We start from the raw sequence: 72,089 nt of genomic DNA, 5'->3' as shown, positions 1-72,089 counted from the left end.
TAGATCATCAGAAGAACGAACGACTATCACTAAATCTCAGTGATAGACAAATCAGTCAATAAAAAGAGGGAGATGGCTAGGAACAACTGTCAATATAAATCAGAAAGCAAAGACATATTTAGCTAATAGTTTAACAATATTTTTCTCTGAAACTGTGACAGGGGTATAATACATAGTGTACAATATCGTATAGTCGTCCTCTTCACAAATTGTTCATGGTGTAAACATACCAACGTTCCATGAGTTCATATGCTGTATCTAGACTTATATTGTAAATAACTGAGAAACGTATTATTTGATCCCATCGGATGGTAGTGCTTTATGACGTTTGTTGAAATCATTCCGCAAAGTGTGAAAATCATCAGAGTTCCGCTGACTAAGGTAGAGTGATATTGTAAAGTATTATGAAAATCCTAGCTGAAATCGCAAGAAATATGTTTAATATTGTGTGATGCATTGCATAATGTTTATCTTTTCAACATATTTGAATTATGGCCCTTAAGTTAAACTGGACACGCCTCTGCAGTCATCTGATTTCTACTGTTTTGTGTAGCAAATACCTTTTAAAATCCCATTGTGGTCCTCTATCAAGTTTTGTTCATCAGCCCGTTACGGTCAACACTAGCCACACTACAGAAGTCTCCATATTAATATTGACGTGTATAGTAAATAAATAAAAAAAAATGTAAATCTTTCATCCAACAAGGGTCAGAATTTAAATTTGTTTGTAAACACATATAGTGGTCCATTGTTTGTGTTTTCAAATCATGCCCCTGGGGTCACACCTTGCCACCTTCCAAATGTGATATTATTTAAAAAAAATACTAAAGTGACTTAGAGTGATGTCTTTGCACATTTGTGTTTAAATCATAACCTTGAGGTTTGAATTTGGCAAGCCGTAGTAGTCACATGCTATATATAAACTTATATAGTAAATACAATTTCTAGTTATGTACGATATGCACTGCTAGAATAAGAATACAACACAGAAAATCACTTAAATGAACTATTTTTGACATATGCTACTGGTTGTTTTCTAATTTTCATTTTCTTCATGTTTTCCTCATTGAGGACATTTGGTAATGAAGTGAACAGAAATCGCCCTAATTCTCTCTGCATCTGCTTTTACTCTTTTTTTTCTGTTGAATATGCAACTGACATTTATTGAGGTGATTTTGAGGTAATAACTCCGTGTGTCGGTGCAATTTAAATTCTTTCCCTTACCATGACCTTTTAATTTTGCAACAAAACTTATAAACACTTAACAGTTTTTGCTCATGACCATGCCTGATCCAGTCATATTTTACAATCACATGTTGGATTCGTTACATGTTGCTTTGAAGTAGGTTTCAAGGGAAACAAATTTATGACTAAAACGCATACGTAAGTAAACAATGTCATCATGTGACTATATACTTGAAGAAGTATTGTTTTTGTCATATGCATAAGCCTTTCTGATTAAAGAGCTTTTGTTCTATTAATATACCACTTTTCGATACTCGTTAACAATGTCCACTTGATGTTTCTAAGTATAAGTTATCTACTGATATAGTAAACGTTTGTACAGTAGTAATAATTTATAATAAAACATCAATGTGTTAGGTTCCCCTTTCCCATTTCTCTCTCTATAACAATAGGTACCTGAATATTACTGTATACACAATTGTTATCATTGTGGTTAAATGCACCGTATACCTCGGTATAAGCAATCAATTTTACACTGCCTTATCATTGGCTAGCAGATGCATTCTTACATATTCTGTGTGATGTTTGTCTCGAGATTTATGATTTCATGTGTGTGCAATGTTAACTTGATGTTACTTGTTCGTGTGTAAAGTTCGTTATGTACTACGACTTCAGTATACTTGAACAATTGTTAATATTGACCATTTCTAATACATTCACGTTTCCGAATTACACGTATGCATTAACAATGCGGAAATCTTTTATTTGTTTGCAGCTTCAGACACATTATAGAAGTAAATGCAATTGAAATAATATTTGCTTTGACAGCATTCAAAGTGGCTGACTGACAGCCATATTGGATTGAAGTATTGTCCTCAAACTTTGTACATTCATTTTCAGCAATATTACTATATTTATAAGTTTGTTTTTCGCTGATTTCAGTAAGAACAACACTTTGGTATAATGGGATTTGAAAACTAGCTATTTTTATGCCCCCGGTAGGGTGGCATATAGCAGTTGAACTGTCCGTCAGTATGTCAGTCAGTCTGTCCGTCCGTCCGAAAAAAACTTTAACATTGGCCATAACTTTTTCACAATTGAAGATAGCAACTTGATATTTTGCATGCATGTGTATCTCATGAAGCTGAACATTTTGAGTGGTAAAAGGTGAAGGTCAAGGTCATCCTTCAATGTCAAATGTCAAATATATGGCGTCTGTCCGTCCGAAAACTTTAACATTGGCCATATTTTCAATATTGAAGATAGCAACTTGATATTTGGAATGCATGTGCATCTCACGGAGCTGCACATTTTGAGTGGTGAAAGGTTAAGGTCAAGGTCATCCTTCAAGGTCAAATGTCTAATATATGGCGTCTGTCCGTCCGTCCAAAAACTTTAACATTGGCCATAACTTTTTCACTATTGAAGATAGCAACTTGATATTTGGTATGCATGTGTATCTCATGAAGCTTAACATTTTGAGTGGTGAAAGGTGAAGGTCAAGGTCATCCTTTAAGGTCAAAGTAAAAAATAATAATTTCAAAGCGGCATTCTCATGAATCTGCACATTTTGAGTGGTAGAAGTTCAAGGTCAAGGTCATCCTTCAAGGTTAAAAAAAATCAAAAAAATCAAAGCGGTGTTCTCATGAAGCTGCACATTTTGAGTGGTGGAAGTTCAAGGTCAAGGTCATCCTTCAAGGTCAAAGGTCAAAGGTCAAGAAAAAAATAATTTCAAAGCGGCGCAATAGGGGTTTTGTGTTTCTGACGAACACATCTCTTGTTAATATATAAAAAATAACTGAACATTGTAGTATCGTTTTGTTTAAGTTACCACTTTTTAAAATGTAACCTTCATACTTGAGAAGGATGTTTTGTAGATGTTTTTCTAGTGGTTCAATACAAATGTATGCACACTTCAATCGCTTGTTAATAACCGACAGTGTTTTCCTTAATAAGAACAATTTTCCGCGAGGTAGTCTATTCACAATGAAAAGTTATCAATTGACGCTAAGTGAGTTATTAAGGACACTCTCATATTAACAATTCCATTGAATTTTGACTTTGTACTTGAGTTAATGATTTGTATATTTTGTGTATGAAAACCAATCGATCGTTTAATTGTTATTCTAGAACATACAACATGTACAGTTGATATAGAATGTAAAACAATCTCAACAAGATGATACGAACATTATTTGCTATTGACTGATATGTATATTCAGTGTATGATCTAACTTTTCTGAGTAAGCAGTTCTTTGGGCTCCCTTTTTCAGAAATTTTGGAGTCCGAACAAACTTCAGGTAGTCCAAAATTATGACAATAGTTATACCGTATGTTTCGGTTTATGACAATGCTTAACCATAAATTGTTAACTCCTTGTTCATGTTTGGTTTCAGGTCGAAGTTCAAAATGACTGCAGTTAATTATCGTAAGTTTAAAACACATATTGTTTTCTATAATGCATTAATATATGCTGGCTTGTTGAGCTCCGTGATTTTGTAATCAGCCGGGATCAGCCAATTGCTTTATATATTTCACCCATAATATCTAACATAATATAACAAAGCCAACAAACTGCCACAAAGCCTCTGTAATTATTGTTTGAGAGTGACATGGAGTAGTTTACGCATAAATGATTCACAGTAGTTCCCATCGTCCATGCATCGTGTAAACAATTACGGGTATTGTGATGATTTTTATAGTGATATAAGACTGTTAAGCAAAATCTAGTTTAAAAAAAGAAAATATCGTAGTAGAAAACGACCATGATCGGGTTTATTCAGAGTTCGAGAGTTTCCCTTATAGCTACCCGCAAGCACTGCGACAAGGAACCAAAATATATAATTTCGGATTGTTTTGTTTTGTCGATGTGTGTAAGCAGAATGATGAGTGGCTTTTTTCGAATTTTAAAAAAGTGCGGACATTCTGATCTCGCGAAACGGGATTTTTTCATAATTCAAATATGATTCCGCTGTTGTTAGGTTTGACAGCAGACACATTATTTGAGCAAACTTAAAAGAAGAAAAGAGGAAAATTATGTTAAGTTAGACACCAAAGATCAAACAGTGACCATTGCGGTTTTAAAGAAGAACATTTTTGATATCTTGATATTTACTATTCAAGTCTTTATAAATAATTTGAGTCCCTGGCAAGTTTTTACACCAACGTGTGGGGGGGGGGTATGGGGGCATGATTTAAACAAGTGCAGCAGTGCACTACTTGAAAACGTTACATGCAAAATGACACGCCTCTGGGCCCTTCTGCTTCAGAAAAAAAGATTTTCAAAGATTTTCACTAACACATATAATTAAACAAGTAACCCATAGGGCTGGGTCAAGAGGAATTTCTAACAAAGTTGCTACATGACCAGTATATGTGAAAAGTAATCCCTGCCCTAACGTTTTGAGAGAAAACTTTTTTTTTAATCTGTAAGTCTTAAAATATCTTTTCATCATTTGGCGTGTCCAGTTTTTACCCGAGGGACGATCTTAAAACAAATTGGCAAAGGACCGCAATACAATGATACATGCTAAAAACCAAACCTCTTGACCTTGCGGTTTCAGGGAAGACATTGTTTAAGTGTTTTGCTCCATACATATAGAGCAAGTAACCCTCATGGAGGGGCAAATTTTCACCACAGGGTATTATTAAAAAACAACATTTTAAAACTTCGGACGAACCGAACGATCAACAACAGTGCTCCCTTAACTACTTTCACCTTAAGTCGTCTTTTTGAACGGATATAATCAATTTCGTATTCAGTTGAAATATCATGAGTACAATTGTTCGGATTGTTTTATGATGATTCGACAGAACATATGACTTATGAAAGTTCATGAGGATTGGGTAAACATATCAATTCTTGAATGTTAAGAAAATTTGCCATTTCAACCTAGTTTTTGAAATCTGTTTCGCAATTTACCCAATTGCCATTTAGACCAATCTTCTTACAAAGTTTCACGAATATTGCAGATAAATATTATCTCTAGTGTAAACAATGTACATTTTGATAACTGACTATGTAGGAGCGATGATTAACAATGTTAAAAATGTTATCAAAAAAGAGCATTGTAAGCAAGTTGTGCTCATTAGTACTAATAAGGACTCTTGCTAGGTACATGTGTGTAAGATATGACAGAGCACTATAAACAGGGTTTTTATTCAACGATTTTGTTAACATACTGGGGTCCTTTGCGTTCCACGTAGTTTCACTAAAACTAGTGAATTAAATTACTTTTTTTGTTGTTTACATATACTATACTTTGGACAATAAAAGTATTTTCATCATTATAATACAATTATAACTATACACAATGCATTTTCTGAAAACAAACTTGTAGACCGGACATGGGTTTTCATGGGATAAAAGAAACATACTTATTGAAGTGCATAGTCCAAATTATGGTATCGTTCTGGTTTTGTATATACTTCAGAAATCACTTTTTTTTATTGAACACGTTTCACTATGAATAGACCAGCTGTCTATAATCTTCCTTGTTAAGAAGAACCATTACAGTTCTCAAGCAGTGGTTCAAGTGTGCGGTTATTACTTGGTTTTAAAAACTTCCTTCTGCAGTATGTAGAGGGTTAATATTAAATTATTACAATTTTAATATGACTATAAACGAATGCAGCTGAAACATTTTATAAGAGTCCGACGGACTTTTTTGGTATAAAAACAATGAGTCCGAGTCCGTGTCTCATTTCCAGGAGTCTCGAACCACCGGACTCCCGTTAGTGTCGGACACTGATTAGTATTGTCATCATATACTGTATTAATTCATTAATGTGTTACGTTATACCCTGTTTTCCATTATTTCTGATCTCGCAAATTTTGTTTCCAATTCAAGTAACTGGATTGGCTTGTTTTAATGGGTTATAATCCTTAAGAGTTTATACGTATTAAACTTGTGGTGGTGTCTGGCAAGCTAATAAACCAGACCTTAAGCTGTATTATAACTTTCTTTACTTTTTTAAATTCATATGAAGAAGTGGAACTCCAGCAGCTAGAGCAGTATTGCATTCTTATTATTCACAAATCAACGTTGGTGATGTAAGGTATTTTTGCTTTTAACGATTAAAGGTGCGATTGTCGATTTTTGTTTAAAGCGCGTTGCTTATAAAATAGACGAAACGTGATTAACAGATATGCGGATAAAATTAGAGTTATAGTCAGAAGTAGTTTTTAAAAACGAATAAGCAATATTTATTAAATGTACAAATGAACATCGAATAGATAGCAATTGCAATATCCAATTAGTTAATCATAAAAAAACATTTGTATCTCATACCGCTCCCTCGATTAGAAAATGTGCTTTTATTCAAGTAAAATGTTCTTATGCATTAATTTAAATTAAACCTGTGTCTGCTTAAATGCTATAAAAAGTGCCCTCATATAATTGAGTTTTGTATGTTCATGATCTTTTAATAGTGTTTTATATATGGCTTCAACTTTTTTAAATATCAGAGCAAATATTTCGCTGATAATTCAGTAAAGGCTATTTTTCAACATGTTTCGGCCATAAGTTAATGTCAGTCAGACCTAACATTTGGATATATGATCAGTATAAAAAGTCAAAATATCATCATTTATACGGAGGTGAATGTGTAAATTATATCCTTATTTAGATAAAATACTGAAATCTTAAATGGATCATATGTTTAAGTTTTCATTTATTGACCACGTTTTAAAGATTAATCAAGTATATTTTGGTAACGTATTCCTTAATTTCATTAATCAGCACAATATGTCTTCTAAAGCCCTGATATATCCCAAGGTCCATCATTTTAACAAACTCATTTTGAAATATCAAGTTTTAAATTTAATCTTTCTTGTATTGCTGGGCAAAGTATGAGGTTTAGCGCTCTAATACTGGTTTAAGCCCTCAGTGCTTTACATTGACCGTTCCATGGCGGTGAACCCAGCTTTATTCTACTATGTTGGTTCGTGTATGTTGCTTCGTATCGTGCCGTAATAATTTGGCAATGAGTTGATTATGGTGCCAGATATGTGATTGTATTTGAATGATGTTTTTTTTTCTACAGCCAAAACGCTGTGGACACCGTATTCAATGGAGCCGTACAACGTTTTACGAAAAATGCCGTTGTTTGACCTGGAATGAGAGCGATACGTATCATTAATTAATACATGATATCGATACGCAAAGAATACCGTGGACTTGTAGCCAGTTCAATATGTCAATTAGTCATGCACAATCTGACGCGCGTATACTATCCACTTGCAAACCAATGGATACAATTGTATCGCCGTTGATGATAAAGCGTAGCTAACTATGGTAAAAGCGGCAGTCATTCTGAAAACCGCAGTGCCTCACAATTCGATAGAGATCAGAAATACTTTCAATAACTGTATGCATGGTGATTATCTTATTATAGATTAGTTTTAGGAGGAAAAATATGTTCGATTTCTAGGAAAACGGGGCTTAATGCATGTGCGTTCGTTTTCGCGTGTTTGGTATTTTTCGTTAACAATGAAGACGATACTTTACCCAGAAGCATTTATCTCAGTCATAACCAGAATGGATTCAATTTTAATGCTAGAAAAAAACTGCTGATAAGTTTTATTAATGTAACAAACAAACCAAGAGGTGTTTTTTTCAAAAAGCATAATATTGTGAGGAATCAATATGCGCTTCTGAAACAAAATATATTATGGCTTACAAGCAGCAGCGCTAGATATACGAGTGCATGTTACAGAATCATTAAAGTTTACAAAAAACTTGTTCTTCAATGCGTTCAATGAAAATCTACAAGTACATGTAAGTAGTTATACAAACTGTAAAGGCGTCAGTTTATTTGTTCACACTCGGATGTTTTATATGGTTTTAAAGTGTTGTTTTCCTTGATTTAATTGCGATTGTTCCTTTCAATTTACAACAGTGAAAATGATGTTTGCAGTTTATAAACATGAGGAAAATGCGCTCGGTTATGAATCAATATGATAAATACGACACAGTTGCATGTATGTAAATATGTCGTTTGTATGCATACGAGCCTCACTCTGGAAAACGGGGGTTTATGCGTCTACGTAATGGGTCATCCAAGATTAGCCAGTTCAGTCCGTAGAGAAAACGGGGGTTTATGCGTCTACGTAATGGGTCATCCAAGATTAGCCAGTTCAGTCCGTAGATAAAACGGGGGTTAATGCGTCTACGTAATGGGTCATCCAAGATTAGCCAGTTCAGTCCGTAGAGAAAACGGGGGTTTATGCGTCTACGTAATGGGTCATCCAAGACTAGCCAGTTCAGTCCGTAGAGAAAACGGGGGTTAATGCGTCTACGTAATGGGTCATCCAAGATAAGCCAGTTCAGTCCGTAGAGAAAACGGGGGTTAATGCGTCTACGTAATGGGTCATCCCAGATAAGCCAGTTCAGTCCGTAGAGAAAACGGGGGTTTATGCGTCTACGTAATGGGTCATCCAAGATTAGCCAGTTCAGTCCGTAGAGAAAAAGGGGGTTTATGCGTCTACGTAATGGGTCATCCAAGATTAGCCAGTTCAGTCCGTAGAGAAAACGGGGGTTTATGCGTCTATGTAATGGGTCATCCAAGATTAGCCAGTGCAGTCCGTAGAGAAAACGGGGGTTTATGCGTCTACGTAATGGGTCATCCAAGATTAGCCAGTTCAGTCCGTAGAGAAAACGGGGGTTTATGCGTCTACGTAATGGGTCATCCAAGATTAGCCAGTTCAGTCCGTAGAGAAAACGGGGGTTTATGCGTCTACGTAATGGGTCATCCAAGATTAGCCAGTTCAGTCCGTAGATAAAACGGGGGTTAATGCGTCTACGTAATGGGTCATCCAAGATTAGCCAGTTCAGTCCGTAGAGAAAACGGGGGTTTATGCGTCTACGTAATGGGTCATCCAAGATTAGCCAGCTCAGTCCGTAGAGAAAAAGGGGGTTTATGCGTCTACGTAATGGGTCATCCAAGATTAGCCAGTTCAGTCCGTAGAGAAAACGGGGGTTTATGCGTCTACGTAATGGGTCATCCAAGATTAGTCAGTTCAGTCCGTAGATAAAACGGGGGTTAATGCGTCTACGTAATGGGTCATCCAAGATTAGCCAGTTCAGTCCGTAGAGAAAACGGGGGTTTATGCGTCTACGTAATGGGTCATCCAAGATTAGCCAGTTCAGTCCGTAGAGAAAACGGGGGTTAATGCGTCTACGTAATGGGTCATCCAAGATAAGCCAGTTCAGTCCGTAGAGAAAACGGGGGTTAATGCGTCTACGTAATGGGTCATCCCAGATAAGCCAGTTCAGTCCGTAGAGAAAACGGGGGTTTATGCGTCTACGTAATGGGTCATCCAAGATTAGCCAGTTCAGTCCGTAGAGAAAAAGGGGGTTTATGCGTCTACGTAATGGGTCATCCAAGATTAGCCAGTTCAGTCCGTAGAGAAAACGGGGGTTTATGCGTCTATGTAATGGGTCATCCAAGATTAGCCAGTGCAGTCCGTAGAGAAAACGGAGGTTTATGCGTCAGACTAATGTGTCATCCAAGATTAGCCAGTTCAGTCCGTAGAGAAAACGGGGGTTTATGCGTCTACGTAATGGGTCATCCAAGAATAGCCAGTTCAGTCCGTAGAGAAAACGGGGGTTTATGCGTCTACGTAATGGGTCATCCAAGATTAGCCAGTTTAGTCCGTAGAGAAAAAGGGGGTTTATGCGTCTACGTAATGGGTCATCCAAGATTAGCCAGTTCAGTCCGTAGAGAAAACGGGGGTTTATGCGTCTACGTAATGGGTCATCCAAGATTAGCCAGTTCAGTCCGTAGATAAAACGGGGGTTAATGCGTCTACGTAATGGGTCATCCAAAATTAGCCAGTTCAGTCCGTAGAGAAAACGGGGGTTTATGCGTCTACGTAATGGGTCATCCAAGATTAGCCAGTTCAGTCCGTAGAGAAAACGGGGGTTAATGTGTCTACGTAATGGGTCATCCAAGATAAGCCAGTTCAGTCCGTAGAGAAAACGGGGGTTAATGCGTCTACGTAATGGGTCATCCCAGATAAGCCAGTTCAGTCCGTAGAGAAAACGGGGGTTTATGCGTCTACGTAATGGGTCATCCAAGATTAGCCAGTTCAATCCGTAGAGAAAAGGGGGTTTATGCGTCTACGTAATGGGTCATCCAAGATTAGCCAGTTCAGTCCGTAGAGAAAACGGGGGTTTATGCGTCTATGTAATGGGTCATCCTAGATTAGCCAGTGCAGTCCGTAGAGAAAACGGGGGTTTATGCGTCTACGTAATGTGTCATCCAAGATTAGCCAGTTCAGTCCGTAGAGAAAACGGGGGTTTATGCGTCTACGTAATGGGTCATCCAAGATTAGCCAGTTCAGTCCGTAGATAAAACGGGAGTTAATGCGTCTACGTAATGGGTCATCCAAGATTAGCCAGTTCAGTCCGGAGAGAAAACGGGGGTTTATGCGTCTACGTAATGGGTCATCCAAGATTAGCCAGTTCAGTCCGTAGAGAAAAAGGGGGTTTATGCGTCTACGTAATGGGTCATCCAAGATTAGCCAGTTCAGTCCGTAGAGAAAACGGGGGTTTATGCGTCTATGTAATGGGTCATCCAAGATTAGCCAGTTCAGTCCGTAGAGAAAACGGGGGTTTATGCGTCTACATAATGGGTCATCAAAGATTAGCCAGTTCAGTCCGTAGATAAAACGGGAGTTAATGCGTCTACGTAATGGGTCATCCAAGATTAGCCAGTTCAGTCCGTAGAGAAAACGGGGGTTTATGCGTCTACGTAATGGGTCATCCAAGATTAGCCAGTTCAGTCCGTAGATAAAAAGGGGGTTTATGCGTCTACGTAATGGGTCATCCAAGATTAGCCAGTTCAGTCCGTAGAGAAAACGGGGGTTTATGCGTCTACGTAATGGGTCATCCAAGATTAGCCAGTTCAGTCCGTAGAGAAAACGGGGGTTTATGCGTCTACGTAATGGGTTATCCAAGATTAGCCAGTTCAGTCCGTAGAGAAAACGGGGGTTTATGCGTCTACGTAATGGGTCATCCAAGATTAGCCAGTTCAGTCCGTAGAGAAAACGGGGGTTTATGTGTCTACGTAATGGGTCATCCAAAATTAGCCAGTTCAGTCCATAGAGAAAACGTGGGTTTATGCGTCTACGTAATGGGTCATCCAAGATTAGCCAGTTCAGTCCGTAGATAAAACGGGAGTTTATGCGTCTACGTTATGGGTCATCCAAGATAAGCCAGTTCAGTCCGTAGAGAAAACGGGGGTTTATGCGTCTAAGTAATGGGTCACCAAGATAAGCCAGTTCAGTCCGTAGAGAAAACGGGGGTTTATGCGTCTACGTAATGGGTCATTCAAGATTAGCCAGGGCAGTCCGTAGAGAAAACGGGGGTTTATGCGTCTACGTAATGGGTCATCCAAGATTAGCCAGGGCAGTCCGTAGAGAAAACGGGGGTTTATGCGTCTACGTAATGGGTCATCCAAGATTAGCCAGGGCAGTCCGTAGAGAAAACGGGGGTTTATGCGTCTACGTAATTGGTTATCCAAGATTAGCCAGGGCAGTCCGTACAGAGTGATCATAGACGACACTTATCGCTTGTATCGTATTCTTCGTTTAATTGAAGACTTTGCAGTTTTGACCAACGCCTTGATTGAAATATGTCAGTTGAATACAATGTATCACACTGAGCTCCATTACTCTTGTAAAGATTATTATTGTATTCATACAATAATTATAATGTATGATTATGCGGAAAGTTTCGTCCCTGATAGGTATCGTAAGACGTAACAGCCTATTATGTTTATGTCAAGTGATTCGGGGGGATTTATGAATCTCGTGTAAGCTTCTGTTATGGGTAAACTGGCGTTTATGCTTGTTCGTTAAGTGTCCGCATAGAATTAACCTGTGCAGTCCGCACAAGCTAATCAGGGACGACACATTTTGCTTTTATTGAATCGTTGAGAGTATGTTCTTATCTTAAATCAATTTTACAAGGAAAGTGTCGTCCCTGATTAGTCTGTAGAGGTTAAATTGGGACGACACTTGACGCACATGCATTTTGCCTGCTTTCAAATAACGAGGCTCACTTTGAGAACGATGGAGAATCCACTATTATGTTCTTAAGTTAAAATGTAACAATTAAATTGTCTTATTTTAGTATTTTGAATTAATTTAAATGATTAAATACACAGCAGACTGGAATCAGACAAAGATTCTTAAGATTAATATCAAACCGACATACATATCCAATGCTCGATGAGACCAGAAACATTAGAGCCTAGCTCTGCAGAAACAAAGGCTTATTGCGTATGCTTAAAGTGTCATACCAAAATAGCCTGCTCTGTCCGAACAGGCTGATAAGGGATGACACTTTTCGTATAAACTGTATTTTCGCTAATTGTATTCTTCATAAACAGGACAAGTACCATTAAACCGAAACGTGGCGTTCTTGTTGAGCCTGTGCGGAGTGCACAGGCTTATCTGAGACGAAATTTTAAACATACAAATTTAGCCCCGTTTTGCCAGAGTGCAACTTATATATTGTGTTGCCTTACAGGGCTATTGAATTTTAATCAACCAAATTGTAAAGTAAAATTAACCTAGAAGTGTTGCGTTACAAGTAAACGTATAATTACTCAAAATATGTACCAAATACAAATGACAAATTATGAATACGAAAAACATAAAATCTACAACAAAATAACGTTAAACTCATAAGTGGAAATAATATTTTTACGGATGTAATAATACTAGAAATGTGTGCTTTTATCCGCGTCTAAACGAGGAAATTAAAACATTCCAAAAATGAAAAAGAAACATACACTTCGGGACTTCTCTTACGAATCACTTTTCAAACTTAAATATCTCAGTTCAACACAAGCCGTTCAAAACTAAGGGAGCTATATTGATATGATTAAGTGATGCGCTAGAAAAGTCTCCAAGTGTATATGTTAATTTACTTTAACAAACTATTTCTAAAGGCTTTGGCAGTATTGCACGCAATACACGAGTCGTTAGATCAGTCGGATGCAAAACCACTATCATCTAAACAAAATTGGCAACACTTTAAATTGCCTTGTATCTGTAGAGTTGTAATGAAATCATATATTAATAAAGCACATCAAATTTTGTTTACATGGACATAACGATTACGATTTAACGTTTTAACGATTTAACAACACCTGCAGAACGGGTAATATATAATCCTCCTATAAAACGCTCGAACAGATTCCTAAACTGATTACTATTAAGCAAAGTGTAGATAAATGTTTTTATTATTGAAATAAATTTTGTTTCGCTTCAAATTGGCGATGTTTTCAAATTTTTTAGCTTGGTTCTTAAACCAACAATACAAATAGTAATACGATTCTATTTATTATTTCAACAATATACATGTTTATGTATTGTGTTTTTTTTCTCAAATGCAATTTATGCATGACGTATTACACTATTTATAATATTACTTTTTGTTGCATGTTCAAAATAATATTGCCGGCATGGCTAGGGTTGCATGAAACCAGTCAAGATATAATGGCATGGGCTGTTACCTGACACCAGTCCGGAAATCATGGCAAATGTCTTCATCTAAGCTTTGTAATATTAATTATTGTAACCCAACTCTTAAGCTTAACACAAACACAACTCAACAACCTCATTAAATATGCTCAGATCGTGCTGTGATCTCCATGTCATTAATTGAATACATCCGAGAACACCAGATGGTGATTTCCACTTTCGATCATAAGAGCAGGCCGGAGATAGTCGTACCACAATTTAGTCATTATATTATACCGGACGTAAAGTGTTATACAGTGTGGCGAAAACGCTATTAAATGAATGTGAGTTCAGCATTGCTTCTGCTTAAAGTGTATCGCGCGATTACACTGACGGTATGTTCATTTGTAATTATTTAAATTTCGCAGTCTTGTTAATGATTGCTTACATAATTGTTTTATGACGTTACTTTTCTATGACACAATAATGTCAATGTTTATTTCGAAACCATTTGCTCTTATACCAACCTATTTTTAACAATTTGTAATTAATTATGAAAGAGAAAGTGCAGAAACACTTTAAAAATTACATGTATTATATTTTGGCTGAAACTTCCTGTTTTTTGCTCAATTGATCGTGTAATTTGACGTTTATTTTTCAGTTAGTAAATTTATATTTTTAAGTCACAATCAGGAACCTTATCAAGGTAAGAAACGACTTAAATTAAACAATACAAAAAAATTTCTGGGAAATTGCATGTATTCCATACCACATCGTTTTGTACAATAGAGGAATTAAAAGAACTATTTAGACCATATCGTCAGATTCACGAAACGTTTGATCCCATTACGGATAACCAGATGTTTATCGTACGGGATATGTTTCAGTGTTATCTTATTAATTTGAGTCGTCGGGCTAACATGCACGATATCTTCATAATCATTATATTTTAAATGTTCAAATACATTTATGTTAACTTAGCCGACTGCAAATGGCAGAAGGAGGCATCAATCCAGCCATGTCAAAGACTGAAAGCGTTCCAGGACACAGCAGCCTGTACAGTCGGCACTCTCAGGTAAGACTGGTGTTTGAAGCGCTCACAAAGCGTTCCTAGAAACAGGGGGATGTACAGCCGTCATGTACGGGTAACTCAGAGACCGTAGGTTACCGTATACTAAATAAAGGTGCTGTACAAGTATATAAACACAACTTGATAAAGTATAAGACAAGTTTTCACACCACTCGTATGCAAGTGTGTAAACCTGTGTAAAGTGCAAGTATTGATGTTCACTACGAAAACACTGTTATGGTTTAAGACTGGAGATTATAGCTGGAAACAGGGACTGAGAGCACTCCTAGCAGCCTGTGCAACCTTCACGTACGCATAAGTCAGGTACTGAACGCACTCCTATACACAGTAGCCTGTGCAACCTTCACGTACGGATAAGTCGAGGACTAAAAGCACTCATTGCAGCCTGTGCAACCTTCACGTACGGGTAAGTCAGGGACTGAAAGCGCTCCTAAACACAGTAGTCAGTGCAACCTTCACATACGAGTAAGTCAGGGACTAAAAGCGCTCCTAGACACAGTAGTCTGTGCAGCCTTCACGGACGGGTAAGTCAGGGACTCAAAGCGCTCCTAGACACAGTAGTCTGTGCAGCCTTCACGTACGGGTAAGTCAGGGACTGAAAGCGCTCCTAGACACAGTAGTCTGTGCAGCCTTCACATACGAATAATTCAGGGACTAAAACCGCTTCTAGACACAGTAGTCTGTGCAGCCTTCACATACGAGTAAGTCAGGGACTGAAAGCGCTCCTAGACACAGCAGTCTGTGCAGCCTTCACGTACGGGTAAGTCAGGGACTGAAAGCGCTCCTATACACAGTAGTCTGTGCAACCTTCACGTACGGGTAAGTCAGGGACTGAAAGCGCTCCTAGACACAGTAGTCTGTGCAGCCTTCACATACGAGAAAGTTCACTCTCATCGTCGCTATTTATTATATGTATAGAATTCCTATCTCATTATATACAATCTAACCCAAACATAAACGGTGTAGTCGTTAAACCAGAAGAAGAAATCAAACAGTCATTTTTCGCCGATGACGCAACTTATTTTTGCACTAACAATCCTTGCTCTTTTAACAACTTGATAGGATCACTGACCCTGTTTGGAAACGTATCAGGACTAAAATTAAACAAATGTAAATGCACTGTCCTAAAAGTAGGTAATTATAGGCATTCAAACATTCATCTTAAAACGGAAAAGAACTTCAATAGGACAACAAACGAGGCATCAACGTTAGGCATAATATTCACAAACAATGAGAATGAAACAATATTAAAAAACATATTACCCAAACTACAACAATTCAAAAACTGTCTTAAATCATGGCAACATAGAAAACTAACCTTAATTGGAAAAATAAATGTATTAAAACTTTTGCACTACCGAAATTAATATATGTACTTACCGTTCTTCCAAACCCAGATAATAAAATCATTGAAGATATAAAAACATCTATATTTGATTTGTTATGGGATGGCAAACCCGACAAAATAAAACGAATACAATTAATACAACCTGTAGAGCTTGGAGGTCTACAACTGACTGACATTTATTCGTTCATACATTCAATCAAATCCATATGGGTCAAACGTATATTAGATACCACAAACAAGAGTAAATGGACGTTGTTTTGTCAACAATCACTAGCCAAATATGGTGGCTCTTTAATTTTTGAATGTAACATTAGTGAGTCTCTAATACTTGATATAGAAAAACGAATATGTTTGTATCTAATATACTATCAGCTTGGAGTAAAGTCACAGATATGTTAGAAGTAAAAAGTAACAGCAAAATAATTTTATGGAATAATAAAAACATAAACGCAAATGATAGCACATTCTTTTATAAAAACTGGTTTGAAAAGAGAATAAAGTATGTCGATCAACTATTTGATTACCGAATAAACGGTTTTTATTCCTTTGATAATATATGCTACTTGTATGAAATCCCAGCAACAGACTTCCTTATGTATTACACGCTGATAAAAAGTATTCCATCACATATAAAATCTATTATAAACGCAGACATCACGCAAAACGTTAGAACTCAATTTCTAGAAAAACTCACAACAAAACAAGAACCGAACAAACTATTATACAGAATACAAATAAACAACAAGATTAACAAATTACCCAAATTCCAAATAAAATGGCAACGTATATTCCAAGAGCATGAATTAAACTGGAAAGAAATATTTATTATGTCATACAAAACAACAATCGACATCACACTAAAAAACTTTCAGTTCAAATACCTACATCGAATTATCGCCACCAATAAATATCTTTTTAAATGCAAATTAGCTAACTCTAATTTATGTGACTTCTGTGGTTAAAATATTGAAACTATAGAACATATATTTTGGGAGTGCAAATACATCCAACCTATCTGGAATCAGTTGACATGCTTCCTTTGCCAACAGCAACTAAACATTAAACTATCCCTCTTAAATGTTAGTTTTGGAATTAACTCATTAAAATCTATAGACGGTAATAATATTGTGAATTTTATTATCATATTGATAAAACTTTTTATCTTTAACATGAAATACAAGAAACAATTACAAAATTTTAATTGCTTTATACATAGCCTGAAATTAAAAATCCAAATTCAGAAAGAAATAGCCCTCAGTATTGATACATTGCATATTTTTGAACAAAAATGGAATCGAATTAAATTTTCAGAATGCTTGTCCATTTAAATATACTACTATCTTAATGCTTGTTTATCATTTTATATATTCAATTTAGTTTTTTTCTGTTTTTTATTTAAATCTTATAACATCATTGATTATTATATATATTCGAATATCGTTCCCACTGATTGTAATATTACAAACCAAGGTCTAAAAAAACATTATAAGGCATATTTCTGTATAATTTGTTTAACAAAACATTGATTGCAAATGAAAGACATGTATGTATACAATATATGCTTTAAAATGAATAATAATAAAACAAATACGAGAAAGTCAGGGACTGAAAGCGCACCTAGACACAGTAGTATGTGCAGCCTTCACGTACGGGTAAGTCAGGGACTGAAAGCGCTCCTAGACATAGTAGTCTGTGCAGCCTTCACATACGAGTGAGTCAGGGACTGAAAGCGCTCCTAGACACAGTCGTCTATGCAGCCTTCACGAACGGGTAAGTCAGGGACTGAAAGCGCTCCTAGACACAGCAGTCTGTGCAGCTTTCACGTACGGGTAAGTCAGGGACTGAAAGCGCTCCTAGACACAGTAGTCTGTGCAGCCTTCACGTACGGGTATGTCAGGGACTGAAAGCGCTCCTAGACACAGTAGTCTGTGCAGCCTTCACGTACGGTTAAGTCAGGGAATGAAAGCGCTCCTAGACACAGTAGTGTGTGCAGCGTTCACGTAAGGGTAAGTCAGGGACTGAAAGCGCTCCTAGACACATTAGTCTGTGCATCATTCACGTGCGGATAAGTCAGGGACTGAAAGAGCTCCTAGCAGCCTGTTCAACCCTCACCTACGGATAAGTAATGGACTTAAAGTGCTCCTAGACACAGTAGTCTGTGCAGTCTTCACATACGAGTAAGTCAGGGACTGAAAGCGCTCCTATACACAGTAGCCTGTGCAGCCTTCACCTTCGGATAAGTAAGGGACTTAAAGTTCTCCTAGACACAGTCGTCTGTGTAGCCTTCACATACGGGTAAGACAGAGACTGAAAGCGCTCCTAGCAGCCTGTACAACCCTCACCTACGGATAAGTAATGGACTTAAAGTGCTCCTAGACACAGAAGTTTGTGCAACCTTACGAGAAAGTCAGGGACTAAAAGCGCTTTTAGCGGCATGTGCAACAATCACATTCGGGTACATCAGGGACTTAAAACACTCCTCGACACAGTAGCTTGTGGCAGCCTTAACCTACGGATAAGTCAGGGACTGAAAGCACTTTTAGCGGCCTGTGAAACATTCACGAACGGGTAAGTCAGGGACTGAAAGCACTCCAAGACACCGCAGCCTGTGCAGCCTTCAAATACGGGTAAGTCAGGGACCGAAAGATCTCCCAGACACAGCAACGTTTGCAGCCTTCACATACGGGTAAGTAATTGAATGAAACCGCTTCTAGAAACAGTAGTCTGTGCAACCTTCATGTTTAGGTAAGTATCGGACTAAAATCGCTCTTACACACATTAGCTGGTTCAACCTTCACGTACCGGTAAGTAAAGGAATGGAAGCGCTGCTAGACAATACAGCCCCTGCAGCCTTCTCGGTTAGTCAGAGACTTAAAGCGCTCGTAGACACAGCAGCAAGTGCATCTGTCGCATACGGAAATGTCAAGGACTTTACGCGCTCCTAGGCACAACAGCCTGTCCAGCCGTCAGATTCGGGTAAGTCAAGGACTAAACGCGTTCCCAGTCACGACTCTCTAAATAGACGCAAAATACTTAGTAGTAGCTAGTGAGTGACTGAAAGCGTTCCTAGAAGCAATCGTGCAACCCTAACCCTAGACACAGAGGCATGTGAAACCGTTTGGTACGGGTAACTCAGAGAATGTAAGTAGCATTATACTAAATAATTGAGATGTGCAAGTATAAACACATTGATAAACTGAAAGACATGTGTTCAATTAACTCCACTCGTTTGCTATTTAATGTCGACTTGTGTAAAGAGGAAATATTGATGTTCACTAAGAAATAAATGTTATGTTTTAAGACTGGAAACTACAGAGGGAAACGTGCGCGAATGCGGGTTACATCAGCTTAAAACTTCTGGTAAAAACATGAACAAACAGCGAACTTGCAAACGTATGAAATTCTTTCTTCTCGTTCTCATGATCTATCTTCTTATGATTTAAATGCATTACGCTGAATAGAATGTTCGTCAACAACATATTATAATATGGGGATTCATACGTTCAAAATGTTAACTTTATTTTTGACTACAGTTGGATATGTAACATTAATTAACAAAAGGTTTGAAATTAGTATATTGTGACCTTAATACTAAAAAGGCACTGATAGCAAATTGACAATTTTTACTTGATGTGACTCTGGAATAATCTAGTTAAGTTCATAGTGTTAAATGGGAACAATATTGCTCAAATATAAAGTGCAACGCTAGCTGTTTTATCAGCGCAAATCACTTTGTAAGCATTAAATAAGATAATTAATGCGGAAACTCACTTTGTGCATCTCATAGCAAACCTATCCTGACCACAACCCGATATAAAAACGTCTTAGACAGCAGGTATGCCTATTTCATTCAAGTATGTAAACATATGCTGGTCATTTAACTTATTGATATCCGTTCGGTTCCTCTTTTCTTCAAGTCTCCCTTAAAATCAATGTACCAAATAAACGCGTGCCATTTTGCTTATCATACGGCATTTTAAAATACGTGTTTGACGCATGTATAATTTGTAGAGCGGTCTGAAAAAAATGCATACACAGCAAATATATGTAAATTTTGATAAATAGAGACGTATTCCAAGACAAAGCAGTCTGTACAGCGGTCACTCTCAGGTATGTCATTAAGTAAGACTGAAAGCGTTCCCATACACAGCAACCTGTACAGTCGACACTCTCAGGTAAGTCCGGGACTGAAAGCGTTCCCAGCCACAGCAGCATGCACAGTCGTCTCTCACGGGTAAGGGATGAATTGTAAGCGATGCCAGACACAGCGCTATGTACAGTAATCACATGCGATTAGGTACACAGGGAATTTGTGTTTACTTGATTACAGTTTTGCAGTTCTCAAACGAAACTCTAACCTTGATAGAAAACAACAAACTACATGCTTTATACCACATTGAAGTTAAATAATTTTCTCACTGGATTAATTGTGCAAGCACGACCGTTAGGGTTCAGGTGTCGATTCATTACGGAATTTTATGCATGTTATGGTTTCCTTAATCCTGTTTCATTAACATAACACAATAGGTATGATTTAGAACTTTAATAAACTATACTAAAACTGTTTTTATAACTGAGCACAACTTTCAAATGAGTTATTACTGAATTTCGTGTAAATCGTATGGTCATAATGGCGTTAGAAGTAGGAACGCACTGAACTGTATTTTACGTCACTACAATATGAATGCATGTACATTTTTGTTTAAGATGTGTCACGTATAACCTATTAAACAAGATTAATCTGGTAAGACTAAGTGTTCGGCATCATTCGGAATTACATTTCTAACGCACGGTGCCTGACGCTTTACAAATCAGGGTTTTATAACTCGAGTTTAATTCGATCTTACCAGTCTGTTGCTCTGAACTACGTTTATGTTTATACTCTATCCATCTTTAACAACAAGTATATAAATGTACGAGATTCAATGACATTTCTGAATGAAATAAAAATTTAATTTTACATGATGATAATGAGAAAATAACGTACTATTCACTTGTTATAATTTAGGAAACAATATGACTCGGTGAAAAAGCTACACATAATTGAAAAAATTCGACCCATGATAATTACTTTAGTCAATTATTATATATAAAATAATGTGAACGTATACAAAATGTTATTAATATATTTCAAATATCCATACTACAATGAATACTACAACACTACTTATGAAACCTAATAAAATACGCAACATGAAATGCAGATACAAATGATGTATGCATTTATTTTAACTCATTCTAATGCTTATGTTATTTAAAAAATAGAAAGCTCTTCGCACTTTGTATGAATAACTGAAACATAAACATTATCTGAAACTACATTTTTACCAATGTATGGAACGTGCATTTAATAGTTTACAGTGGAAATAGAATAAAATACTCATCGTGAACTAACATTTATATTGTGCTTTTGTATTTTAAGAATCATGTCGAAAATATGTCCATGGAAATATGTACTATAATGACCCGGCTGGGATACGGCGAGGAGATGAGAAGATGGCGGGTTGAAAAATACAGGGAGTTGGATAGGCTGGACAATACACGACCAAGTCATGCCATTCTAATTACAGCAGGAAGCAAGGCAGAGGGACTGACCTGCTATTTGGAAAGCGACTGGGACATATTGCTGTTGGTGAAGGGTGTCCTCTGTGTGGAAGCTGGTATCAACCTGCACACCATACCTGACGGCATTGACGTGTTTAGGATGGATACACGAGTATATCCAGGACATTGCAGACTGTTACAAGAGAGACGAGCGCATACACGTTATAAACAAATTCTTAATTCCCTGTGTGATAATGGATATGGAGCCGTTCTACTTAGTAGTAGTTTATTCTTAGACGAATTTTCGGCATTATTAACACAATCAGAACTAGCGGATCATGAGAGAGCGGGGCCGTCGATACCGGGGACAATTAAGGGTGTATGTCAGGGTGTATGTCATGTAGACAGAGTACCCGCACTACGCTGTCACTGCCCCATCATCCTCCAAAGATGGGCTGCCAGAACCCGCCATTGGCCGTCACCAGTTATAGTTCAGAAAGTCGTATCATTAGGAGCCTACCTAACCCCAGTCGGGTTTAAGGGAAGTGATTACAAGCACATGGAATGGAGGATGTGCTTTAACACTGGTGAGACAGAACTTGTAAACAATCTTAATAGCACACAAACGCAAGTTTATGTTATGCTTAAAATGATTCTCAAAGATGTTTTAAGCCTTGTAAGAAAGAAGTTACATCATACGTGATTAAAAATATAGTACTTTGGCAAGCTGAGAATAACCCACAGCATAACTTTTATAAACGCAGTTTTTTATACTGGCTACATGACGGACTGAGAGACCTTAAGACTGCTATTGTCACACAACAATTGTCATACTACATGATTCCGGAAAGAAATTTAATGGCAGCAAGTGGTTTGCAGGATAAGCAGCAAAGTATATGGGTAGCAGATATAACGGACATGATGGCGGAAGGTCCAAATGTAATACTGAGATTGCCGAAGATACGACAGGCCATCGTCGCGTCCCCAGAGCCGTTGTTGTGGTTCAGCAAGACAAGAATGGAGCTGGAAATGCTGTTCCTGGAGGCGCTGAACAGACACAAGAAATGTTCTGATGGGAACGGAGTGGTTAATGAGTCTGATGCTATAATGCATGCGATAGGGAGACGTTGCGAAAAGCTAATGATGGAGGTGGCTCAACGGATGCACACTGACAGCTCTGCTGTTTATGATATGTTTGATGTTTTATCTTGAATATTAGCTTAATATTGAATTAAGTGAATTATAATGATGAAGCTGGATGTGTTTATCATATACCTCCAATGTAGAGATAAAAAACAGGAAAGTGGTTTGACTTGGATATCATCCAACAGGATATGAGGATACATATGAGTGACGCAGTGTGAGGAGTACTTCAACAAAATGCCACTTAACCAGGCTGTCGACGCTGATTAATTTACTTTCATTAAGATAATATTGTGGTTCCAAGTGAGTTAAACTAACTACAAATGCTAGAACGATTCCTGCTTCCAACTTTAAATACAAGGTGACGCAAAGTTGTGTTCTACGTGTTTATTCATAGTAGTGGACTGTGTGAAGGTAGCTACTTTAAACTTTCAATATGTTCATAAGACCAAGTCAGTCAAAAAGTATGTAAACTTACGGTGTGATAATTGTACAGACGATAAATATGTATTTTCCTCTTTGGTTGTTTGCCGATGAGATTTAACTTACACATGCCGTCATGTGTTTTGGGTTAATTTAAGGCATGACTGGTCATACCATATCGAGCCTTGCATACATGTTTTTCAAGTTATTTTAAAAGCCGTAAATGCATCGGGGTATTAAGCCATACGCTACATTTGGAGTATAAATTAATTGAGTCCTTCAATATTTGAGCTCAAAGTGTCGACTTCACTTGGTTTTGGAATAAGTAATTACGATCTTTGTATGATTAGCGAAGTCTGGTCAGGAGCTACACTGTCCCATATAAATTCCAAAAAGGTCTCCTGATCCCAGTAGCGAACAAAATAGCGCATGAGCAGTCTGCGCGAAGGCATAGGCTAGTATGTAGTTCCGCTGGCCACATTTGGTATTAAGAACCATTTTCGGTTGACGCGGCTCAAGTATACGGACACTTCAAAATAAAGTGTCCAGTATTGGATTTTGATATTTGTATTTCCAGTATGACTTTGACAGTGGAGGTACTCATCCTTTTTAGTACATGTTGGTATGTCTCGTTCAAATTAATATTTATGCACGTAAATAATAACGTGCCATTGTAAAATCTTAGGATTGAAGGTAGCAATGTGTATATGGTGCGTGACACTACTCATAGTATAGGTTAAACGTATTACTATCGTACTATTGAAACGAAATAATGCATTGAAATGATAAACAAAATACACAATTATTTGTTACAATATTTTGTCGCCCATCTTTAATTTGTTTAATCTGGTATGTATTATATGTAATCAGAGTATATCGATTACACGTTAATATGTGCGGGTAATCACCTAGTGATTAGGAGTTCCGATCTCTACCGTAGAAGGGTTCTCAGAATTTTCTCGGAATTGATCGAGAACTAATATTCATACATATATATTAAGACCATATATTAAAAAACTAACGTCGTAAGATTATGCAATTATAATTGTATGCATTGGTAAACATTTTGCTTGTCATATTTTGAGATGTCATTGTGAACAATTATATGTTCTATGAACAATATTCTTTGGGATATTTAAATATACATGACAATAAAATCCGATTAACTTTACTTTTTGGAAATACTTCAGATTTGACATGTGCACGATTAAGATGAGAATCGGCCAAAAACATTCAAATGCGTAATATGAAGAAAATACAGTTTTAAAAATCAATCAATAAGAGCCTGCTCCCAATCTATCTATCTATCTATCTATCTATCTATCCATCCATCCATCCATCCATCCACCCATCCACCCAAACAAACCCATCCATCCATCCATCCATCCATCCATCCATCCATCCATCCATCCATCCATCCATCCATCTATCTATCTATCTATCCATCTGTCTATATATCTATAAACCTATTTTACTATCTATCAAAGTTTGAAAACATATATTCGATTTGCGTTCCTTTGAAAAGTCTGTATTTAATGTTTTAATGAGTAGTGCAAATATTGACATTCATAAAATGTATACATTCTTATTTTTGATAATTAAATTTGCAATTGTATAAGTTAACAATAGTATTGTTTCATTCATGTTTGATATGCAATTGATAAACAAATCCATTGTGGTGACAGTTAAAAAAGCAGCAATTCGTGTAACAATTGTACCAATGAAATAATTTATTCAAGCTATACCAATAATAAATTTGAGACGCGCCTTGAGAAAACCGGGCTTCATGCTCGGCTTAAAGTATCGTCAAAAGTTAGACTGTGTAGTCTAATAAAAGATGACATTGTCTGCATAAACTGTATTACGACTCAATGGCCGTATCTGGGCGATATGTTACGCACAATAATTACGTCCGGTTTTCTCGGTGCCCGGCTTATTTAAAGTATATAATGTTGTTTACACATTAGCGCGAATGTTGAAACGTCAATTTCTTTCCGGCATCCGAGTTTATTGAAATGCTTTTAAAGTAGCTTGATGGTCGGAATATATTGCAATACAGTCCATTTACCCTTTTACGTAAAGTCTGTTGGAAACAATAAACACACTCTGAATAGTTGAATTGCCTAATCTTTAGAACACCAACCGGAGAGCACAGGGAACACAAAGCAAATTAGGCATTAAAGCTATTGATGTTGATTGATGTTTATGTTGATGTTTATTGATAATCTCGAGCATTTTTGAAAAAAAACTAATAAGAAAACATAACTTTTTCGTCGCGAAATTTAATATTAGGCGTTGCCTCTTTCTCGAATATAGTTGTTCTTTATACGCTTTTTTAGTTAATTCTGCGAACATGTATGTGCCCTTTGGATGTATTTTTGCCCATAAGCTACCGCGGTAGTTGAAATATGTAAATTGCTGCTGTTCCTGATTTTGTATGTGAATGTTTAATGAGTTTTTTTGTGAGTTCTTGTTTACGCCTCATTAGTTTTGTTTGTCGATTCAATGTTTGTTACAAATAACGCATTATGAACTGATTAGTATGAGAACTCCTCTTATATTAAACGTATTTCATGTTTGTCGTCTATCTAAGTATGCTGCTGACTATGTGCCTTGGCTGTATACTCAGTATGTTGCGTGATTTCTTGTTTTACTCTCTTTAGGTTTTGTTATGTAGAGTACTTGAACGATAACATGAGTGCAATATGCATTGATAAGTATGAGTACTCCTCTAAATTATTATTATTACGGTTAATATGTATTTCTTGCTGTAAAATGTTTATTGACGCTACTTATGTAATTATTATAATTTCATGTGCTTGAATTAATTATGTACATATGTTTATTACTGTAAATATTATATTGTTTGTACTAAAATGTGTCCACATGAACCATTGGCCTTCTGGAAATGATGTAAATAAAATCTTTATTCGGAACAAAAAAACTTCACTTAGCTTGAAGGCACTTTCTTTGCGGAAGAAGGTGTCTTCATTGTGTAATTTCGTTGATGTACGTAGATTCTTTCTCTAAGTTGTATTGCGTAATCGTGTTTCAGATCGTCTATTTACACTTGAACTACATAAATTCTGACTTCTATTGTATGTTTGTGTGTGTGTAATAATTTGATATAGGCATCTAAACTAATACATATCGTACTCTGATGTCACGAGGTTACACAAATGTCTTGAGACGTTCATTTGTTCAGAAGTGTCTTACTAAGACGTCTGTTTATCGCAGTTGTTGCCGTTTCATGTATATCATGGTATAGAAATAAATCATATTAGACATTTTTATTCATAAAAAGTCACGTATGTTGACATGAAAAGAATTAATGTCTATGTGGTTGTACTGGTAAAACCAGATATACAAGACTATACAAATATAGTTGTATATTCATAGTGTAAAAAGAAAACATGGATTCTCTTAAAGTGTAACGTGTCGGTTAATGTTTTTTGCAAATACAGGCTTCAACTTGTTCTATTAAAATAAAATACGATCTTAATATTATCGTATTCTGGTTATGTGTTACGTTAACACACTGCACAGTCATCTTTAACGAACGATCGTTTTTTTTGTACATTAATAAAAATGTACAGTGTAGGATCGGTATCATATATACAAACAGGATAAAAACAACACAATGTTCTCAAGTTAAAAGTTTATTTCTGAAAATCTGAAACGCATTTTATACTATTACCAGATGAAAATCGAAAGCATAACAACGATCGTATAAACTTGAGCTATATACTATCGCTTTTTTCATATCAGATTAAATTTGGAAGATTTCCAAAAAATTGGAGAATTTGTTTATGTCAACTTCGGTAAAACAACATCGTGAAAAAATGCATTATTTGATATTAATTAATTGGAAAAGGGACGAAATAAGCCTCGCGCTACCATGGTCCTAAGCCTCGCATGATTATATTGATCTTTATCCAAAACTCACATAATATTCTCCATAAACACGACATGTCACGGATTACAATGCCCAAGCTACCCTTATCGTCGGACCATTATACATTGACCTTCACAGCATTTGGAATAAAATATGTTTAGCCGTCTGCCGTGATATTTTTACCATCACACGCAGCACTCGTATTTATATATAAGCTTCATTCTGAGAAGACGGGGATGAACGCAATTGCGTAAAGTGTCGTCCGATATTAACCTGTGCAGCCGGCACTGACCGCCTAATTTAAGTTTGAACTTCCTTAAAACGAAAAAAATCGGAATGTTTTGTAGATTGGGCAGTGAATAGCGGACTGCACAGGCTTATATGGGACGACACTTTAAGCATATGCATTAAGCTCCGCTTTCCCAGAGCTCGACCGATATGGTTGTTGCTTATAATGATCCCATTTCAACCAAAGTGCACAACAGGGTGAGATATGCATGCATAAAACACATATTCTTGTTTGAAAAAACTAAAGTGATTAAAACCCATAAAAGTACTGTACACTAACTATTATTCGTGGGGAATTTATTTACGTGTATTAAGTGGGTTGACCAATAAAAAGATTTAACACAATCAGATCGGACGATGACGAAGAAAAATTGCTCATTTTCGCCCAAAATATAACGTAACGAATTTACGTGTGAATGAAAGTATTATTTTTAAAACAGGAAATTTCTTGCCTACGGATATAACTGATTTAACAGTACTTAAAGTTACGTCTCTGAAGGATAGAAATTATTTGGAAACGCTGGTAGATGCCATTTTATCAGCTTTTAGACAAAAACAATAACATATACTTCTCTTGACCAGTGTTAAGTGCAATCCTTAAAGAAGTCTTAATCACACACAACAATCGACACTAACGTATAGCTGACTGCATTAATACGTCACGTCATTATGAGTTCCTAAATCTTCATAAGTATTACTACTTCACGGAACACTTAACCCTAATTGCAAACTACCTATGTGTCGTTTTATGCAATTGAATAACGATGCTAACACATAGACAAAGTTTTATTGATCTCCTTAAATCTTAGAACAAATATTTTCCAAAGTCGGGTAATAATATAATCAACAAGAGACTAGCGAAACCGTAAACGGGATTCGCCCGTGACAATTAGAAATTATGAATATACATCCCGGCTTGTATAGTGTATACTGACTTCTATAAAAACCTAGTCGCAATTGTCCCAGTGCATGATTTCACTCATCTTAAATACTCATAATTTGACAGGCATGCCATATAAAATATTCAACGACTGTTCACTTGCTCATCCAAGTAATGTGCATATCTGTTGTCTAATTTAAAGGAAATGCACAACATTATCTTACGATGAGTACACCAATTTGACATTTCATCCTCGAGCTTAGCCTATGGAAAAATTGTCCATCGTACGATATCCATGTACATTAACCTTTTTTTATCCGAAATAAAAAAATGGTATTTATAAAAAAAAAGAAAATAAGTATTTTATATTATCTTACAGAACATTCAATAATTATGCAAAATTTTATACATGCTAATATGTATAATTAAGAAAATAAGTAATAATACTATTAATGTGTGTAATTTAATTATATATATTTTCTGTATTCAAAGTTTGTAATCATAGTTGTATATGTTACGTTACACACATCTGTTCCTCTTTACACTACTGCGTACATCAATGTAACTCCATTCGCCGAACCACACTAAAGGCACACGTTAGCCTATGATATTACGGTAGTTATACCTTTATTAGTATAACCAGAGAATTCTTTTATTTAATAATTTAGTTTACATGCACATAGTACGGGATGTCTTTGCGATAAAGAGGATTACAATTACAAATATATGTTTTCTAACAGAAGAACGAACATTTACGTGATTAAACATTGATGACGTCGATGTCATATATTCGCAGTGTTGAAAGATAAAAAACTCAGACATCTCTGTTTAAAGTAACAATTGGTGGGTGGGTATGTTTTCATGATTATAAATAATCTTCCGGCCTGGGACGTGCGGAAATATGGCATTTAACATGTAGAGAATTTGTGGGTTAAATCACCCTGTACAACACAATTAAGATTCTATTCATGTAAATGCTATTGATATGATATAAATATCATTCATTAAACAAAGATAATGAACTTGCCATATCTTGAAGTATACAATGCAAGCATGTCTGATTTGTATCGTCCAAATATGGCAATAGCAAACGATGTCTGCCAAATACCGAAAAAGCTTCCGTTGTTTGTTAGTCAAACATTTGCACGCTGTGATGTTGAGTCATTCATTTATCGCAATTAGTGTTCTATAACCAGTCTTGATGAATAAATATTTACCTATCTTTGGGAAAACCGAACTAAATGCATGCCCGTTAAGTGTCGTACCAGACTAGCCTGTGCAGTCTGCGTTATGGCATTTTTCATTTAAAGGCAGTATTTTCGTAGATTAAACGCAGGAAAGCGTCATCCCTGATTAGCCTATGCAGGCTTCACAGGCTAATCTGGGGCGAAACTTTACGCAAATATATTTTATCCCGTTTCACCCGAGCAAGGTTCATATGAATACGGTATGAACTATTTGATTCAAAGAGATAAATACGAGAAACCTTAAATATGTTAACTTGTATTGAATTGCACGAATATCTTTGATAGAGCCTCATTCTTGCGACATGTTCGTGTATTTCTGTGCAATTCCATCAAATCCATGATTCAAAAATATTTACTCAACAGTTTATTGTCGTCATTTTTGTAAGAATATAGGAAAGCCAAAACCCCGTTCATACATAGACGCCGCTTCTACTACAATCTAAGTGTGGCTGAAAACGTGGCCGATCGTGACAAATTGCAGGAGAAACGTAGTGGAGTCTTCATAAGCGCAGTATGATCGCGGTAGAGTCTTCATGATCGGAGAGCTCTACGCTCTTGCCACGCTTACTTTGAACATGCTCAAAACAAGCGTAACGGGATCGTGGCCAACAAGAATCGGTGTAGAGTCGTAAAAAGAGCGTAGAAGAAGCGGCGTTATCGTACAGGCAGCGCGGAAGCATCGTGGAGAGTTCTTCATGATCGTAGTAAAAGCGCAGTAAAAGCTCTGAGTAGCGTCGTAGTATGATCTTGAATGTCGCGGCAGTTAACGCAGTAAGCGTTTGACGTAGGAGCATCGTAGAACGGTCGAAATGAAGACCATACTTTTCCAAATTGCTCGATTAAGACTCCGATCGGCCTCGATCCTTTTTTTTCAGATCGTGGCTTGATCGGGATGATCGTCATAAAGTCGTAGCTATGTGTGAACGGGGGGTAGCCCTTTGCTGATTGAACACATTCATATATATGTTATCATGAGTAAAATAGTCGCGTTTTTAAGTGAATAAAAACCATGCATGTGTTTAAACTTGGAATAAGTTTTGCCGGATTTATTAATTTTGATTTAGTAAATTTACTTTATATAAAAGTGTGTCTTTAAAGAGGATGCAAGATCCATGATAGTGAGCGGTCATATCTGTATCTCACACAAGTAGCATCGCTGTCGAATAGCGCCACAACTATCAACGTCTAGGGTAGCGTATTGACCTGATAACTGGAGCCTTGATACAATGGACCCGCGCTCTGGGAAAACGGGGCTTAAAGCAAGTGCGTACAGTGCAGCCGGAAACGCTAATCAATGACGACACTTTCCGCATTTGTGACATTTTTCATTTAAGAGAAGTCTCTGCTTAGAGATACTCACGTTAAGGCGTTGTCCCTAATTAGCTTGTGCGCACTGAAAAACAAAGATTTATTTTATTTGAAACCCCATTTGTTTCATCTATAATTAATATAACTGCTGTTAATATTGCAGAAATGTTGCAAAAACGTGTATGGGTTTTTACATTGTGTAAGGTGTTCATAATGTAATTTTTTTTATTTCTAAAGACACCACAAACAAGTGACGTGCTTTATAAACATATTGTAAGGTGTTTCATACTATCACTGTTTATTGCTAAAGACAGTGTTGCGACAACGGCAGCAAACTTAAATTGCTTGATACATACGGACACAGGTGGAAGTAACGTACCTTGGATATTTATTTTTTTTAGGAGCCCAATATATTCAAATAAATATATAAAATCATGTTTAATGAGAAAAAATTTGACAAAGAGCCATGAAATAAAAAAAAAACCACCCTCTGATATAGGAATCATAACAAGGTCATTAACTAGACTTTATTATAGACCTGTCTTCGCGGGCCGCAAAAATGTCAAAAATAACTTTAATCCAAAGCATCCCTTAATCCTCCTATGGGCAATTGGACAACCTTAAAAAAAAGTTAACTTCAAAAATATCTGTAAAGCCGTTAACTCACAGTCAGTCGAAAACCGAGCAAAATTTCGAGTCCGTTTGTCAACCCGAATAAATCTTCTACAGAATTTAAAACAATATTTTTGACTTTTCTCCCCTTATTCGATAGCTCTTGTCATATTCATTTAAAACAGCGAGGCGTGTCACATAATGCATGCATATGCAACCACTTACCCCTAAAAACGAATTCCAATACAATCAGAATGATAAGTATTTTTCATTTGTTTACCTTTATTAAAACATAGTTGTTGTTGTTGATTGGATATTTATGTGCCTGGCTCTGTCAGTGTAACTCATCGGCAAGCCGAGTTCAAGAGCGATGGCAACTTTCGTTTTCAAGTAAATCAAATTTAGAGTTTAAACAGTTGTTGCAAAGAAAATAAATAACATATTGGAATTAGTTTTCAGGGGTAAGTGGTTGCATATGCATGCATTATGTGACACGCCTATTCGGTACGTTCCACGCAAATAGCGTGTGTATTTTGGATTGATCATTGTATTTTTATGTACATAATATGAGGATTTAATAATACAAGTCGGCTATTAAGATGCACAATATGTATTTCATAATATAGCCACAGTATTATACAATTACTGTTTGAAACGGTAGGGTTGTGTTTACATGAAATAGTAGGGTGATGTCTTTAGCAAGCGGGTCACGTGGTATATATATCAGTATATAAAGCGCTGCTTTTATGGGGAGCGAGCAGTCTGCGTTCGATCATCGAACAGTTCACAACGTTAAATACGTTGCATTAATTAGAGATCTTATACCATTGAAATTATCTGGGACTGTGGATGCCTTTTGAGTAGAAGTGACCCAAGCAACTTTGCGCACTACACCATAGCTTGCTGGGTAGCTTCAATAGAGACTCATACCTTTGTCCGGGTCACAGGTTTTCATTGGTAATATAAGACAGTGCACGTTTCTGGTCTCTTAGGTCAGCCTGAGCAAGGGACATCTCTGTGACTTTGGATACTTTCGAGTGGAGGTGACCCTGGCAACTTTGCGCACAACATACCATAGCTTGCTGGGTAGCCTAGAGACTCGTATATAAGTCCGGGTCAAAGGTTTCCATTCCAGTTAGTGCACGTGTCAGGTCTCGTAGGTCAGCCTGAGTCTGTCAAGCTACTGATTGTCGCTTGTACAACACTGACCGATTGTCTTCCTTGCATAAACGCAGAGGGGGGACATTGATTGTCTTCCTTGCGTAACGCAGAGGGGAGACACTGCAGACTCTTTGGTTTAAGTGCAAGTCGACCCAAGTCAACCCAAGTCAACCCAAGTCGACCCAAGTCAACCCAAGTCGACTCAAGTCGACCCAAGTCAACCCAAGTCGACCCAAGTCAACCCAAGTCGACCCAAGTCAACCCAAGTTGACCCAAGTCAACCCAAGTCGACCCAAGTCAACCCGAGTCGACACAAGTCGACCCAAGTCAACCCAAGTGATCAAAGCAATCCAAGTCGCACAGGGCATACGGAGCCGGCTTGTATAGAGGCAAATTATATTATTTGTTTATCAAATCACACGGCTAAGGAAAGCCCGAGGAAAAGCTATTATATATATATATATCCCGAAGGAACGGTAGACACGTTACAATTGTAGATCTTTTTTATTTACTCGAAAATGATATTTTTCCGTGTGAAAATAAAAAACGTGTTTTACTTTGTTGTTACTTTAATAGTAGGATTTGGTACAAATCTGATTTTTTCATTCATGATGTTGTTAATAGTTTAATAGGTGATGCTAATCATGACCCAGATATGCACTCTGAGCCTCTGTTGACAGATATCAAAATAATCACGGAATTAAACTGCTTGGTCTATGCAAATCCTCAAATTATCGAGTAGGAGTTACGTTTCAGTTTACAGACATGTACTTTTCTCATAATGGTGTATCTACAATTGATTATTTGGTTTGTCATGAAAGAATTTCGTACTTATTAGATAATGTGTGGTACACGTTTTTAATTGATTCAGTGCCCACGCGCCGTTATCGTTTACATTATATTGTAACAGCAAAACGGTTGATCAATTGCCATACACTGAAACGAAGTGTATATGGGACGATTCATTGCGTAACCAATTTAGATCGGGTATTATTAGCAACCTACTTATGTTTAACATAATTGTAGACGATTTAGATTGTTCATGTTTTGACTCTATAAATACTGCGTAGAATAATTTTACTAATGTTATACGTAATGTTACTCATCCTTTATTTTCTAAATAATATTTAATAACACGTACATCAACACTTGAACACTGAAGCGGTGTTAGGCATGCACATTTGTTTGATGTGGAATGTAAAACGGCACACGGTCTCTATGTTTCGTTGTTAAAACATTTTAATTGTAATACGTCGAAATACAATATACTTCAATATTTTTAATATAGCAAAAGAGCACAAAGAAATTAGCAATAGAAAGATAAATGCTTTTTAAGGAATAGGGCCAATTAGATTGAACGCTAAAATATCTTAAACCAAAATAATTTTGGAAATACTTTATATCAAATGATCAAACTAAAAACCAAAATATGCCTTTGGAAGACTTTCCTTTTTCTGATATTAGTCATGCTTTGTTTGATTGCGTTAATCAAAAGGCTGACTATTTTTTGCAGTACTCATAATTTCAATTTGCCGAATTCGCGTTTCCCCGAGCTAGATCAGCCATTTACCGTTGATGAGATTATAGTGTATATTAAAATCCCTTTAAATAAGAAAGATTGTTCATCAAAGTCGGTATATGTTAACTATGCTGTAGGTTTACGGCAAGGTGAAGTTATGTCCCCTTCGTTGTTTGCCCTATTTTGAGAGGACTTAGAATTATTTTTACAGAATGACCCCTCTTCCGGTCTAAGTAGTGATGACATTGTATTGATATTGTTGATATTCGCAGATGATATGGCCATACTCGTTAAATCGCCCGGGGAAGTGCATAGACACTTGGATCTTTTATCAAATTACTGAAAAGGCCGGGGATTAAAGATTAATACTGATAACTAAAATTATAGTTTTTCGCAAACGGAGCAGATTTTTTCGACATTTCCATATGAAACATTGACATTTGAAGGTCAGAAAATAGAAGTTGTAAATGATTATAAGTATTTGGAAACCGTCTTTGTACTTGAAAATTTCAGTTAAATCAAGAATATTTATGCGGAAAAGCACTTTAAGCTATGAATGTATTATTTAACAAATTAAAGAGTTTTACTTGAAACCAAAAACACAATGTCAGCTATTCGATGATTGCGTTAAGCATATGAGATATGGTGTAAAACAAAGTCAATGGAATTGGAAAGGGTACACTTATAGTATTGTAAACTATTGTTAAACGGTAATGCTGTAATGTATGGCGAGTTAGGAAGATACCCACTATTTATTCATAGATATGTTAAGATGGTTAAATACTGGTTTAACTTATTCGAACTGATAACATAATTATAAAATCTATTTATAAACAAGCATTACATGATTGCCAATACGGTCGTTCTAATTGAATATCTAATATAAAAAATGTTAGACACCTAAGGTTTGTCATACGTGTTTAATGATCCAAGCTCTGTCGATGTTAAAATATGTATGCCACATGTGAAAACTTTCTATGTTTGTTTACGAAGATTTATTACCCAAAAAACTCAGACACAACGTCACACAGCTTTGAACTTCGAGTCTGCCACATATAATTCTACTGGAAGATATGCTGGTCAAAATATACCACGAAAGGAACGTTTTTGCTTTTGTGGTAACATATTAGATGTTGATGATGAGTTTCATTGTGTTTGTAAATGTCCTTTATACATTGATATTAGAAGAAACTACATAATTTTCTTTTTATTGTATTAGGCCTTTTGTTTATAAATTTCTATAATTGCTCAATACAACGAATAAATGTGCACTTATTAAATTAGCCAAATTCGTAAAAGAAAGTCTGATGTAAAGAAATAATATTTCTTATATTGTTTCTTAACTGCAAACAATTATCCCTCATATATAACACGTATTTTACCTCATATTTTTGTAACCGTATACGATGCTTTTTATGCAAATATTATTACTATGTTGATCTCTTAGACATAATTGTATGTGAACTATCTAGTATTTAGGCGATGTTCACTGTGCACACTGAATAAATAGTTGTGTTTGTCTATGGCTGTATTACGGACATCATTCACGTTAGTTGAATTAAATGTATGTTTTAAATGTACCGACTGTTGTTTCTTGTATTGTCTTCTTTCATTCAATCTTTACATTTTAACCGACCTTAATAATATTAAAATAATTAGTGTACAAATTAATGGAATTTAAAAAACAAAATAAACTTCTTAGACATTTGCAATGAAAACTCGTCCACACATTTCAAGGGTAACTATTTAACGCAACTTGTTTTAAAACGTGGCATCATTCAACGATCAATGTACGCATTATAAACGTATCACCATACACTTGGAGACTTTTTTTTAGAGCAAAACGTGTTCGAATCAATATAACTCCCTTATTTTAGAACGGACTTTATTGAAATTTGGACTCAGACTAATTCGACACATATCCAATACTTTATATTAATTTAGTTAAAATTGATCAACATTAACATTTAAAACATAACAAATTGAACAAAATCAATAAAAAAGTACAATTGTCAAAATCGTACAATCGTTATTTGAAGAGTAAAACGCATTAACTTACACGTCTTAATGACCGACCGGCTTCCAACATTGCGTTCATGAATATTCACACGAGTCATATTGTTTTTCTATTTAATGATATGCTTTCCTGGCGTTAAAACCCACCTAGAATGATGAAATTGAAATTAAAATGAAATAATTTATATAGCGTTGAACTACACTAAATGACTTTTCGAACGCAGCGTTTTTCAAACTTAAATATCTCAGTTATGTATCAATATTTTGATTTACAATTACACATGTGATCATTTTATTACATTATGTACAAGCAAACGTTAACATCATTCATCCTTGACGATCGTGTGCTTCAGCATGTGGGGAAGGTAGCCTACAACATGCCGATTGCGCTGTTGTGCTCCTGAAAGTTTAAACGATACATATTGATTTTTAAATTTATTTTATGTTTTCCTGCTGCATTAACCCACCTAAAATGAAAATATTAAATACAAGTAAAATCATATCGCGTTTCACAATTTTCACGTGAAAAATTAGGAACCACACCTACCCCACATGCAAAGCGCCCGTTTGTCACGGATGAATGATTTTGTCGTTATCTTGCACAGAATATAGTCAAATGATCACATATGAAATTAAAAATAATAATCTTAACTCATTACTGATATATTCAAGTTGGAATAGAGTTGCGTTAGAAAAGTCTCCGAGTATACACCTTGCCTACACATAATGATACCCGCTTATTCAGCTATATTTCATGTTTAAGTAATTTCCGTTAAAAAGCATAAAGTTCATTTTATTTTACTTTCATTTTATTTAAATACAACAAACATTAAGGATCGTGGAAGCGATTTGTGGAATGTATGGTGCGACAAAAGTGATATGTGGAGCAAATGATGTGACATAAAAGATAATGTGAATCCTATGGTGCGGTTTAGAATCGATTCTTTGCAAACTCCCCTAGTCATTTAAGATTGACACTATTCGGACAATATTTTATCACTTGCTATTCAAACTGAGTAATAAAGTGCCTGACATCAACAAAATATACATTATTTAAAAAGAATAAAAACATCATTAGCCTTTTACAAATACAAACCTGTTTACAAATTTCTGGATTACTCTTCCCTCATCGTCAGTTTCTTCTGATTGACTACGGTCTTTGTTATTTAGCTCAATAAACCACTGAGAAAATTGACTGCCCAAGTGATTCCGATGTTGTATCTGTATGAGTCAAAATTAAACAGTAGTAAACGTGTATGTTAGTTAGATATTTCAAAGATGAAGTTGAGCGCACTGTAGCCGCATGCCCATGTAATCATGTCAAAAATAATGCCTTACAACAGGTTTCGCTGAAGCACGTTCCATGAAAGTCTGTCCATTAGACGTCAGCTGCTACGGAAAGGAAAACATCGCATGTTACTCGTCTTGATGAAGATGCTTGCGACCATTAAATATCGTGTTATGTATAAGAAAGACACTTTTGTTGAAATCGCTCGAATGTAAGATAAACGTCTTATATTCAAGAGTATATTACTTTAAAATGATCGCTTTACGGACCAAACATTACTATTTTACCCGAACACATTCTGATTAGTTAAGTTACAGCATTAACGATATCATACATTATAATTTGTGTCTCTTGTAGTCAATCATTGTCGTATCAGAGCAATAACTGTGGCCAGAGACTAACATGCAATCGTAAAGTTCAATCATAAGGCGTGCAAATTTAATAGTAAGTATATGATCGCACTTCTGCATTACATATTCGGAAAGCGTGGCAAATATTTTGGACATAACAAGTCGTATTAAATAGTGTTGTAATAGAAATCACTTGAAACACCGAAGTTGTTGAAACCCATCCGAGACCTCTATATAAATATGAAGTTTAACCATTTTCTGTAGTGTTTTTTGTTGTTGTTTTAATTGCACTTTATTTTATAATTAATTTAGTTGTTCACTCGCCTTATATAAAAGACTAGCGAATGTAAAAAAAATATAAATCAATTTTCTGGAATTTGATTAATCTTATGTCAAAGTTACCTAAATATTATATATATATATAAAACACACACATTTTTCATTATCGCAGATAAGCAGCAATTCAAATGATAATGTGCATACGAAGTAAAATAATAACGCCGCATTTAGTTTACATTGTCAGGCAAATACATTTTGAATGTACGATTTAATGACGGTAGTAACGATATATTCTTTGTTTTATAATGCTTTATCAGTTTATTTTTTATCTGATGGCGAAAAAATGAAAATGGTTTTACATATTTGTGTTAAGTGATGTATTGTTCGCTATTATTAATTGGTACACAACGTAATCATTTAAACTTTCAAAATGGTGCTCGTACAAGTATATTAAGCATGCTTCTAGCTATTCGTTTTTATAGAACGTGTTCCATTTAAATGTAACAAATGTTTGCTTTGTCCCATATATAAGGGTACACATTAATGATAGGCAATACATACTGTGTGTTGAATTATGTCCTTTTTGTTTTTCACTGTAACAGATGTGATTTACCAGTACTTGAGCATGTCTATTCAAACTTTTCATGTGTATTTGAGTTTTCAATATTGTTTTATATATACATTTTCCAAGTCATTTCCATTCACATTTACTTGAATCAAAAAATAATTGTCACTTCCTTGTCAAAACACAAACGGAGTTTATTGTGATCTTCTGAATTAAATTCCATGATATCAAGTGAGCAACATGTTTTAATATAATATTGTACTTGCGAAGTTTATCTTTTATAGAAAACGTGTTTAAACCGTATTAATAAGGGATGCAAGAGATTTACCGGTAAACCGGTTAGCCTATCGAACGACCGTTAACCGGTTACATTTTCGAGTAAAAGTTACCCTATGCACTACATGTACAACAACCCGATTGCATAGCAGTACAACGAATAGCTATCTTTGTTGCAGTCTTTCAGTTAACCTATTAATCAAGCGGTATCAGAAATTATTTAACCGGTTAATAGTTTTAAAACATGTTGCATCCCTAAAATAATTGATTGTTCAGTAATGAAAAGAGTATTGCTGTTATGAAATTAATAAATTAATTAAATGTGTGTTGTTCTGTTTGTTGTGACTCTTGTGCGCAATAATAAAAAGTGAACAATTAACATGCATTAAATGAAATATTTAACGCCTTAAATACCTAGCCCGAGCACACACTGTCTCAAGTACAAGTAAAATTGACACATCCAGTGTTTAACGCGCAAAAGAAATGCTACCGTCCCAAATTAATTAGCGTCGTCGGTTAATAATGAAGATCTATATCTAAAGAGCAGATTATGGAAAACTTCATATGAGAAAGCCGAAGAATAAGAAGCATACGATAATTACACACTTACATTGTTGTTTCCAATAATGACAAACCATGTATGTAACAGTGAAATCGTGATCGTTACTTGATACCAGTGGTTCCGCCGGGACAGGTACCACTGCCGCGTGGTCCGCGCTGTTGCCAGACTACCGACATCCGGCGTCGCCATGGCCCGTAAAGCCTCCGCAACTTCCCGTCTTCGTTTCCTCGAGCGTGGTGGCATGGCCACAGGTATTTGAACGTTAGTGTCTTCCATTGGTTCCGCCGGGGCAGGTGCCACTACCGCGTGCTCCTTGCTTGTGCCCGATTGTGGACCGACGTCCGGCGTGGCCATGGCCCGCAAAGCCTCCGCAACTTCCAATTTACGTTTTCTCGGGCGTGGTGGAATAGCAATATGAAATTAATAAGCCGATAAATTTCAAGTACTGAAATCAATATAACAGCTCAATGAATAAATATATTGATGACGTCATCAACTTCACTGCTTTAAATACGTCCGCAAATGATAAGAGCAAAACTAACGTTTATTTGTGTGTGAAAAAAAAGGTATTAAAACTTAAAAATAATATTGTTAATAAAAACGGAAAGCGAACAATGTTATAAACGATAATTTTAAATTAAATATTGAATTGAAATTCATAAACTTATGTTAACAATTTAACAACATGTAAGACAAAATTATTAACTAAAATACATGTTCGCTAAGTTACCACAAAATTGTCGCTGTAAACGTAGAATTTAAGCTTTGCTTAATAATACAAAGGTTAACTTAACAAACCACGAACAAGATAAACAGATCACCAGAGATACACGAACAGCTAACACAATGTAAGCCGCTTTCAAAATGTCATACAGACACGTGATCGATCTATGTTATATTTAACCTTATATTTAATCTTATATCTAAAATCCAAAATATAATTATATTTCCCCGAAACTATATGTACTAAATGGTTATATAATAAAAAACAGTACGAAAAACATTTTGAAATTTTACATAAACATCGAAATGCATTTAACATAATACTTCAAAAACAATTAAGAGGTCCTCATTTGAAAAGAGCTAAGTAAAAATTACACAACCATTTTATAAACTAAAATGTACAATCATGCGACAAAAACATTTAAAAAAAACTTTTCTAAATAAACAATGAAATGGCAACTTACTCAGCAGTGAGACAATAGGGTAAAAGAACCCACGTGGAATTAGAGCCTACTATATACAATGGTTCAGCGCCCTTACGCGGGGGAATAATTTTCATGAAAGAGAACTCTTGTATGACGGATAATACGTATACATGTAGTTAAACAGCTTGCGTTGGATAAAATGGTTTATTCTTAAGCGAATAAACATTAGTTTGCGTCGCACTGAAGTGCGGCGACTAGAATGTAATACGTTTGTTTCGCTTATGAGAGGAGAAGTTATTTTACGGATCAATGTATATATTTCTGTTGTCAGAATATCTTGCATAGTGGTGATTTTTTGTGTAAATTAGTGTAAATAAGTACTGCATGTGTGCCTATTACATTTTCTACAACATTTATTGCCAATAATGCAAAGCTAATTCTTTTAATTAATAACTGATCACAGGGACATAGCTAATACGCGAACCGGTGAAACGTTCTGGTTTTGTATAAAAACAAAACTTCTTTGTTCCACTATCCTAGCAACCACCTAGTTAATAATAAAGGCGCTATAGAGCGCGAAGCGCGACACGTATTAAATAATTGTAATAATGAGTCTTGATAAAGGAAGCAGCCGCTTATCAATGAGGAGCACCATCACAGCACCCCAGTCTCATTACTATCAAGTCCTCCTACAGGTTTTACATTTAAACCAACTATTAATAGATTATTAATATCTTAGTTAGAAGGTGATTTTTCAAGTTCCGTAGTGTAGTGGTTACATGCTGGCTTCACATGTGAGAGGCCCAAGGTTCGAGCCCCAGTAGAATCAAATTATTTTATTTGTGTTCTATGTTAACTTTTTGTTTTGATGTAGACAATTTAGTTTAAATAAATATGCTGTTTTATTGTAACCATATTTTGTTTTTATTATTTTATTTTTTAAAACCTACACAGTTATGTTCCATTAATGAAAACTGCACACGGATGCTAGTCATAAAGCAAACCAATGTAAATACAAAGGACTATGAAATATTTGGGTAAAAACAAAACTTCTTTGTTCCACTATCCTAGCAACCACCTAGTTAATAATAAAGGCGCTATAGAGCGCGAAGCGCGACACGTATTAAATAATTGTAATAATGAGTCTTGATAAAGGAAGCAGCCGCTTATCAATGAGGAGCACCATCACAGCACCCCAGTCTCATTACTATCAAGTCCTCCTACAGGTTTTACATTTAAACCGACTATTAATAGCTTATTAATATCTTAGTTAGAAGGTGATTTTTCAAGTTCCGTAGTGTAGTGGTTACATGCTGGCTTCACATGTGAGAGGCCCGAGGTTCGAGCCCCAGTAGAATCAAATTATTTTATTTGTGTTCTATGTTAACTTTTTGTTTTGATGTAGACAATTTAGTTTAAATAAATATGCTGTTTTATTGTAACCATGTTTTGTTTTTATTATTTTATTTTTTAAAACCTACACAGTTATGTTCCATTAATGAAAGCTGCACACGGATGCTAGTCATAAAGCAAACCAATGTAAATACAATGAACTATGAAATATTTGGGGTTACAACACAACATCATAGAAAATGGTTATTTGGGGGTTATAACACAAAATCACAGATCATGGTTATACCAGTATCTTGTTCTATTTTGTTTAAAATAATCGGCCAATATATTAATATTTACAGTATAAAAAAATCGTTCCATGTAACTTCATTGAGTGCCTTTTACACTGAAATTCCCGACTCCCTTTGATGCTTTTGATCAATACTTATTACGCGATTATTTATTAAAACGTGGTAAAGAAATGAACACTTAAACATATGATCCATTTAAGATTTCGGTATTTTATCTAAATATGGATATAATTTACACATTCACCTCTTTATTAATGATGACATTATGACTTTTTATACAAATAATATATCTACATATAAGGTTTGACTGACATTAAATTATGGCCGAAACATGTTCAAAGGCAGCCTTTATTGAGTTTTTAGATGAATATAATGTTTGCTCTGATATTTAACAAAGTTAAAGACATACATGAATCACTATTAAAAGAACATGAACATAAAAATCTTTATTGTATGAGGGCACATTTAATAGCATTTAGCAGACACAGGTTTAATTTGCATTAATGCATAAGAACATTTTACTTGCAGAAAAGCACATTTTATAATCGAGGAAGCAGTATGAGATACACATGTGTTGTTATGATTTAACAAATTGGATATTGCAATTGCTATCTTTTCGTTGTTCACTTGCACAATTAATAAATATTGTTTATTAGTTTATAAAAAAAATCAACTGAGTATAACTCTTATTTTATCCGCATATCTGTTTATCACATTTCGTATATTTTATAAGCAATGCGCTTTAAACTAAAACTCAAATTGCATACTAGCTGTTTACTCTTAATTCTTATATGCGAATGCAATACTACCAAATAAAAAAGCTTACAACACCAACGTTGCTTTTTGAAACTGTGTCAGTGATAAGCCTGGGGTTTATGTTGCCATAACGCCATAATGGACAACGTATTTAATGGACACGGTTCATCGTGTTACGAAAAATGCCGCTGTTTGATATGGAATGAGAGCAACACTTTTATTTAATTAACACATTGATATCGATTCGCAAGGAATACCTCGGACTTGTAGCCAGTTCAATATGATTATAATGCCCAGTCTAACGCTTGCATACTATCCACGTACAGCATACCAATGGATACAATTGTATTGATATTGTCAGCCATTTTTACATTGATAACTGTCACCTTAGACGATCAGGCGTTGTGAACTATGGTTAAAGCGGCAATATGTTAGCCTACCGTGAAATATAAAACTCCACAAACAAATCACAAATAATAGAAAGAAAATGTAAATACAATCCATTATTATTTTTACATGATTCACACCGTCGGTTATATCCTGTGAGTGCTGCCATTCTGACAACCGCATTGCCTCACAATTCGAGAGATATCAGAAATACTTGCAATAACTGTATGCAGTAATAATCTTATTTTATATTAGTTTCGAGGCGGAAACATATGTTCGATTTATAGGAAGACAGGGCTTAATGCATGTGCGTTCGTTATTACATTGAGGACAATTTCCGCGTTTGTGGTATTTTTCGTTAAAATGATGACGATAATTTACCCACATGCATTAACCCCAAATATAACCAGAATGGATTCAATTTTAACACTATAAAAAACTGCTGTCAAGTTTTGTTCATGTAATCAAGAAACTTAATGGTGTTTTTTTTCCAAGAGCATAATATGTGAGTAATCAATATGCGCATCTGAAAAAAAGCCAATGCTATGGTGTGCAAGCAGCGACGCTAGACATTCACGTGTTTGTTACATAATCATTAAAAGTGTTTGCAACAATTGTTTTGTCTCAAATTTATAATTTAATGCATGTGTACACTTTTCCCATACTATAAAATCATTGTGTCACTCTTTGTTTAAAGCCTCGAAGCATTATGTTGTCATCGTGTTTAGTGAGAAAAAGTACATGTAAGTAGTAAAACGATTCGTCGAACAATGGACGACCCATCTCACGGGGTCAGTTTCTTACTTTGCAATCTTATGTTGTATCCGGTTCTAAAGTGTTGCATGTGTTCTTTTTAATTACGATTGTGTTTTTGTTAATCGACAACAATAAAAAAAGGGCGCGGACATCAAAGTGACGTCATGCTTATAACGTTGGTATATCGGGGTAATAACCCACGGTGTGCTCCATTTTCATTATAATGTACATGCGTGTGCAACTGTGGTAGAATATATGATTTATTACTTACGATTCTAAACGGTAAATGGGTGTTCTCCAAAAGCATTTATTTGAAGTCGATTTCTAGATTTTATTTACTCACATAGATTTTATGAATGTTTACAAAGAGTTTTACAACTCCAAAATAAAAAGTACAATGAGGCAAACGAACTCTTGATTGAGATATAGACATATTTAACATAAAGTTGTAGATGGTATTTCTGATAACGATAAGACACCAATTACAGTATCAACTTAAATGTATTAAAGGTAGTATTAAATCATTTTTGTTTTCGTTTCGCATGTTATTTTTACTTTGACATTTGTTTAAATAGTTTTATTGGCGCCATTTGTTTATATGATATATTGAATTAAACATTTTCATTGCTTGAAAAATTTCGAGCAACACTGAACGCACACATATTTATTTGACAACGAGTAACCGAATTAGTCTCCTCCCACAAAGGATATTACGTAAACAATAACCCACATCAGAACATCACAAAAATGAGTAAATATCAATAACCATGTCATATTACTATACTGATGTTATTTGGAATTAATTTAAATTATACGATCCACAACAGATTGAAACAAGAAAACAGTTCATATGATTTATATCAAAACCAACAGTCATCCAAGTCTTGATAGGGACCAGAAACAGTATAGCCTAGTTCTGGAGAAAATAGGCTTAATGCGTGTTCTTAAAGTGTCATCCCATATTAGCCTGCACTGCACACAGAGGCTGATAAAGGATGATACTTTTCGTATAAAGTGTATTAAAGCTAATTAAATACTCCATTTACATTTAAAACACCATTACAACAGAAAGTGTCATCCTATTTAAGCCTGTGTGGACTGCACAGACTTACTGAAATGAAAATTTTAACATATGCATTAAGCCCCAATTTGCCAGATTACAACTCATATTATTTATGGCCTTAAAAGACTATTCAATTTTAATCATGAACACACATGTTTTGTGTTACAAATGACTTTAAACATATTTTGTTTCCAAGTAATGACATTGTACTCATATATTCTTTAACATTATCGGGGGTCTTTCCTTTGCAATAGTTTTACCATGTTGTAATGGCGACATACTTACATAAAATAGTAATCATGTCATTTACATAGTAAACAATTAAGAACATAAATCTCAATAATGATAGTTATTATATGATGACAATAGTTCTACTAATAATAACAGTAGTAACCAAGAATAGTAATACTAATGGTAATAATAATAATTAAACAAAAAAATAAAAATAATGATTTTATAGAAAATATACAGATATCTTATACAATGAAGGATATTAATAATGATAGTAATAAAGATATTTATAAGTCCTGTCCAGCAAAATGTAAAAAGTGTTAGCTGAGTAATGGATCGCTTTGTCGTAATAAAATATATTTTTAACTTCGTTAAAAATGATGGTGTTGTTTTCAGTATTTAGTGAAGGCTTACCATAAAGGAGCATCTCACAATTAAGGGGATGAAACGGTCCTTGCGCAATAAATAGAGCTATTCGCTGCAAATGTTATGTATGGCAATGAATGAAGTAATATTTTCAACATCATTTCCGCACGCACATAGGTGAGTGTTTTTTAAATGATAAATGAATAAGTCCGAGTTAAGGTTGCTGCAGTTATTTCTTAAACGGGCATGTAGCGTTGATGAGTGTCTATCCCCAGTGTAAAAGTATTGGGGATTATCTTCGCATAAATTAAATAATTGTTTTAATTGTTACAAATGAACGTATACCAACTCAATGTCTTGTTTAAAAAATCATGAACAAGAAAAAACATAAGATCTACAACATAACGTCAAACTCATAAGTACAACAATTATTTTTACTGGAGTATTGACACTAATAGAAATGTGTGTTATATTCACGTCTTAATGAGGAAGTTACAACATTCCGAAAATGAGAAAAAAAACTTATATATCAATATACTGTACAAAATATTCGTTCTAAAGTTTTTTACCGTATTGCACACAATACACGAGTCGTCTATCGGTCGGATGTAAACCACTATTCTAAACTAAACGGGTAATTGAACTAGTGTTTCCCGCATTCTTATTGAAATTATTGGGTTGGCTTTAAACTGGAGATGTTGTAAACTTTTGAGCTTGGTTCTTAACACAAATAGTAATCAGTATATGTTATTTTTTATAAATGTTTATATTCATTATGTCTACTATATTCATGTATATGTATTCTGGTTTTTATTCAAATGCAATGCATGTATGGCGTATTACAATCTATAAAATATTACGTGTGGTTGCATATAAAATATAATAGTGTTTATACAAAGAGTAGTTTGCATGCCTATGGTTACATAACTTCCGGGTCATGGGACAAAAAAATTTAAATGGATCCGACGAGTACCAGAAGACCATTGAACAACTTTGAAAGCGCAAACTGAGGACGTCTAAACCATATGGACTGAAAACAAAATACTAATAAAATTGGCGTGCAATGTAACGTGCAACAATATAACGTCACTTCCGCTTAACATGATGTGCTTCACAAATCAATGCCGCTGAAGAAGACCGAGAGGTCGAAAGCAATGTCAAATTTAATCAAAGCGTTATATATATATATATATATATATATATATATATATATATATATATATATATATATATATATATATATATATATATATATATATATGGAGAAAGATATGTGTGAATAACCAGATACACAGACATACAAACAGACATACATATTCCTATTGGAGACTTCGGTGTGTGCGCCTAGCAACGATGCGGAATGAAGCATAATACTGTGAAATCCCCATCATTCACAATTATATACCTCACCCTAAAACCGCAACACAATATATATATATATATATATATATATATATATATATATATATATATATATATATATATATATATATATATATATATATATATATTGACAAGGGCTATTACATGAGACCAGTCCGGAAATCTTTTCAAGGGTCGTCATCTTAGTTTTGTCATATCAAATCTTATCACCCAACTCTTTAGCTTAACACCAAAACAATAAGTTAACAGCCTCATTAACTAGGTTCAGATCGTGATGTGATCGTAATGTCATTAATTGCATACATCCGAGATCACAAGATGGTGATTTCCACTCGCGATCATAAGAGCAGGTTGGATATAGTCGCACCACAATTGGATCATTATATTATGTCGGAAGTAAAGTGTTATACAGTGTGGCGAAAACGCTATTAATTGAATGCGAGTTCAGCATAACTTCTGCTCACGTGATTACACTGACGGTAAGAGCATTTGTAATTAGTTATTTTTCTCAGCCTTGTTAATGATTGCTTACATAAATGTTTTATGAAGTTAGTTTTCCATGGCACAATTATGTCAATCAATATCAATGTTTATTTCAAAACTATTTGCTCTAATACCAACTTAATTTTACAAATTCGTAAATAATTTTGAAATGGAAAGTGCAGAAACACTTTTAAAATTACATGTTTTTTTTTATAAGAGCTGAAACCTTTTTTTGCTAAATTGATCGTGTATTTTGACGTATGTTTTCAGTAAGTAAGACTATTTTGTAATCACAATCACGTACCAATACTACTTCACATTACTATTAATTATCAAGGTAGGAAACGCCGTAAATTAAAAGAATACAAACACTTATTCAGACATTGCATGCAGTCATTGCCACAACGTGTTGTACAATAGAGGAATTATAAGCACTATTTAGGCATTATCGTCATATACACGATACGTTTGATCCTATTACGGATAATCCGATGTTTAACGTATTGGTTATGTTTCGGTGTAATCTCTTATTAATTTGAATCTTTGGGCTAACATGCAAGCTTTCTTCACAATCAGTATAGGTATACTGTTCAAATACAATTATATTCACGAAGGAGACACAATATGGCTGAAGGAGGCATTGAACCAGCGATGTCACAGACTGAAAGCGTTTCAGGGCACAGCAGCTTGGACAGTCAGCACTCTCAGGTAAGACTGGTGTTTAAAGCGCTCACAGACATAGCAACCTGTACAGGTGTCACATACTAGTTGCTCAGGGAAGCGCTCCTAGTCATAAAAGCGTTCCCAAACGCAGAATTCTGTACAATCGATCTGCTTAGGTAATTCAGGGCCGTAACGCGTTCCCATGCAAAATATCCCGTACAGACGTCACTCACGGGAGAGAGATGATGCGAAAGCGTAACCAGTCACAGCGCTATGTACAGTAATCTCTCGCGGGTTAGTTTGCAGGGAATTTGTGATTACTTAACTACAGTTTTGCAGTGCTCATACGAAACTCTTACCTTGATAGAAAACAATTAATCAGATGTTTTATATCTCGTTAAAGTTATTAATTTTTTTTGTTCTCTGGATTAATTGTTCAATCCCGAATATCAATAGTTCAGGTGTAAATTCATAACGGAGCCTTACCGAAATCCCTGTTGTGATTTCCTTAATCCTGTTTCAAGAACATAACAAAATAAGAATGATTGTAAGCGCTTAATTAAACACTATTTATGTTGTATTGTGATTTGGTACGTTAATTATCAGTCGGAGCACATCTTAAAATACGTACTTACCGAATTCCGTGTTAATAAAATGACTTCAGTAGAAGGAACGCACGGAACGTTAATTCGTGTCCCTAAAATATGAATTTATGTACGTTTGTGTTTATGTTGTGCCACTCAAAACATTTTGAAAAAGAGGTATATGATACGAAATAATTTCCGGCATCATTCGGAATTAAATTGAAAACGTAAAGTTCATGTGACTTTCAAAATTACTTAATCAAACAAAAATGTAATTGCACATGATAATAATACGAGAATAACATACTATTCACTTGTTATAATATGACTCGGTTAAAAAATCTAAACACAATTTAAAAGCACGTTTTTGTCTCATTATAATAAATGAAGGCAATTATTATGTATTAAATACTGTGACGTATAAAAAAAGTATTCAATAAATATATATTACTAGTAGAAGGAACGCACGGAACGTTAATTCGTGTCCCTAAAATATGAATTTATGTACGTTTGTGTTTATGTTGTGCCACTCAAAACATTTTGAAAAAGAGGTATATGATACGAAATAATTTCCGGCATCATTCGGAATTAAATTGAAAACGTAAAGTTCATGTGACTTTCAAAATTACTTAATCAAACAAAAATGTAATTGCACATGATAATAATACGAGAATAACATACTATTCACTTGTTATAATATGACTCGGTTAAAAAATCTAAACATAATTTAAAAGCACGTTTTTGTCTCATTATAATAAATGAAGGCAATTATTATGTATTAAATACTGTGACGTATAAAAAAAGTATTCAATAAATATATATTACTAGTATCTATTCTACAATAAATTGTCTGAATTTTTATCATCAATGCTCATGAAAAAAACGCAAACTGAAAAAACATAACAATGATTTATTCATTTATTTTTACATTTACTATTAATCATGTCATATAATAAATCAAATTCAGTAAAATAGTATATTAGAAGGCATTACACACTATTTTTTAATAATTGAAATAAAACAAATATCTGAAACTGTATTTCAGCTAATGTCCAGAAAGTGTATTTATTAGTTTATATTTCAGAAAGAATGAAATACTTATCGTTAACTAACTTTTATATTGTGATATTGTTTTTTTCAGAATTATGTCGAAAATTTGGCCTTGGAGATAAGTACTATAATGACCCGGCTGGGGTACGGCGAGGAGATCAGACGTTGGCGAGTTGAGAAATACAGAGAGAACGATAGGCTGTTGAATGCACGATTAAGTAATGAAACTTTGATCACGGCTGGCAGCAAGGCATAGGGTCTAACATGCTATTTAGAAAACGACGTGGACATTTTAAACGTGCTGAACAATGTCCTCTGTATTGAAGCTGGTATCAGTCTTAACACCATACCTGATGACATTCATGTAGATGTGTTTAGAATGGATACAAGCGTATATCCAGGACACTACAGACTGTTACATGAGAGACCAGCGCAAAAACGTTCCAAATCAATCCACAATTCTCTGTGTGATAACGGACATGGGGACATTCTACTTTGTAGTAGTTTATTTGTAGATTCATTTTCGTCATTTCCATATTTTGGCATAGTGAATCATGAGCGAGCGGGGCCGTCGACACCGGGGACACTAGAGGGTGTGATTCATTTTGACAGAGTATGCGCCCTACGTTGTCAGTGCCCCAGCATTCTACAACGATGGGCTGCTAGACCCCGCCATTGGCCGTCACCAGCCATAGTTCAGAAAGTCGTATCATTAGGAGCCTATCTAACCCCGGTAGGGTTTAAGGGAAGTGAATTTAATCACATGGAGTGGAGGTTGTGTTTTAACACCGGTGAGACAGAACTTGTAAACAATCTAAATTGCACACAAGCGCACGTGTATGTTATGCTCAAAATGATTCTAAAAGATGTTCTAAGGCCTCGTAAGAAAGAAGTTACATCATACGTGATTAAGAATATAATACTTTGGCAAGTTGAGTGTAACCCACAGAACGACTTGAATACACGGAGTTTTTTCCACCGGCTTCATGACGGACTGAGAGAACTTAAAACTGCAATTGCCACACAACAAATGCCATATTACATGATTCCAGAAAGAAATTTAATGGCAGCCAGTGGTTTGCAGGATAAGCAGCAATGTACATGGGTAACAGATATTACGAACATGATGGCGGAAGGCCCAATGGTGATACTAAGATTGCCGAAGATACGACAGGCCATCGTAGCGTCCCCAGAGCCGATGTTGTGGTACAGCAAAACGAGGATGGAGCTGGAAATGCTGGTCATAGAGATGTTAAACAGACATTTGCAATGTAGCGATGAGTATATGGTGATGAATGAGTCTGATGATATTTGGAAGAGAATATTGAGACGTAAGAGAGAGCTACTGGTTGAGGTTTCACATTGGATGCGCTTGGAAGGCTCTGCTGTTTATGAACTGAACGATATTAAGAATAGAATATTAATTTGATAATGAATTTAAGTGCAAACAAATGATGAAGCTAGAAGATATTGTCAGAGACTTACAATGCAGATATGGAAATGAGATGGTTATTTGCCTACGATACCATCATGCAGCGTCGCAGTGAGAGCGGTCTTTCAGCATATGACACGCCACAGAACCAGGCCGTCAGCGCTCGTAAATTGAATATTATTTAAATAATTATGCAATCCAAAGTGATTGTTAGCTTCTAACAAAATGTTTCAACGATTCCTGCATCAACATTTAAATATCGAGTAGGAACAGTTTTTGTTTTAATTGTTTGTATATACAGTAGTATTGAACTGAATGAGTATGGAAAACGTAAATCTGATAAAAAGCTCCAACTCAATCACAAAATCGTGTATTGCATACGGTGTGATTATTTAACAGTAGAATACCAGGCTTATGTGGTTTGTCTAATGATTCAGAAAGAATCAACTTTAGAATGCAGTCATGTGTTTTGGGTCACTACTTACATTTAAATTCATTACGGTTGATGACATATTGAACCTTGAAAACATGTCCTAACAATCGAATGTATCGGTCATTGAGAAATAACGAACTTTGATCCGATGACACAAACTTTATACGCGTATTTTCAAGGCAAGCATTTGATTTATGTTTATATGGGTACAACTGGTCAATTTAAAACCAGTAATACCAGACTATATATGTTAAATGAAATGATTAGTTTAACGCATATTTACTAAAATTATTAAGTTTGTGCCATTGTTATATTTAAATACCGCATGGAACATGTTCTATTGAAATACAATACGCCTGAAGTATATCCGTACTATGTTTGTATGCTGAGTTGACACAGTTCACAGTAATTGTAAACGAACTACAGGTATTATTGTACATTAACAAATCAATGTACAGAGTTAGATCAATGCCATTAGTTCAAAATGGCTACACAAGAAAACAACGCAACGTACTTAAGTTAAAATTTATCTCAGGAAATCGGAAACGGAGAATACGCGACATGGCACTTTCTAAACCACCCTTATCGTCGGATCGATTATTAATATTGAACTTCACCAAATTTGTACTCGAAATATTTCAAACTTTCTGCCGTGATCTTACCTATCACACAACAAAGTCGTATGTGTATATGAGCTTAACTCCGGGAAAACAGGGCTTAATGCATTTGCGTTAAGTGTCGCCTTAATTGTAATTTCGTTCATGTTGGACTTCTTTTAAACGCAAACAAAAAACGTAATGTGTTGTTCCTGATTTGCCTATTCAGTTATTATCATGCGTTGACCGCACAGACGTATATCGGAAGATACTTTCCACATAAACAGTAAGCCCCGCGGAGCTGATAGAGTTAAGGTTAGGTTAATGCCCATTTGAACCAAAGTCAATGAGCAATATTACACGATATGGTGAGTAAATCATTTACTACTGTACACCCATAATTATTATTCGCGGGTATTACATTTCGTTGATTTCCTGTGTTTCAAATCCATGCATTGAACACAAACACATCGGACATTGACGGAGGCAAATTCTCAACGTTTTCCCAAAAACAGACATCGGCGAATTTACCTGTGCACGAAATTCATGATCCAAAAAAAATATGCGAAAGTATATAACTTATCTTACAATGTCTCGATGTATAGGTATCGGGAATAAAAATCATGTGTAAACGCCCATTGGAGCCATTATATCATATCATAGACATAAGCAAAGGTAAAGACGTATCTTGATCAGTATTAACACTTTTGAATAATTTGTCTCGTTGTATATAAACAGCTTTGTTCGTATATTAGCATATCGGTTTTAAATAACTTATAGTGATAATATTATATATCAATCCATATTTGAAGAAATTGTGTCAATACATTTTTGAACTTGTGACTTTGTTTATTATGTGAAAACAACGAATAAGAAAATAATTTACTTATGCAATTTCAAAGAAACACAACACAAGACTGACTTAAAGAATAAACCATTTCCTATAGCAGGCTGCTTAAATAAGTAAACCCCCGCGCAGAGATTTGACGGGAGCCTGTTTAGCTGGATCAAATCCCTGCCTATATAACCAACTACGTGATGATAGCCTATATTAATTGTACCGTTTATATTTTGCATTTGTTTCAATGTAGCTTATTATTGTGTTTATTATGAACCTTAACTTATACACTTATTTTCAAAATGTAAAAGGAAAGTAATACTACTTTTCATAATTTAATAGTGTAACCTATAAAAAAAAAATTCTACACAATTTGGTAGAAATTTATTTTGATTGTATGATATGGAGATTGAAATGTGTAAGGTTATTGCGACTACATACTGTTTATAATTATTAATACTTGACGGAACATTTGACCGTAAATTCCATATGCCTAGTGTACCCTTAACAGTGCCCACTTCAAGGTTACTCCATATGCCGACCGTTCAGAGGAAACACATACGCCATAGAGGCTACGGAAGTTATGTCTTAAACTAGAACAGTAGCTTATAACAATACTTTATTCTACAAGTCCATTATACGGTACCTTTATGTGATAAAGTGAAATAAAATTACTGACCTGAGTTTCCCAATAGAAACATGGGCATTGACTTTCTGTTTACTTTGTGTCAAGTGTTTAAACATTAATAACGTCGACTGGTATATATTCGCAGTAATGAAAAAAATTGTTCATGTCACTCAAGTTAGCCCAAAAAAAACATAACAACATTGGCTGGTGGTTTCCTCTTGATTTCAAATAGACCTTCCAGTTTAGGTGCACACGTGTAAATTTGGCATGTAACAAGTAAACAATTATCTGGATTACATCACTGCGTACAACGAAAATTGAAATGCAATTAAATGATATATTATTGTTAGAATGAAATATAAATTCATTGAACAAAGGACATGAAGTAGTCAAATATGGAATTAAAAATACACGCAAGTCTGAGTTTTGTATCGTCCAGATATGGGGATAGTGAACGATGCCTGTCAAATGCCGACAAAGCATTATTTGTATAACAGTAAACATGCTGTGCAGTTGTGTAATTCAATTGTTGCGGTGCATGATCTTTAACCCGTATTGTAGCTTAAATATGAGTCTCGATCTTGGAAAATCGGACTTAATGTACCTGCTTAAAACGTCGTCCCTGATTATCTTGTGCAGCCCGCTCATGCTCATCCGTGCCGACACTTTCCGCTTTTGCTTTTATTAAACGAATGTGTCTTCTGAGCTGAAAGTGTGGTCCTTATTTGCCTGTGCGTCTAAAAAGGTTTATCTGGGACGACGCTTTACGCACGTGCATCTTACCCCGTTTTCACCGTGAGCGGCTCATACGAATACGGTACAAGCTCGTTCTATATGGGTACACTGGTCAATTTAAAACCAGTAATACCAGACTATATATGTGTATCTGCATACTGAATAGTTAAACGCATATTTACTCAAATTATTAAGTTTGTGCCATTGTTATCTTTAAATACCGCATGGAACATGTTCTATTGAAATACAATACGCCTGAAGTATATCCGTACTATGTTTGTATGCTGAGTTGACACAGTTCACAGTAATTGTAAACGAACTACAGGTATTATTGTACATGAACAAATCAATGTACAGAGTAAGATCAATGCCATATGTTCAAAATGGCTACACAAGAAAACAACGCAACGTACTTAAGTTTAGAATTTATCTCAGGAAATCGGAAACGGAGAATACGCGACATGGCACTTTCCAAACCACCCTTATCGACGGATCGAATATTATTATTGAACTTCACCAAATTTGGACTCGAACTATTTCAAACTTTCTACCGTGATCTTACCTATCACACAACAAAGTCGTATGTCCGGGAAAACAGGGCTTAATGCATTTGCGTAAAATGTCGCCTTAATTGTACTTTCGTTCATGATGAACTTCTTTTAAACGCAAACAAAAAACGGAATGTGTTGTTCCTGATTTTCCTATTCAGTTATTATCATGCGTTGACCGCACAGACGTATATCGGAAGATACTTTCCGCATAAACAGTAAGCCCCGCGAAGCTGATAGAGTTAAGGTTAGGTTAATGCCCATTTGAACCAAAGTCAATTAGCAATATTACACGATATGGTGAGTAAATCATTTACTACTGTACACCCATAATTATTATTCGCGGGTATTAATTTTCGTTGATTGCCTGTGTTTCAAATGCATGCATTGAACACAAACACATCGGGCATTGACGGAGGCGAATTCTGAACGTTTTCCCAAAAACAGACATCGGCGAATTTACCTGTGCACGAAATTCATGTTCCAAAAAAAATATGCGAAAGTATATAACTAATCTTACAATGTCTCGATGTATAGGTATCGGGAATAAAAATCATTTGTAAACGCCCATTGGAGCCATTATATCATATCATAGACATAAGCAAAGGTAAAGACGTATCTTGATAAGTATTAACACTTTTGAATAATTTGTCTCGTTGTATGTAAACAGCTTTGTTCGTATATTAGCATATCGGTTTTAAATAACATATAGTGATAATATTATATATCAATCCATATTTGAAGAAATTGTGTCAATACATTTTTGAACTTGTGACTTTGTTTATTATGTGACAACAACGAATAAGAAAATAATTTACTTATGCAATTTCAAAGAAACACAACACAAGACTGACTTAAAGAATAAACCATTTCCTATAGCAGGCTGCTTAAATAAGTAAACCCTCCTCGCAGAGATTTGACGGGAGCCTGTATAGCTGGATCAAATCCCTGCCTATATAACCAACTACGTGATGATAGCCTATATTAATTGTACCGTTTATATTTTGCATTTGTTTCAATGTAGCTTATTATTGTGTTTATTATGAACCTTAACTTATACACTTATTTTCAAAATGTAAAAGGAAAGTAATACTACTTTTCATAATATAATATTGTAACCTATAAAATAAAAATTCTACACAATTTGGTAGACATTTATTTTGATTGTATGTTATGGAGATTGAAATGTGTAAGGTTATTGCGACTACATACTGTTTATAATTATTAATACTTGACGGAACATTTGACCGTAAATTCCATATGCCTAGTGTACCCTTAGCAGTGCCCACTTCAAGGTTACTCCATATGCCGACCGTACAGAGGAAACACATACGCCTAAGAGGCTACGGAAGTTATGTCTTAAACTAGAACAGTAGCTCATAACAATACTTTATTCTACAAGTCCATTATACGGTACCTTTATGTGATAAAGTGAAATAAAATTACTGACCTGAGTTTCCCAATAGAAACATGGGCATTGACTTTCTGTTTACTTTGTGTCAAGTGTTTAAACATTAATAACGTCGACTGGTATATATTCGCAGTAATGAAAAAAATTGTTCATGTCACTCAAGTTAGCCAAAAAAAAACATAACAACATTGGCTGGTGGTTTTCTCTTGATTTCAAATAGACCTTCCAGTTTAGGTGCACACGTGTAAATTTGGCATGTAACAAGTAAACAATTATCTGGATTACATCACTGCGTACAACCAAAATTGAAATGCAATTAAATGATATATTATTGTTAGAATGAAATATAAATTCATTGAACAAAGGACATGAAGTAGTCAAATATGGAATTAAAAATACACGCATGTCTGAGTTTTGTATCGTCCAGATATAGGGATAGTGAACGATGCCTGTCAAATACCGAAGAAGCATTATTTGTATATCAGTAAACACGCTGTGCAGTTGTGTTATTCAATTGTTGCGGTGCATGATCTTTAACCCGTATTGTAGCTTTAATATGAGTCTCGATCTTGGAAAATCGGACTTAATGTACCTGCTTAAAACGTCGTCCCTGATTATCATGTGCAGCCCGCTAATGCTCATCCGTTCCGACACTTTCCGCTTTTGCTTTTATTAAACGAATGTGTCTTCTGAGCTGAAAGTGTGGTCCTTATTTGCCTGTGCGTCTAAAAAGGTTTATCTGGGACGACGCTTTACGCACGTGCATCTAACACCGTTTTCACCGTGAGCGGCTCATACGAATACGGTACAAGCTCGTTCTGGACTGATAACGAGAAGTTTCAAATATGTTAAATTGCATTTAAATGTCCAAATAGTTTTGATGGAGTCTCATGATGACGAACAATATTTTGAATACATTTACTTATTTTTCTGTCAATTCCATGATTCAGGTATATTTACTGGAAAGCTCACGTTGTGCATTTAAGAATTAATGTAGAATCTCCAATATATTAATTGGATGTATAGCCGTTCAATGATTGAACACATTGTTTTAATGTTACAATATATTCAATACTCGCATTTAAAACTAAATGCAAACCATGCACATGTTTATAATCGAAATATGTGTTCACTCAATTATAAGTTCTGATTCCCAAAATTTACATTACATTAAAACGTGTGTTAAAAATGGATACAAGAGCCACGATAGCTCGGGGTCAGATATGTATCTGAACAATTAGTATCGCGGTCGTTTAGCGCACAATTATCAACGGCGAATGAAACGTATTGCCCCTTAAACGCAAGCAAGAATGCTTATACATTTGAGCCTCTCGGTTAGACTTTAAACCGGTTTAAACCATCGATTCTTTGGATTGACTGTCCCACGACAAGGACCGAATCTAAAATTGGTTTATGTGTGCATCGTGTTGTCGTGTATTTGTTTTACTTGTAAAAGCAATTGGTTACTCTTCTGAATGAAAGTATTTCGAATGACGACAGGAGTTTTTGTGGTGGTGTATGGTAATATCTATTGATTTCTGCTGGTTTTGGTGATGTCTGGGGTGTCATTATTTATGTCTGTTCATATCACTGATTTGACATATGCAACTACATCTGCAGTAAACAATCAGAGTTGAATACATAACAATACGAACATCTGCATCAACTCGTTTAGTTGAAATTGCCTCTTCATGCCGGAGATTCGTATCGAGATATAAGTGAATTGAACTGGCAAATAGCTGTTCATGGACGTGTATCTCTTACACGTGCAGCATGTCGACTGCGGCCCAACAAAAAGTTAACAACACTTGGTTTGCATGAACTGATAAGTTTGTTGCAATGTACTCTGTGCTTAATCGGAATCGTTGTTTCAAATACAGTTTTGTTCACCTGTGTAACAAGATCGCATTGTATTTTGTATGTTGATTATTGAACATAAGCGCATGTTGCTCAAATCGTTAATGAATACTTAAACGTGTGAATTTTCATGTTGAACCTATATGTAAAATACTAATAAACATTGTCAACATTCAAACCATTAGTTAAGTTGTATAATAGTCGATGCAATATGTAAACGCATACGAATTAGATGAGAGAATCAAGACGATACACATAAATAGATCACCTTTTCGTCGTATTTCATGCCATCAGCAACATGTTTATGTTTCAGCCTTTACGTTTTGGTATAAAACACACCGCTTTCCGACAGGGGACAGACGTATTTATTTCCTCTGTGAGTAATAGGTGTACGGGTCTGTTGGTGATGTTAATTGTTAATTGTATAGACATATGTAGTAAATAATCGGAACACTGAATAGAACAAATAACTACCACTGAAGACGAATAGCAATGATAGCGAGAACACGGAATTTTGAATATGTTAATATCATATGTACACAGCATTTCCTCACATGGGTCTGTACTCACGACGTGGCATATCATACTGTATTTCTTTAAATAATTAATTATACGTCTAAAATAGTTCATATCAAGATGTCTACTTGTTTCATCTTCACTTCATGCGGATTTTGCTTCCAATGATAATTTCAAAATTTAGCGGCATTTAATTGAGCCACATTCTGACATGGACACATATATCTTGAATCACTATGCTATACAAAATAGTTTTTGATTGGATTATAACTTAAATGTTTTGGTAATGTCAATCAAAAACGTTTATTCATTTAATGTTTTTATGAATGTTATTTTGCTATGAAATTATTAACCGTTGTTTTCGTTTATGTTGATGTTTAGTGTCGCGTTTTTATATTTAGCCGACCTTAGTATTATCAAAACAATTCTTTAAATAGTTATATGTAATTTAACAATATTAAATATATATGATACAATATTAGTTTATGAAAAACTTGTAAACACTGCCCAGGGAATAAAAAATAAAGGTACTTTTAAAATCCTGGTGTTACTTTATGATCTTAACCTCTGGACGTTTGCCTGGTGTACCAATGCCTCAGTTTTATTAGACGGCAATTATAATTAAAGTAAAGACTTGTTAGCATTTAGCTTGTGCTATATTAATTTTGTTCCTGTCATAAAATCCATGACGATGGAAAAATAAACAGAGTAATTGGCCACAGTTTAAGACATGACTTTTCTAAAGCAACACTTTTCAAACATGATTATCTCAGTAATGAGTTTATATTTATATTTAAAGTTGCACATGTGATCATTTGACTATATTCTGTACAAGATTATGATAAACTCATTCATCCGTAAAAATCAAACGCTTTTGCACGTGGGATAGGTGTGGTTTCATATTTTTTGCACGTTGAAAGGGTGAAGCGCGATATTATTCTAATCTAAATTATATTTCTTAATTTCTGGTGAGTTGATACTTGTGAAAATCATAATATTTTTTCAAATGCCAATATGTCTCGCATTAAATTGAGGAGCGCACGCAACAAAGCAATTAGCATGTTGCATGATACACAATCCACTTGTTTAAGCGTCAAATCGTCACTGATGACTGATTGTATCGTGCTTGTACATACTGTCTGTACTACAATGATCACATTTCAATTTTAAATCAATATGTTTACTCATAACTGTGATATTAAAGTTTGAATAATATCTTCGTGACAATTGCGTCGGTGTTTTCTCCTAAGTTCACTGACACGCTCGATAAGCGCAAACACTTGCGGCAACTTTACTGGTTTTGGCGGTCAATATTTGCCTCCATGTCTGATAATATGGATTCAAGTTGATTTATCTGGTTACGAAATGTTGATATTCAGACAGTTATTTATGTTTTGTGGCCACCGAGAATTTCTGTGCCTACGTTAAATGGTATAGATACTATTCAGCTGTTACTTGTGTGTCCAGTGTTCCAAAATGCACAGATAAACACTACATAATCGACAGTTTTTTTTTCGAACAGCTTACTTCCAAACACCTCTACCAAGTAGCAATAACCGGAAGGCTTATCGAAGGGCAGTTTGATAAACGTGTTTTGCACATGTCTAGTTTGTCGATCGGTCTTAACATTTGAATACGCATCAAGTATATGTTGAGTGTGATGAATAGAGACTGAGCGTGTTCCAAGACAAAGAGGTCTGTTCAGCAGTCACTCTCAGGTAAGTCTGTAAATGTTTGTTTCATTATATCAGGGACATTTATATTTCAGTGCCAATAAAGCAGTCCGTTCACGTTCATACATATTTACAATTTTAATTATGATAACAATTTATATAACGATTAAAGCACATGTTCTTGTAAGAGACAGACATTTTGTTCACTTTTGTTAGTTAATTAATTTATACAATGTGCAATTAAGGCCTATTTGTGTGTTTATAAATGCATTTTCCTGTATGAAAGCTCTAACAATAAAAATATATAATTTATTAGTTTAATGTCATTAGTTTAATAGATTGTTTCTTTTTTATTTTACCTAAACTATACTATTGTGTCATTTTTTTAAAGACAGTTGTATAATTTCCTTTCACTTTAGATTCCAATCCTGTCAGTTGCAAGATAGTTTTGTATGAGTTTGCTTGTTTACAACTAAACTTCATAGCTTTATTCACACCTCGAGTTTGTGTGAATCCTGTATAAACTTATGAGAGATTGTAAGTAAATATCATGTTCGTCTTTGATGTGGTTTTTTTTCAAAATCGCACCACTGTAGACAATAAAATTTAAATTGAATTGATGTGTTTATCTTGTTGCGGCCGTTCGATCGGCCGGCGTTAAAATGTCTAAAAACTTCAGTTCCTTCTGCACTTTGATTATAAGTTGAAATTAAAATATGACTCGGTGAAGAGGCTTCACGTTAGTTTGAACATTAATCAAGTACAAAGTTTTCTTGGGCGATTGCCTTATGGGAGAATCACATTGCTTTCGATAAAAATGTACTACAACAACGTCTGTGACATAAGTGACCTGTGCACGTACCTATTATCAATGTTCTATTACTGTCGTGGTAAGACCGATATAGCATGCTTGCGCGTACGGGTTTGTAAACAGAGAACAATAGTAAGTCCTAGTAACCATACAGCTTGCGCTTGCATACGACTTAATTACTTGTTGAAAAGAGATTACGTATTCTTGTTAACTATATAACCAATCAGTAAGAATGTACACAGTTGGAAAATAATGTTTAAGCGTGAATATGTACGATTTATGTTGTCTTAAATTGTATTTGGACTGGTTGCTCATGTCATTACCGCGTTATTTAGTATTCACTATCTAACGCGGTATTGCGTTGTTCGCCCGAGTTACCGTTACTTCTGACGTTTCCATGACTAACAACTCGCACCCATGACTTTCTAATTCATTTCTACTAGTTACTTAGTTGCGGGATTGATATACAAAGTCATTTGACGTCAACATTTTATCCAGTCTGATTCTTTTGTAATATCCAATATAATTAACCAACAATGAATATAATGGAATACGATTTTCGGTTACTGTAACTTGAGTTGTTATTAAATAGAAAACTAATGTCGCCATTGATGATACTAACGTATAGAGATATGATAATGTTTATAAAGCCTTCCATTGTAACAGCGGCAATCCGCGACCCGCCTTGAAAATCTATAAATTTTTACTTCGGTTATAAAATGTATTGGATAGAGGTGATATCTTCTGAGCTATGACGTAACCTGTAACAGCGGCAATCTGCGACCCGCCTTGAACATATATACAATTATACTTCTGTTATAAAATGTATTGGTTAGAGGTGATATATGCTGAGCTATGACGTAAACTGTGGACATGGCGAATCAGCTCGTCTGGTGCCGTCTCGTACATGGACGAGTCACAGGCTGGACAAGACGCAACACGCCACACATCGTTTTATAGAATGTTTTTTCTCAAAAAGGTCGTTAATGAAATTAGCGCTATATTAGTCTGTATAGTTAAAGCATAATACACCTTAAGAAACTATAAAAAGAGCCTCATATTGAACGATGTACTGCAACAGTAAATAAATGCATGTAATTAAACCATGGGGTTTTTAAACAAAGGTGTTGATGCATAGATTAAATAACGCGATATCAAAACGTAACGTATCGGTATACGGACACTGAAGCACACACTGTTAAGACATTGTCCAAGACAGAATTCGATTATTTCTAAACAAGTATACGTTCTTGATATTTTATAAAACGTGCATCACTTTATAGAGTGTTTTTATACACGTTTGAGCTTTATATACATAAGAACAATAAGGTGCAAGCACGTACGTTGCCATGCAGCTTATATTGTAATATTGTTTTAAATAAATATATTAATTAGAACATAAATAAAATGTTTCGTTTTGGTATACTCTGGAAGCTTGAAAAACAAAAACCGACGCGGTACTACGCATACTTTACCATTTGAAAGATTGTTTAAACGATATATTGGTCATACACGTGTTTAAATACATTGGTAATACACAAACGTATCTTATAATTATAAATAACAACACAAAATCCAATTAATATTTACATTTTGCTAAGACAACATTGATTAAAGCCAGTATACAAAGTCTATAAAAAAAGACCGGAAGTGGTTCAAACAGGCATTACAAGTAGAGTCGAATAATCACCCAATACAAGAATGTGATGATGAAAAGTTCGTATGGCCATTAATGGGATACTAATACACAAATTAATATCAACGATAGATTGCTTAAATTCTGTTCAATCCTTTCTGACGATGCTGCTTCAGCGTAGCAGCTCGTCTAAGTTATCATACCATGAACAAATATTCACAATGGCGACCTATGTAAAAGACCAAGCTAGTCCGATTGAGTAAGCTAAATTGTCTCGAACGGTATACCTCGCTGTTTATCATTTATAAAGGTAAAGGCAGCTTGGTCCCCGTCCTCTTTCAAATTTATCTAGAGGTTCGGGACAGGAACCATCCACAAAACTGCCAGGTGGCACTTCAAACGCTGTGACGCTGGGTAAACCCCAAATGTAGTTATGTTTAGATGTGATCGAGAATGTAACCCGCCTCCCAGTTTCGCTGACTGGGTCAAGTTCCCCACGGGTACTACTTCCCCGAACCCCCATATTTTTCGTACCCAACATTTTTCGTACCCAATTTTTTTTCGTACCCAATTTGTTTTCGTAGTCATTTTTTGTCGCACCCAAATTTTTTGTCGTACCCAATTTTTTGAGTCGTACCCAAAATGTTCGTACCCACATACACAATTGTGTAGGTAAGCTTAAATTGATGCTTTTTATATCGATCTTCTTCAAAAGCATCGTCAAACCAGTACTGTCAGTACTTTGATTGTGATTAGTGATTTCAGTATTATACGAGCTGGTTAGATGCCTTCGAATATTTTTTAAATGTTCAATATCAAATTGTAAATCATGAATAGGTGTACACTTAAAAAAATATTTACGTTAGTTAAGAAAAGTGTTTAAAAACTAGTAAAACATATCAACTGCTTATTTGCCTGTGTTAAATACATATATTACAATCTATTGAGATCCATAAAAATGTCGCCTTCCTTAAAAGCGTTTAACTGATCCTCATTATGGGAAAACTGGTCGTAATGTATGTGTTAAAAGTGCCGTCGCATATTAGACTGTGCAATCCACACATTCTAATCAGTGTCAACACTGTCCGATGTTATGTTATTTTCGTTTAAAGCTAGTATGTTCTAAGTAAACATCAATTTAGGCGTAAAGCGTCGTCCCTGACTAGTGCGGACTACACATTGAGTCCAGTTTTCCCAGAACGCGGCATAATTACCTTTTTCGAGCTCAGAACATCAGAACCGCGTACGACACGGTCTCCATCAGCAAATATAATGCATAATTAAGGTTTGGAATACACAGCTCAAGATACAAATAACACGAGACTTGAAATACAATGTTAATACAATCCGTGATTATATCCGTCAGTTATATCCTGTGCTATAATTAGATGTCATTCTTAAAACCACTTTGTCCCACCATTCGAGAGAATCAGGAACGCCATTTTGCGACATTCAGTGTGTTTATTACCTCAATTGAGATATGTGATGCAGAGAGAAAATATTCAACAGAACTCCGTTCTGAAAAAACGCGGCTTAATGCATGTGCGTAAATTGTCCAAGGGACGACACTTTTTGCGTTTATGATATGTTTCTTTTAAATGTGTCTATTCTTAGGCAAAATCCAGTTTAGGCGGAAAGTGTCGTCCCTCATCAGCCTGTGGGGACTGCCCCTGGCAATCTGGGACAACACTTTACGCACATGCATGAAGCTCAGTTTAAGGTAGTACAACTGTATTCATTTCCCGCGTTTTTTTGTAAGATCGGTTGACGTCGGCTAATGTCGGTAAATATCGTAACTGAAGTCGTGACATGTCCGTTTTGTTCGGTTCATTATTTACGAAGTATAAATCTTAAATAAAAACATGTTTTAAATAATTCAATTATAGATTGTATCGATTATATGCATAGTACAATATATTACGACGTCAAAATAGATTTTTGTATACAAAAAGTTAACCACACTTGGTTTGCATGAACTAATAAGTTTGTTGCAATGTACTCTGTGCTTAATCGGAATCGTTGTTTCAAATACAGTTTTGTTCAGCTGTGTAACAAGATCGCATTGTATTTTGTATGTTGATTATTGAACATAAACGCATGTTGCTCAAATCGTTAATGAATACTTAAACGTGTGAATTTTCATGTTGAACCTATATGTAAAATACTAATAAACATTGTCAACATTCAAACCATTAGTTAAGTTGTATAATAGTCGATGCAATATGTAAACGCATACGAATTAGATGAGAGAATCAAGACGATACACATAAATAGATCACCTTTTCGTCGTATTTCATGCCATCAGCAACATGTTTATGTTTCAGCCTTTACGTTTTGGTATAAAACACACCGCTTTCCGACAGGGGACAGACGTATTTATTTCCTCTGTGAGTAATAGGTGTACGGGTCTGTTGGTGATGTTAATTGTTAATTGTATAGACATATGTAGTAAATAATCGGAACACTGAATAGAACAAATAACTACCACTGAATACGAATAGCAATGATAGCGAGAACACGGAATTTTTAATATGTTAATATCATATGTACACAGCATTTCCTCACATGGGTCTGTACTCACGACGTGGCATATCATACTGTATTTCTTTAAATAATTAATTATACGTCTAAAATAGTTCATATCAAGATGTCTACTAGTTTCATCTTCACTTCATGCGGATTTTGCTTCCAATGATAATTTCAAAATTTAGCGGCATTTAATTGAGCCACATTCTGACATGGACACATATATCTTGAATCACTATGCTATACAAAATAGTTTTTGATTGGATTATAACTTAAATGTTTTGGTAATGTCAATCAAAAACGTTTATTCATTTAATGTTTTTATGAATGTTATTTTGCTATGAAATTATTAACCGTTGTTTTCGTTTATGTTGATGTTTAGTGTCGCGCTTTTATATTTAGCCGACCTTAGTATTATCAAAACAATTCTTTAAATAATTATATGTAATTTAACAATATTAAATATATATGATACAATATTAGTTTATGAAAAACTTGTAAACACTGCCCAGGGAATAAAAAATAAAGGTACTTTTTAAAATCCTGGTGTTACTTTATGATCTTAACCTCTGGACGTTTGCCTGGTGTACCAATGCCTCAGTTTTATTAGACGGCAATTATAATTAAAGTAAAGACTTGTTAGCATTTAGCTTGTGCTATATTAATTTTGTTCCTGTCATAAAATCCATGGCGATGGAAAAATAAACAGAGTAATTGGCCACAGTTTAAGACATGACTTTTCTAAAGCAACACTTTTCAAACATGATTATCTCAGTAATGAGTTTATATTTATATTTAAAGTTGCACATGTGATCATTTGACTATATTCTGTACAAGATTATGATAAACTCATTCATCCGTAAAAATCAAACGCTTTTGCCCGTGGGATAGGTGTGGTTTCATATTTTTTGCACGTTGAAAGGGTGAAGCGCGATATTATTCTAATCTAAATTATATTTCTTAATTTTTGGTGAGTTGATACTTGTGAAAATCATAATATTTTTTCAAATAACAATATGTCTCGCATTAAATTTAGGAGCGCACGCAACAAAGCAATTAGCATGTTGCATGATACATAATCCACTTGTTTAAGCGTCAAATCGTCACTGATGACTGATTGTATCGTGCTTGTACATACTGTCTGTACTACAATGATCACATTTCAATTTTAAATCAATATGTTTACTCATAACTGTGATATTAAAGTTTGAATAATATCTTCGTGACAATTGCGTCGGTGTTTTCTCCTTAGTTCACTGACACGCTCGATAAGCGCAAACACTTGCGGCAACTTTACTGGTTTTGGCGGTCAATATTTGCCTCCATGTCTGATAATATGGATTCAAGTTGATTTATCTGGTTACGAAATGTTGATATTCAGACAGTTATTTATGTTTTGTGGCCACCGAGAATTTCTGTGCCTACGTTAAATGGTATAGATACTATTCAGCTGTTACTTGTGTGTCCAGTGTTCCAAAATGCACAGATAAACACTACATAATCGACAGTTTTTTTTTCGAACAGCTTACTTCCAAACACCTCTACCAAGTAGCAATAACCGGAAGGCTTATCGAAGGGCAGTTTGATAAACGTGTTTTGCACATGTCTAGTTTGTCGATCGGTCTTAACATTTGAATACGCATCAAGTATATGTTGAGTGTGATGAATAGAGACTGAGCGTGTTCCAAGACAAAGAGGTCTGTTCAGCAGTCACTCTCAGGTAAGTCTGTAAATGTTTGTTTCATTATATCAGGGACATTTATATTTCAGTGCCAATAAAGCAGTCCGTTCACGTTCATACATATTTACAATTTTAATTATGATAACAATTTATATAACGATTAAAGCACATGTTCTTGTAAGAGACAGACATTGTGTTCACTTTTGTTAGTTAATTAATTTATACAATGTGCAATTAAGGCCTATTTGTGTGTTTATAAATGCATTTTCCTGTATGAAAGCTCTAACAATAAAAATATATAATTTATTAGTTTAATGTCATTAGTTTAATAGATTGTTTCTTTTTTATTTTACCTAAACTATACTATTGTGTCATTTTTTTAAAGACAGTTGTATAATTTCCTTTCACTTTAGATTCCAATCCTGTCAGTTGCAAGATAGTTTTGTATGAGTTTGCTTGTTTACAACTAAACTTCATAGCTTTATTCACACCTCGAGTTTGTGTGAATCCTGTATAAACTTATGAGAGATTGTAAGTAAATATCATGTTCGTCTTTGATGTGGTTTTTTTTCAAAATCGCACCACTGTAGACAATAAAATTTAAATTGAATTGATGTGTTTATCTTGTTGCGGCCGTTCGATCGGCCGGCGTTAAAATGTCTAAAAACTTCAGTTCCTTCTGCACTTTGATTATAAGTTGAAATAAAAATATGACTCGGTGAAGAGGCTTCACGTTAGTTTGAACATTAATCAAGTACAAAGTTTTCTTGGGCGATTGCCTTATGGGAGAATCACATTGCTTTCGATAAAAATGTACTACAACAACGTCTGTGACATAAGTGACCTGTGCACGTACCTATTATCAATGTTCTATTACTGTCGTGGTAAGACCGATATAGCATGCTTGCGCGTACGGGTTTGTAAACAGAGAACACTAGTAAGTCCTAGTAACCATACAGCTTGCGCTTGCATACGACTTAATTACTTGTTGGAAAGAGATTACGTACTCTTGTTAACTATATAACCAATCAGTAAGAATGTACACAGTTGGAAAATAATGTTTAAGCGTGAATATGTACGATTTATGTTGTCTTAAATTGTATTTGGACTGGTTGCTCATGTCATTACCGCGTTATTTAGTATTCACTATCTAACGCGGTATTGCGTTGTTCGCCCGAGTTACCGTTACTTCTGACGTTTCCATGACTAACAACTCGCACCCACGACTTTCTAATTCATTTCTACTAGTTACTTAGTTGCGGGATTGATATACAAAGTCATTTGACGTCAACATTTTATCCAGTCTGATTCTTTTGTAATATCCAATATAATTAACCAACAATGAATATAATGGAATACGATTTTCGGTTACTGTGACTTGAGTTGTTATTAAATAGAAAACTAATGTCGCCATTGATGATTCTAACGTATAGAGATATGATAATGTTTATAAAGCCTTCCATTGTAACAGCGGCAATCCGCGACCCGCCTTGAAAATCTATAAATTTTTACTTCGGTTATAAAATGTATTGGATAGAGGTGATATCTTCTGAGCTATGACGTAAACTGTAACAGCGGCAATCTGCGACCCGCCTTGAAAATATATACAATTTTACTTCTGTTATAAAATGTATTGGTTAGAGGTGATATATGCTGAGCTATGACGTAAACTGTGGACATGGCGAATCAGCTCGTCTGGTGCCGTCTCGTACATGGACGAGTCACAGGCTGAACAAGACGCAACACGCCACACATCGTTTTATAGAATGTTCTTTTTCAAAAAGGTCGTTAATGAAATTAGCGCTATATCTGTATAGTTAAAGCATAATACACCTTAAGAAACTATAAAAAGAGCCTCATATTGAACGATGTACTGCAACAGTAAATAAATGCATGTAATTAAACCATGGGATTTTTAAACAAAGGTGTTGATGCATAGATTAAATAACGCGATATCAAAACGTAACGTATCGGTATACGGACACTGAAGCACACACTGTTAAGAAATTGTCCAAGACAGAATTCGATTATTTCTAAACAAGTGTACGTTCTTGATATTTTATAAAACGTGCATCACTTTATAGAGTGTTTTTATACACGTTTGAGCTTTATATACATAAGAACAATAAGGTGCGAGCACGTACGTTGCCATGCAGCTTATATTGTAATATTGTTTTAAATAAATATATTAATTAGAACATAAATAAAATGTTTCGTTTTGGTATACTCTGGAAGCTTGAAAAACAAAAACCGACGCGGTACTACGCATACTTTACCATTTGAAAGATTGTTTAAACGATATATTGGTCATAAACGTGTTTAAATACATTGGTTATACACAAACGTATCTTATAACTATAAATAACAACAAAAAATCCAATTAATATTTACATTTTGCTAAGACAACATTGATTAAAGCCAGTATACAAAGTCTATAAAAAAGACCGGAAGTGGTTCAAACAGGCATTACAAGTAGAGTCGAATAATCACCCTATACAAGAATGTGATGATGAAAAGTTCGTATGGCCATTAATGGGATACTAATACACAAATTAATATCAACGATAGATTGCTTAAATTCTGTTCAACCCTTTCTGACGATGCTGCTTCAGCGTAGCAGCTCGTCTAAGTTATCATACCATGAACAAATATTCACAATGGCGACCTATGTAAAAGACCAAGCTAGTCCGATTGAGTAAGCTAAATTGTCTCAAACGGTATACCTCGCTGTTTATCATTGATAAAGGTAAAGGCAGCTTGGTCCCCGTCCTCTTTCAAATTTATTTAGAGGTTCGGGACAGGAACCAGACACAAAACTGCCAGGTGGCACTTCAAACGCTGTGACGCTGGGTAAACCCCAAATGTAGTTATGTTTAGATGTGATCGAGAATGTAACCCGCCTGACATGGGTCAAGTTCCCCACGGGTACTACTTCCCCGAACCCCCATATTTTTCGTACCCAACATTTTTCGTACCCACTTTTTTTTCGTACCCAATTTGTTTTCGTAGTCATTTTTTGTCGCACCCAAATTTTTTGTCGTACCCAATTTTTTGAGTCGTACCCAAAATGTTCGTACCCACATACACAATTGTGTAGGTAAGCTTAAATTGATGCTTTTTATATCGATCTTCTTCAAAAGCATCGTCAAACCAGTACTGTCAGTACTTTGATTGTGATTAGTGATTTCAGTATTATACGAGCTGGTTAGATGCCTTCGAATATTTTTTAAATGTTCAATATCAAATTGTAAATCATGAATAGGTGTACACTTAAAAAAATATTTACGTTAGTTAAGAAAAGTGTTTAAAAACAAGTAAAACATATCAACTGCTTATTTGCCTGTGTTAAATACATATATTACAATCTATTGAGATCCATAAAAATGTCGCCTTCCTAAAAAGCGTTTAACTGATCCTCATTATGGGAAAACTGGTCGTAATGTATGTGTTTAAAGTGCCGTCGCAGATTAGACTGTGCAATCCACACATTCTAATCAGTGTCAACACTGTCCGATGTTATGTTATTTTCGTTTAAAGCTAGTATGTTCTAAGTAAACATCAATTTAGGCGTAAAGCGTCGTCCCTGACTAGTGCGGACTACACATTGAGTCCAGTTTTCCCAGAACGCGGCATAATTACCTTTTTCGAGCTCAGAGCATCAGAACCGCGTACGACACGGTCTCCATCAGCAAATATAATGCATAATTAAGGTTTGGAATACACAGCTCAAGATACAAATAACACGAGACTTGAAATACAATGTTAATACAATCCGTGATTATATCCGTCAGTTATATCCTGTGCTATAATTAGATGTCATTCTTAAAACCACTTTGTCCCACCATTCGAGAGAATCAGGAACGCCATTTTGCGACATTCAGTTTGTTTATTACCTCAATTGAGATATGTGATGCAGAGAGAAAATATTCAACAGAAAAAACGTGGCTTAATGCATGTGCGTAAATTGTTTAAGGGACGACACTTTTTGCGTTTATGATATGTTTCTTTTAAATGTGTCTATTCTTAGGCAAAATCCAGTTTAGGCGGAAAGTGTCGTCCCTTATCAGCCTGTGGGGACTGCCCCTGGCAATCTGGGACAACACTTTACGCACATGCATGAAGCTCAGTTTAAGGTAGTACAACTGTAATCATTTCCCGCGTTTTTTTGTAAGATCGGTTGACGTCGGCTAATGTCGGTAAATATCGTAACTGAAGTCGTGACATGTCCGTTTTGTTCGGTTTATTATTTACGAAGTATAAATCTTAAATAAAAACATGTTTTAAATAATTCAATTATAGATTGTATCGATTATATGCATAGTACAATATATTACGACGTCAAAATAGATTTTTCTTTAAAAAAAAATGAACCGAAAGTTATATATTTTCGCGACAACATAAAAAACAACAATCGTGAATCGTAACCAAAAAGACGGTAAACGAGTAAAAAAGAAGTAGCACAAAAAGAAAAAAAGCTGTACGTAGAGTGCAGTAACATTGACTGCCAGTTGGTAAACACTGCAGCGTATGGTAAAACCCACACAGTCAAAGACAATGGGAAAAATGGACATGGAAAAGTGGAATACCTTCTTTGTTGTCAACAAAAAACTTGAAACAGGTAAGGTCACAGATATATGATCAGAGCAATACACATACGGTTATCATTTATATAGACATTTAGTTCAAAGATGTAAATTACGGGCATTATTATCATTATATTATGGTCTTTGTCTATGCTCTATTTACTGTAAACATCGAGATACAGTAGTTGCAATAATTCAACTCTCAGCTGTATAACCCA

Source organism: Dreissena polymorpha, chromosome 11 (assembly GCF_020536995.1).
Source record: "Dreissena polymorpha isolate Duluth1 chromosome 11, UMN_Dpol_1.0, whole genome shotgun sequence".
NCBI lineage: Eukaryota > Metazoa > Mollusca > Bivalvia > Myida > Dreissenidae > Dreissena > Dreissena polymorpha.
The sequence above is the reverse complement of the archived record's forward strand: the minus strand, read 5'-3'. Positions refer to the sequence as shown.